A 60,948-nucleotide genomic window follows, 5' to 3' on the forward strand; every position below is an offset into this window, starting at 1 on the left:
TCTAATGAAAAAAAATATATACAACAGCCCAATTGAATATACAAAACTCCTGAGAATGTATATTTACAGACTGGCACACCCTTTAAAAAATCTTCACAACTTTATTGTAGAAATACTGCACAGAATACTCTGCCGTTTTGGTCCTTACTAGGACCTTGGCAATAGTGTTAAAACACAACTTAAATACAAACACAGTAGAAAAGTGCCCAATCAACATCATAAAACAACAATATGATTAGACAATTATAGTGTTAGCAGATGAATTAAAACGCACCAATATCAGTGTTTCCCCACACAGTAATATTTATACTGCACACGTATAAAACACTTTTTGGATTATTTAAAAGTATCAAACATGTTCTAATACATTTTAAAATCCATTCATTATGAGTAGGCCTCATGTAAACAATGGTGAAAACCTGGAAATCCAAGTGGCTTCATCTGTATATGAGATTTTCCAGAGAAGTTGCAGCAATTACAAATAGGTTTGCCACCTCACCCCTTTAATACCGGACACATATTGAATCCTCATCCTGCATGGCTAATTAGCAAATAATTCAGATGCATGCTGCGGACTGAACTGATTTATATACAGCCACGCAGAACACATTTAAACTGATTGCTAACTAGCCATGCTGGATGTGGATTCAATATGTGGCTGGTATTAACCCTTTGGGCGCCAAGCACGTAGCTCCTACGTGCTGCTATAAAAAGGCGTTGAATGCCCAGCACGTAGGAGCTACGTTTTAATTACCTTTCGCTTGTTCTCTGCGCTCGCTGCTTAGTCCGAGCGCAGAGAACAAGCGGAAGGTAAGGAACCCCCTAGACAACGCGCAGAGGGGGGTTACTAGTGGCCCCTGGGGCGCGATCGCCCAGGGGCCCCATAGAAAAAGTCGGGCACGTATATTCTACATGCCCGACTTTTTCTCCTCTCTCCCTTCCTTCCTGCGCGCCCCCCTCCGCCCCCCTGCTTCCTGTTACTCACCATTTCTGCTGCTGTGGCTGCATCTTCTGCCTGCGTCTGATCTTCAGCGATTCCAGCGATCTGCAGCTCCATGGATCCCAGGTATGTGCTACTTACACACACAAACACACATACACACACATATTACACTAATACACACTTATACTCACACTTACACACACACACATACATTTTCACACATTCATAGCACTTATTACACTCAGTTACTTGCACACACACACACACACATGCACACATGCACACAAAACACATTTTGCCATGTGTACACACTCACTTACTCACTCACTCACTTTTGTAATTTTTTTTTTTTTTTTTATCGCATCGTTTTTATTCCTGCCTAAAAAAAATGTTTTATTGCCATTGCGTATAGCGTATTCGCTAACCGCACTGCGCAATACATTTTGTGTATTATTTTGGTGTTTTTTATTACATTTTCTGTGATTTTGGTGCCATTTTATTGCCTTTTTTAGTTATGCATAGTTGTTGTTTGCTTTACTTTGTCTGTAAACCTAATTTGCCCAAGCCAGAATACTCAAACTGTGATTCTATTGCAGATATCACTAGGAAAAAAAAAAAAACATTGATTTTAGTTTTTGGGGGGGGGGATTTTAGCGATTTTACTGCATTTCATATTGTTCTTTGTTACTTGTCTAGCACATGGACATTTTGTCTGCTGTATTTCAATTTGGCTTCCTCTGTGCCCCACATAGTTTAGTAAATCTATGCATATTGGGCATCAAACTGTTCAGTAGACCCCTGGCATTCATATTTAGGGTGTTTTAGGTTGGTACGTTATGAAATGTGGGGTACATAATGGGGCAAAATGCAAGCTTTGTGACGATTTTCAGAAATGTTATAAAAACCGTTCTGTTTAGCATAGCTTTGTAGTTTGGTAGTTTGCAGTAGAAAGATGTATTTACCCATTTTTGTTTTGTCAGAATGTGTACTTTCAGAAAATGTATGGTTTTCTAGGGTTTCTGTACTGTTAGGGGTTCTTATGGCACATAATACACATACCGGGTGCAAAAACTGCACGAGCCGGAGCGTCATTCGTGAAAACTCATATGCACTATTTTCATTTGGGTGCCCCTGTACTCCGCATAGTTTAGTAAATCTATGCATATAGGGCATCAAACTGTTCAGTAGACCCCTGGCATTCATATTTAGAGTGTTTTATGTTTATACGTTACAAATTGTGGGGGTACATAATGAGGTAAAATGCAAGCTTTGTGACGATTTTCAGAAATGTCATAAAAACCGTTCTGTTTAGTGTAGCTTTGTAGTTTGGTAGTTTGCAGTAGAAAGATGTATTTACCCATTTTTGTTTTGTCAGAATGTCTACTTTCAGAAAATGTATGGTTTTCTAGGGTTTCTGTACTGTTAGGGGTTCTTATGGCACATAATACACATACCGGGTGCAAAAACTGCACGAGCCGGAGCGTCATTCGTGAAAACTCATATGCACTATTTTCATTTGGGTGCCCCTGTACTCCGCATAGTTTAGTAAATCTATGCATATAGGGCATCAAACTGTTCAGTAGACCCCTGGCATTCATATTTAGAGTGTTTTATGTTTATACGTTACAAATTGTGGGGGTACATAATGAGGTAAAATGCAAGCTTTGTGACGATTTTCAGAAATGTCATAAAAACCGTTCTGTTTAGCATAGCTTTGTAGTTTGGTAGTTTGCAGTAGAAAGATGTATTTACCCATTTTTGTTTTGTCAGAATGTGTACTTTCAGAAAATGTATGGTTTTCTAGGGTTTCTGTACTGTTAGGGGTTCTTATGGCACATAATACACATACCGGGTGCAAAAACTGCACGAGCCGGAGCGTCATTCGTGAAAACTCATATGCACTATTTTCATTTGGGGGCCCCTGTACTCCGCATAGTTTAGTAAATCTATGCATATAGGGCATCAAACTGTTCAGTAGACCCCTGGCATTCATATTTAGAGTGTTTTATGTTTATACGTTACAAATTGTGGGGGTACATAATGAGGTAAAATGCAAGCTTTGTGACGATTTTCAGAAATGTCATAAAAACCGTTCTGTTTAGCATAGCTTTGTAGTTTGGTGGTTTGCAGTAGAAAGATGTATTTACCCATTTTTGTTTTGTCAGAATGTGTACTTTCAGAAAATGTATGGTTTTCTAGGGTTTCTGTACTGTTAGGGGTTCTTATGGCACATAATACACATACCGGGTGCAAAAACTGCACGAGCCGGAGCGTCATTCGTGAAAATGAATATGCACTATTTTTATTTGGGGGCCCCTGTACTCCGCATAGTTTAGTAAATCTATGCATATAGGGCATCAAACTGTTCAGTAGACCTTAGGTGTTCCTAGTTGGGGTGATTTTCCTTTTGTAGGCAAGAAATTGTGTGAGATAAATGCGGCAAATTGCAACATTTTTAGGCGATTTTCTGAAATGTCATAGAAACCACTAGCTTTAGGAAAGCTTTGCAGATTGATACTTTTGTGTAGAAAGGACTCTTTACCCATGTTGGATTTGTCTGAACGTGTACTTTCCAAAAATATATGGTTTTCAGGGGTTACCCTACATTTCTGCAGTTTCTATCCCACATAAAAACTGCCATGTGTTTATGAATTAGGTAAAGGTAAGCCATGAAATTAGTGTGCACTAGGTATATTTTGGGGTCTCTAAGTGCCATGTGCTTTGATAGACCTATGTACAATGGGCATCAAACTGTTCAGTAGACCTCTGGGGTTCATATTTAGGGTGATTTATCTTGGTACCTGATCACCTATAGAAAATAAGATGCTGCATATTGGAAGTTTTGAGGTGATTTTTGGAAATGTCATAAAATTGGCAAACTTAGGAAACCTTTGCGGCTCTGTACTTTGGAGTAGAAATACATGGGTACCCATTTTAGAGTTCGGGGAATGTGTACTTTCCAAAAATATATGACTTTCTGGGGTGAGCGTACTTTTTTGTAGCATTATCCCACATATAATGATGTAAATGTGTTGATTTTGCAGAAGCTGCAAAATTGCTAACTTTAGAAATGCTTTGCGGCTTGGTACTTTGGAGTAGAAAGACACAGGTACCCATTATAGATTCGGGGGGATGTGTACTTTCCAAAAATATATGGCTTTCTGGGGTGAGCATACTTTTTTGTAGCGTTATCCCACACAAAATGATGTAAATGTGTTGATTTTGCAGAAGCTGAAATGACAGAAATGACGGATCATATGGGGTATGTTCATATTGGGGCCCCTACATGCCACATACTTAGGTAAACCTAAACATATTGGGCATCATACTGTTCAGTGGACCCCTGGCGTTCAAGTTCAGGGTGTTTTACCTTGGTACCTAACACTATGTGGGAGATAAGATGCTGCAAAATGGAAGCTTTGAGAGGATTTTTGGAAATATTATCAAAATTGCCAACTTTAGAAATGCTTTGCGGCTTGGTACTTTGGAGTAGAAAGACACAGGTACCCATTATAGATTCGGGGGGATGTGTACTTTCCAAAAATATATGGCTTTCTGGGGTGAGCGTACTTTTTTGTAGCATTATCCCACACAAAATGATGTAAATGTGTTGATTTTGCACAAGCTGAAATGACAGAAATGATGGATCATATGGGGTATGTTCACATTGGAGCCCCTACATGCCACATACTTAGGTAAACCTATACATATTGGGCATCAAACTGTTCAGTGGACCCCTGGCGTTCAAATTTAGGTTGTTTTACCTTGGTACCTAACACTATGTGGGAGATAAGATGCTGCAAAATGGAAGCTTTGAGGGGATTTTTGGAATTGTCATCAAAATTGCTAACTTTAGAAATGCTTTGCGGCTTGGTACTTTGGAGTAGAAAGACACAGGTACCCATTATAGATTCGGGGGGATGTGTACTTTCCAAAAATATATGGCTTTCTGGGGTGAGCGTACTTTTTTGTAGCGTTATCCCACACAAAATGATGTAAATGTGTTGATTTTGCAGAAGCTGAAATGACAGAAATGACGGATCATATGGGGGTATGTTCATATTGGGGCCTCTACATGCCACATACTTAGGTAAACCTAAACATATTGGGCATCAAACTGTTCAGTGGATCCCTGGCGTTCAAATTTAGGGTGTTTTACCTTGGTACCTAACACTATGTGGGAGATAAGATGCTGCAAAATGGAAGCTTTGAGGGGATTTTTGGAATTGTCATCAAAATTGCTAACTTTAGAAATGCTTTGCGGCTTGGTACTTTGGAGTAGAAAGACACGGGTACCCATTATAGATTCGGGGGGATGTGTACTTTCCAAAAATATATGGCTTTCTGGGGTGAGCATACTTTTTTGTAGCGTTATCCCACACAAAATGATGTAAATGTGTTGATTTTGCAGAAGCTGAAATGACAGAAATGATGGATCATATGGGGTATGTTCATATTGGGGCCCCTACATGCCACATACTTAGGTAAACCTAAACATATTGGGCATCATACTGTTCAGTGGACCCCTGGCGTTCAAGTTCAGGGTGTTTTATCTTGGTACCTAATGATACATGGGAGATTAGATGCTGCAAACTGGAAGCTTTGAGAGGATTTTTGGAAATATTATCAAAATTGCCATTTTTAGGAAAGCTTTGCGACTTGGTACTTTGGAGTAGAAAGACATGGGTACCCATTTTAGATTCGGGGGAATGTGTACTTTCCAAAAATATATGGCTTTCTGGGGTGAGCATACTTTTTTGTAGCATTATCCCACATATAATGATGTAAATGTGTTGATTTTGCAGAAGCTGAAATGACAGAAATGATAGATCATATGGGGGTATGTTCACATTGGGGCCCCTACATGCCACATACTTAAGTAAACCTATACATATTGGGCATCAAACTGTTCAGTGGACCCCTGGCGTTCATATTTAGGGTGTTTTATTTGGTTACTTTATGACCTGTAGGGGATAAGATACTATAGACTGGAAGCTTTGAAGCGATTTTTAAAAAAAATCACAAGTTTTGATAAAAACCAATAACTTTAGGAAAGCATTGCGACTTGATAGTTTGGAGTAGACAGACAGTTGTGCCTATTCTGGATTCCCCAGAATCTGTTCTTTCCAAAAATGTACAATTTTATGGGATAAACCTTCTGTTAGTTGAATTTTTGTCCTTGAAATCCAAAGTATGCAGTTTCTGGAGCAGTGCTTTGGAAATTTGGTAGTGTACTGCTGGGAGTTTTTGACCTACACAAGTGAGAAATCTCCATAAAACTATATATATTTGGTATTGGCACGTTCAGGAGACATGGGACTTTCCAAATCAGGTGTATTTTAGTGCATAAAATAATTTTTGTTTCTGGTGTATGTGTTTATATTATGGAAAATATTTTTTTTACACATTTTTTAGACATTTAGAAGCCTATATCTTGTTACAAAATTGAAATTACACAAAAATTCCACCATATTTTGAAAGCTTAGGATGTCCCGAAAAAAACGATATATAGTGTTCCTGGGTAAACTAAAAGTCCCCCCGAGGAAAAGCCCCTAAAGTCAAACAGTGCAAAATGTTCAAAAACTGTCTGGCAGTAGAAGTTCCACTTTGTTCAAAACGGCTGGCAGTGAAAGGGTTAAAGGAGAACTAAACTATTATAAACTGACTGCACTGGCTTAATGTTTCAGCATCTCTATAGTAGTAATGATATAGGTTGTTACAGTTGTCACAGGAGCTCCCTATCTTGGATACCCCCCCCACCGGAACTGTCTGGGGCAGTGCACATGCTCAGTGGGCTCTGGGCAGCTGTTGAGAAGCTGAGTTTAGGGGTCGTTGCAAATTATCAAGCAGAAAATAAGGGTTGTCTGTCATATAAGCTGAAGCTACAGGGCTGATTATTCAATTCTGATGCAATTGACCTGGTTTTAGATCTGTCATGTGATGTGAATCTGAATGAATTACTAATCAGCTTTTTACTGTTACATTTATATTCTATATATACAGTTTATTGTGTGTCTGCCCCTAAACTCAGTAAGTGATAGCAGCACAGAGCATGTGTAGGCAGCAGAAAAGAAGATGGGGGGCTACTGGGGCATCTTTGGAGGCACAAATCTTCCCTGCTAAAGGGCTGTGGTCACCTTGAGCTGGTACAAGAGCCCAAAACATAATGTACAAAATTTCTTTAGTTAGGCTTTAGTTCTCCTTTAAAGGGTTGTGGTGGCAAGCCCAATTGCAAAGAGGAAAGGTAGGAGATGGCTGTGAAAGTGTCAACATTTATGAGAATTATGCAAGTTATTTTGGCTTATCATGATAAAGATAAAAACAGTGCTTTACATGAAGTCTGTGCTATAAGAGAGTTATAGTAAATCATTTATCAATGCTATCGGTGCAAGTGCTGGAGTACATAAGGTGTGAAAATTGTGTCCTGTGGAGGTGTGTTTGTAACACTGGTTACCTTTCAGGATCAGGCACAAGAGATTGGGCAGGAGATTATTAAGTGTTATTGGAAAGTGTAAAATGAAGGAGAAAGAAGGGTGAGTGGTCGAGAAGGGTCTCATTTGTTACTAGATTTAGTAGACAGTTTTACAAAGTCATTGATATTGTAAGGAGATATTTGCCCGTATTACATGTGGATGATGACTTTTTTAAGATCTTGAGTTGGAGTTTAGGGAAAGATACTATTCCCAGATGGGCATATACCCTTAGGGATTTGGTATCACCAAGTATGCTTACTGAAGTAATAGAAATATAAGTGTTTTGGGTGTCCCTGGTAGTTACTGTATAAATAAGGTAGCCGCCATTGTATCACCTGCCAAAACATAAAGAGCGTCAAGGGAATTTAAATCAACTGTAACAGGTAGATATTTAAGGATAATATTAATTGCAACTCCTCTACAGTTATTAATTTATTCACTTGCCTTAATTGTCAAAAACAATATGTGGGATGTACAAATAGACTGTAGGAAAGACCAATGGAACCAGACACATTGGGGTATATTTATCATGCCGTGTAAAATGTACCGGTGATGTTGCTCATAGCAGCCAATCAGATGCTTTGCTTTGGTTCTCTAACTGTTGAAATCCAATTGCTGATTGGTTGCCCTGGGCAACATCACCGGTAATGCTTCACTCCACTTTTTACACAGCATGATAATATACCTCATTGGTTATTTTAACAAAAGGGATACAAATTGTTTTTCAGTTCAGGGTATGAGAAAGTCAGGCTCTGTTTGAGAGGGGGGTAATCTAATAAGTCTTTTAGCAAGAAGAGAAGTGTTTTGGATCTTCTATATACACACACGTTTGCCATTGGGACTTAACTATGAATTTGTAATCACTTGTTCCTTCTGTCATTTTAACTTGGTCTCCATAGCTTCCTGCTGCTATGGAGACCAAGTTTAAGTATTCTTTTGGGAGGGTGGAGAGAGCTGCGCAGACTCTGGCCCCAGGAATGAAGGTTTTTTGTGGGAGAGGAAGTCTGACACAGAAGAACATGTTTACACAAAGGAAGACAAGGAATCCTGTGTTTCTTTTGATAGAGGACTCAGTGCTAATGGCTATATTTACATAGACCTTTCTCCTTTAAGCTTTGACTAGTGTTAACTAGTGTTTGAGAACACTGATTGTATTACTGCAGTATGGAGCTGGATATGTACACCTTTGGTACAAAGGATGCATAGTGCCTTGCAGCCCCTTCATTTACCATCTTGTACGTCTAAATCATGCACAAGCTAGGGACTGTGCTGAGGGATGCGTAAGCAGAGAGGTGCAACATTTACATAGGTGTGCAAATAGTCATGCATCAGCTTGCTCCTGCTGCAAGGTAATAAATTAGGCTAAATTCTTTCTCACTAAGACTGAAAAAAAGTGTTTAGAAAGGGAATTTAAACAAAAAAAAATGGATAAAAAACTGAGGTTTTTAACTTGTCTATTTTTCTGCATTTTGCACTTTTCCCCATATGTCCTAAATGAGGGTAAGAAACTCTTTTTTACTGGGAAGGATAAGTGTGAAATTAAATGCATCTTTTTACTATATGATACACTTGCTAAATGAATAGACTTGCATTCTCCTCTATTTAAAAAGTCCCTCTGCTACCTCTGTTTGTAGATCATGTATGGCGCTAAAGGCCCTGTATTTAAGGTGGTTGTGGCGCTGCTTCAGTACTTTGAGTGGAAGTGGGTTGGCATTATCACTTATTCAGAAGAAAAATTTCAAAGTCTGAGTAAAAGAACGAATAAGGAGATAATACAAATTGGATATTGTGTTGAGTTCTTTACAGTCCTTATTTATGGAAAGGAAGTGTTTGAAACAGAAAAAATTCAAAAATACCGCGCAAATGTCATAATTATATTTTGCTACCTAGCAGAAGTTACTAAAGTCATATCATCTTTTTTGAAATCAAATGGCAAAGTGTTCATAATCATTACTGAAGAAGAAACATTATCATTCGAATATACTTTACGTTCATATCATCCATTGAATGGTTCTCTTTGGTTTTCTACACACAAGGAGGATATTCCAGGTCTGGAAAGATTCATACAGAGTGCAAGTCCCACAGCACTGCCTGGGAATACGTTTCTGGATGAAATATGGAAAAATAATAATTTCAGTGACAGTTCTGTCCTAACATATTATCAAGAGGAAATTGATATTGATATGAACCTGCTGCACAACATTCACACGGCTGTATATACGGCAGCACATGCTCTGCACAGCCTTTTGCTCAAATCCTATAGGACAGAAAATAGAAATGAACAAACGGTGCAGAACTTTATTCCATGGCAGGTATGAACCCCACTGCCTCTATCCATCCCTTTCCTATAAGCACCCTCCCCTTTCCTTCTTCTCTTACCTCTAGTGTTGGGGAACTATTATACAAATGTTTTGGATTCAGTTGAATGAGTGTAGTTGCATCTGTATCAAGGGACCACAACAATCCTACCCAACTCCTCCACACTAATGCTGAACAACCTGCTTTACAAGTTCATTTTCAATTTCAACATTAATGTATTGTAATTGATTTCCTGTGGGTCAAAAGATTCCATAGACTTTGTTAGTATTTAGTGGAATCATCTTTTCATTGCTTCACATGAATCAAATGTTTGGGTAGCCTTATACCAGCTTCTCACAATATGTTGTTGCAATTTTGCCCATTCCTCCTGACAGAACTGGTGTAAGTCAGTCAGGTTTGTGGGCCTTTGGTCACCCCAGTACTTTCACATTTATGTCTTTGAGCTATTTTTTTTTGGAAGTATGCGTTGGATCAGTGTTGTTGTTTTTGGCTGATTTCTTAAGTTTTTGCTTCAGAATTTCTATGTAACCCACCTTCAATGCTCTCTCTAAGCTGTGCTCACACAGAAAATTTGAGGCCAGCACAACAAGTTGAGGAGCCCACAAAGAATTTAGTGTGAAAGCATAACAATTTGTATTTATTTTAACCTGAGCACACAGTTTTTACCACTGCACAAGTAGGTGAAATTGGAGTTTATTTTATTGTTTATAGTTAAGCTTTATTTGGGCTGTTCACTAGACGGCACCAACCCCAAGGGTTCCCTATAGGAGCCTATATATGGAGGTGTATTAGCAGAGCACATACTCTTTTGGCCTGTTAACATCTACAGAGAGAGCAGATATACCCAGTTAGGCCAAGAGGGCACCAGGTCCTAAACAGAGAGGTAGGAGATTGTGATTAGTTTGCTCTAGGAGTGAGAGTTAGGCAGAACAACAAGCAAGGACAGTCTGAGTCCCAACTAGGAGTGAAAATTTGGGCTACAGGCCCTGGGCAATTGTGCACCTGATGGGAAACTGATAGCATTCAGATAAGGAGAGCCTACAGGAGTTGCAGAGAGGCAACTTGGGTGAATCTTGGAGAGAGGGGGGGGAGTGTTGAGAGTGCTGAAAAGGGAGAGAGAGTATTCTATGTTGAGACAACTGTGTAACAAGATTTTTGTAGCTGTGAAATTGTACTGGTCAGTTGGCTCCAGACCCCTGTACCACCTGTAAGAAGCCTGCAATAAAGTCTGCTATGGTTCAATGCAATAATCACGTCATGACTTTTCATAGTAAAGGGTACCAATGTTACATGCACACAAGTTTAAATTGTGCACACAGAAGAATTTTTTGCACACGTAGCCAAGAAGGAATTAGAGGGAGCATTGCCCTCCTTCCATATGTGCACCAGTCTTTTTTTCAGCAAAGCAGCCGATAGGAGGATCTAAACTTGTGGAGGTCCACAATTTTGTTGCTTGGATATCCTCATGACATCAAGGCAAAGAATCTTTTTAAAGAGACTTGGGGGCACATTTACTAAAATGTATTATTTTCTGGCCTTGAAAGTCGTATGAACTCGATATGGTATAAATTTCATTGCTATATTTATAAAATGTCACAATAATGCTTGAATCATTCGCACAAAAAAAAAAAAAGTTTAAACAGACGTTCATTTCCATGAATCCTCTTTATTTTTTTCCAAACAAGAATTGCTTCAGCAGCCATTTTAAGAGCATTGGAGCTCATTCTTAATAATAATAATAATAATGTGTTTAAGTTTCACTTGAAACTGGGTGAAATAGAAAACAATGATGGGATTACCTTCCAATTTAAATGTGTGACATAGAAAACAATGTGCGGATTAACTTCCCCTTGAAGCTGGGTGAAACTGAAAACAATGAGGGGATTAACTTCTCATTGAAAGTTCAACCACAGGCTGTCACTGACTATTCCTCTACTTTTCTAAGTCTCCATAGGACAGATCAAACCTGTAAAAAATTTTGACAAAAAAAATAACTAAACGTTAATAAATCACGACTTAAGGGAGTAATTTTCAAAAAACTCAAATTTTTCAGGGAACAATAACGAAAAAATCGAGTTCTGGCAAAAACCCATTCATAAATCTTAAGATTATTAAGTAGGAAAAAATCCGACTTTATCTCAAAATTGTCTAGTAAATGTGCCCCTAGGTGTATGTAGACTTTTGGCCTGCATGAAATCAGATATGGTAAATAAAAATTAAAACATATCAGTCTCTAAGCTATTACTCTGAAATGATCTCACATAGAAAGAAAATAGATACAGGTACAGGATCTGTTATCCCAAAAGCTTGGGGCCTGGGGTTTTCTGGATAAGGGAACTTTCTGTAAATTCAGCAAAGTAACATAGTAAGTTGGGTTGAAAAAAGACATACGTCCATCAAGTTCAACCATAATGCCTATATATAACCTGCCTAACTACTAGTTGATCCAGAGGAAGGCAAAAAACCCCATCTGAAGCCTCTCTAATTTGCCGCAGAGGGGAAAAATTTCCTTCCTGACTCCAAGATGGCAATCGGACCAGTCCCTGGATCAACTAGTACTAAGAGCAACTAGTACTAAGACTAAGACTAAGTGAAACAGGACAGATTCTCTCATCACTACTGATAAATCTATGCCTAAATTTGTTATATTCCTTTGCATGGTACTCCCCTCTTTACAGTTGATGGTGCCATTAACCGATTCTTATAAAAAGTCTCGTAGTTCCTTCTGTTACACCGACTTGCTACATCCAACAACTTTGGTGTGACAGTATTTGGGCTTATTTATCAATTGTTGAGTGAACTGGAGAGTTTTTTTTTCTAATTTGAATAAACTCGTATTAAAACAAACACTTTGAATGTTTGTTTATTTATTAATATGGAAAACTCATTTGAATAAAACAATTCAAAAATCTTGAATTGAAAATATGGCTTGACATTGCCTAGGATAATTCCCACTGACTTCTACATAAACTCACAAGCTTTTAGATGCTGAAGTTTTACACTCGGGTTTTTTGGCCATATTTAATATCGGACACTTGAGTTTTTGATCCATAATTCCAATTTTGGGAGTTTTAGCACAATACAACTTGAATTCTGGAAAAAAATTTCAATTCAAGCATTGATCAATCATCCCCTATAAGTGAGCAGTAATCTCTCCCTCTGTTATTGTTTTTCCCTTATAAACTCCAGTTAATCTATCACCTGAAGAAAGTCTCTTTCAAGATCCCAGGAGGCAATACAATATACTTTGATGAGGAAGGAAATGTACCTGGTTATTTTGACATATGGAATGGAGTGATACTCCCTAATGGGACCTTTGTGTATGTTCATGTTGGAACATTTGATTCCTCTGCTCCTCAAGGGAAAAAACTAAAACTTAATGGGAGCAAAATTCAATGGCACCCAGATTTCACCCAGGTAAATCCCTACTACAGGTATCGGATCCGTTATCCAGAATGCTCGGGACCAAGGGTATTCCGGATAAGGGCTCTTTCCATAATTTGGATCTTCATACCTTAATTAAACTCAATAGGATTGTTTTGCATCCAATAAGGATTAATTATATCTTAGTTGGGATCAAGTACAGGTACTGTTTTATTATTACAGAGAAAAGGGAATCATTTAACCATCAAATAAACCCAATAGGGCTGTTCTGTCCCCAATAAGGGGTAATTATATCTTAGTTGGGATCAAGTACAGGTACTGTTTTATTATTACAGAGAAAAAGGGAATCATTTAACCATTAAATAAACCCAATAGTGCTGTTCTGCCCCCAATAAGGGGTAATTATATCTTAGTTGGGATCAAGTACAGGTACTGTTTTATTATTACAGAGAAAAGGGAATCATTTAACCATTAAATAAACCCAATAGGGCTGTTCTGCCCCCAATAAGGGGTAATTATATCTTAGTTGGGATCAAGTACAGGTACTGGTTTATTATTACAGAAAAAAGGGAATCATTTAACCATTAAATAAACCCAATAGGGCTGTTCTGCCCCCAATAAGGGGTAATTATATCTTAGTTGGGATCAATTACAAGGTTCTGTTTTATTTTTACAGAGAAAAAGGAAATCAATTTAAAAAATCTGAATTACTTGATTAAAATGGAGTCTATGAAAGACAGGCTTTCCATAATTCGGAGCCTTCTGGATAATGGGTTTCTGGATAACGGATCCCATACCTGTATTATTTATTTAAAAAGAGCTACTTATGTACACAGCATTGTACAGCAGAACAATAAAATAATAGAACAATCAGGGGTCAATACAATAATTCATACAAATAAATAGTACAGTTACATATAAGATTATGGGGGGGAATGTAATAAAAGTCGGTAACAGGGAAATTATTCGCAATGCAAAAATGTAAGCCTCTGTGCGAACAAATTTGCCTTTACGCGAATTTTATATGGGCTCTGTGAACACGGAAACTGTTTAGCGACCACTTCCGACAGTGGAAGAAAGTTTGCGAATTTTATTGCGCAGTGTATGTAATAAAACGTCTTAATGAAAAAGTTTCAAAACATTACGCCACCTTCAAGCATGCCTTAAAAGTTCCGATGGGCAATTAAAATTCGCAATGCAATAATGGTCTAATGAACAATATTACATTGTGAAAAGCAATTTTTTATTTTATTTGTGCATGGTTTTTTTCCATTTACGACTTTTATTACATTCCCCCATGTTGCTGTTAAAGAGACAAGAGGAAAGAGGTTCCTTCCTCATTGCAGCTTACAGACACAACTACAACTCACAGTATGAAAGAGCAAATAGAAGGTTATTAAGTGATGATTACATTGGCTGTCACTGCATCATAACGGTCAAATGTTTTGCATGTGCCTTAAGAGGTAGTCTAGAGTCAGAGGATAATAGCCTATATCTATTAGTGGTCCTAAAAGCATTACTGCTAGAGGACATCTCTACAGATTTAGGGCTATTTCTATCTCTAATTTCACAAAAATCATCCCGTAGTGAAGTGCAGTCACTTCCTGGTTTTGCTTTGTAAGAGAGAGGCTTGGTGGCTTGCTGCGTCATAACGTTATGATGTCATCAAACACCCGACAACACATGATCATGGCTCACCAATAGGAATATCTATGTGATCTGCAATTACACAGAAGTGGGGTTGAGTTTAGATATTAAGGGCAATGATGCTGAGAAGTTGTGAAACCTCCTGAGGAAGCCTGGCACACCACAAACAGAGAATTTTGGACTTATAAGGATTGGCAATTTCTCTTGGAGAAAATTCATTCTTATGTTCTTAGTAACTTGGCAAAGATTGACTGAAGAAATTCAGCCTGACAAAGAGATGTGAATTTTCAACAAACAAAGAGAATTTTCCCAATGTGGATATAATTTGCCAACATTTTCCAAAATTACTGATGTTGTGACTTATCATTCTTGGCAAAGATTTGCCAAAATTCAAAAGTTGTTGATCAGTAAATATGTCTCTAAACGAGATGCATTCTTCTCCTTGAATTATTTTCTTCTCTCTTGGTTTTAGATCCCAAAATCCTTCTGCAGTGAAAGCTGCTCCCCAGGGTACAGAAGAGCTGTACGTCAGGGGCAAGTTTGTTGCTACGACTGTGTTCTCTGCCCTAAAGGAGAAATCACCAATTTAAGTGGTGAGGATTTTTTTTATGACAAACAATGTAAAAGACAATTTCCAAGAATATCTAGTATAAATAATTCTAAAGCAACTGGACTTGTTAAGTAATCATTGAAGATGTGTCACTACTCATCCGAGCAGCTTCCTCAGTTCAACTGACGGGTATGGGAATGTACTCTTCCACTCATCCAATTGCAATGGCACATTGTAACTCTTCAGAGAGGTGACATCTGAAACCCACAGAGGTGTGAATGCTGTGGGGTTACTGTGATAGATTACCAAAGTATCATGCAACGCAATATAGTCATCCCATATGTAGCAGGAGTGTCGGAGAAACTCAGGAGAATTTTCAACAAGCACCACATCACTGTGTTTATAAAACCTAGCAACACACTGAGACAGAAACTTGTACACCCAAAGGATCCAACACCAAAGGAAAAACAAAGCAATGTTGTATATGCAGTCCAGTGTAGTGAGGAGTGCACAGACCTTTACATTGCTGAGACAAAGCAACTGTTCTCCAAGCGAATGGCTCAGCATAGGAGGGCGAACACTACAGGCCAGGACTCTGCTGTATTTCTACACCTTAAAGACAAGGGACACTCCTTTCAAAATAGCAACGTCCAAATTTTGGACAAAAAAGACCACTGGTTTGAAAGAGGTGTAAAAGAAGCTATTCATGTTAAAGTGGAGAAACCATCCCTAAACAGAGAAAGGGGCCTTCAACACCATCTGTCTTTAACATCTGTACCCCGGCAGTTTCAGAACTCTTCACACATCCATTCATGCAACTCTAACAAGTAACACCTGTTTTGAAGAGTTGCATGATACTTTGGTAATCCTTTCAAAGTAACTCCACAGCATTCACACCTCTGTGCGTTTCAGATGTCACCTTTCTGAAGAGTTACAAAGTGCCATTGTGATTGGATTAGTGGAAGAGTATATATGCTGAGGACTTCCCATACCAGTCAGTTGAAGTGAAGAAGCTGTTCGGATGAGCAGTGAAACATTTTCAATGATTACTTAACAAGTCCAGTTGCTTTCGATTTATTTATACTAGATATACCATGACCTGGATGAATGAAAATCTTCATAGTCATTTCAAAGAATAGTTGTTTAATAGTTGCTATACCAATTGCAGTAACACTACCACATCCATTTTACTGAGTAATTAATATATTTAAAGGGGTTGCTAAACTTTCTTCTTCTTCAACACTACTGATCTACACAATCCATCCTCTGGGAGGCATCGCTGAAAGTTTTTAAGGGGGCTGTTTATCCTGTATGCAGTGCAAGTCCCATGGTAGACTCAGCGTTTCCCTTACTTAATGCTTATTGACAAACCAGAAGAAACCTTCTCATTGGCTATATACATACGGTTTGCATACTTATGATTGTAACTGCACAAGAATGAATAACGGGAATAAGGAGGAAAGTTAGCAGGTCAAAAATACATTGCTGCTCCTGTATGGGAAAAAAAGTGTGTGTAATGTCAGTGATAAAGTTTACTTGTACTTATTAAGGCCAACCATAATAATATGAATAGGTCAACCAATCAGAGGAAACAAGCAAATTAGGCAATAATAAAGCCATCACGCGCAGAAGGTTTTATAGCTCCTACATTGAGGTTCCTGCTCACCTCCTCATAAAAGATCTATTATGCACAAAACCATACCGGCACAAACTTACTGTACTGTGATTTGTAATGTATTCAAGTACCCTATCCCTTATTACCCCTTCCAAAAACTGATGCCAGACTAACAGGCCTATAGTTTTCAGGCTGAGAACGGGATCCCTTTTTAAATAACAGAACCACATTAGCAATTCGCCAGTCTCTCGGCACCATGCCAGACCTCAATGACTATTATGTTTACGTTTCTGTGGTTTTCAAAATAATGCTAGTCTACATTAATTATATATTTATGTCTTTCGAATGTGATGCCCACCTGTCCAGTTCACCACAATTAACCTCAGAATGCATTTAAAATCCTGACATTTGTACAGCCAATATTTTAATATTTACTTTAGAAGTGCTAAACACCTTTTTCAAGTCTTTTGTAATGTGCAAGAAAATAAATCCCATTTATTCCTTAATTCTAGATATGGACAACTGTCTAAAATGCAATGAAGATCAATGGACTGATGAGAGAAGAGACAAATGTATTCAAAGAGAGACAGAATATCTTTCATTCCATGATTATCTTGGAAGTATTTTGATGGGCATTTCTCTATGTTTGTGTGCAACAGCCACATTGATATATTTAATATTTTATAGACATCGGAAAACTTGCATTGTGAGGGCCAATAATTTAGTCCTCAGCTATATCCTCCTCTTCTCATTGACAGTGTCCTTCCTTTCTTCCTTGCTGTTCATTGGACGTCCAAGAAATGTCACCTGTTTGGTTCGTCAAGTCACCTTTGGAGTTATCTTTGCAACAGCACTTTCAACAATTATAGGAAAAACCATCACAGTTATTATTGCTTTCAGTGCCACCAAACCCGGCAGCAAACTTGCAAAGTGGATGAAAACTCAAATTACCTACAGAATTGTGCTGCTTCTTACTAATGGACAAGTTGTAATATGTTTATTTTGGTTGATCTGTTCTCCTCCCTTTCCAGACACTGACACCAAATCTAAGACTGGACAGATTATTCTGCTGTGTAATGAAGGCTCAGTTGTTGCTTTCTATATAATGATTGGATACATTGGCATCTTGGCCATTGTTAGCTTCTTATTGGCATACTATGCTCGCCGGTTACCTGACAGCTTTAATGAGTCTCAGCTCATAACTTTCAGCATGTTGGTGTTCTGCTCTGTCTGGGTCTCCTTCATCCCAGCCTATATAAACACCAAAGGCAGATCTGTGGTGGCTGTGGAAGTATTTGCTATTCTGACTTCCAATGCAGGGCTCCTGGGTTTCATATTTTTCCCCAAGTGTTACATTATTCTTATTAGGCCTCAGCTCAATAACAAAGAAAATTTAATGAGGAAAACAAAAATCTAAACAATTGTAAGTTATGGCCCTTGAGGAATCATGTACTAACTAAGAATATACAGTACACTGTACAATATATAATCAATTTGTATACAGGTATGGGACCTGTTATCCAGAATGCTCGGTTTTCAAGATAAGGGATCTTTCTGTAATTTAGACCTCCATGACTTAAGTCTGCTAAAAATCATTTAAATATTGAATAAACCCAATGGGCTTGTTTTGTCTACAATAAGGATTAATTATATCTTAGTTGGGATCAAGTACAAGTTACTGTTTTATTATTACAGAGAAAAAGGAAATCATTTTTGAAAATTAGAATTATTTGCTTATAATGGAGTCTATGGGAGATGGTCTTTCTGTAATTCGGAACTTTCTGGCTAACAGGTTTTCGGATAAGCGATCCCATACCTGTACTGTAAAAAGACTGGATAAAGCAAACACTTTCCAGACATACATTACTTGTAGATTGTAAGCTCTTTTGGGCAGGGCTCTCTTCACCTCTTGTATCGGTTATTTATTGCTTTATATGTTACTCTGTATGTCCAATGTATGAAACCCACTTATTGTACAGCGCTGCGGAATATGTTGGCGCTTTATAAATAAATGTTAATAATAATAATACATTAGGTTGCTGAAGGAGAAATTAGCGTGCTAACACTGACGGTTCCCTGAATGTTCTTAAGAGTGATGGGTGAGGAGAGGACAGCAGTAAGTGATGTAAATTTGTAACTTGAAATAGGAAAACTAAAAACATTTTGCTGTGTTGAAAAGACACTATCCCATTGTCATAACAAAAATGTATCAAATTAAAGCCAGAAGGGTTCATGTGATGTAAAGTAAGGTAAAACTCTCCAACAACAGTATAGTGTTTGAATGCCAAGGGTTGTGATAGTTTCATATGAAACTAATTATCCATAGCTACCTAGGCAAGGGCATTTTGACTATTGTGTGGTTCACCAGTAAAAAGTGGCTTTAAAACACCTCTCTTACTTTTTGAAAGTGACTACGTTTTTCATGTAAAAATAAAGATTATTAAAAAAAAATAGTTCTGCGTTTATATTGATCATGCTTTTAAAGTTTAGCCCTTCAAGTGCCAGCTGAATTTTGACGTATTTCCACTTCTGGAATAAGATTTAGAGCAGTGGTCCCCAACCAGTGGCTCGTGAGCAACATGTTGCTCTCCAACCCCTTGGATGTTGCTCCCAGTGGTCTTCCAACAGGTGCTTATCTTTTATTTATTGGCTTGGAGGCAAGTTTTGGTTGCAAAAAAAACCAGATGTACTGCCAAACAGAAACTCCTATAAGCTTCCAGTCCATATAGAGGCTACCTAATAGCCAATAAGAGTCCTTATTTGGCACCCCCAGGAACATGTATTATGTTTGTGTTGCTCCCCAAGTCTTTTTACATTTAAATGTGGCTCACAGGTAAAAAAAAGGTTGGGGAACCCTGATTTAGAGAAATACAGTAAAAATATTTCATTTTATGAAAGAAAATCCAACTGATTTAAACCAGAAATCTTCATAGTTTAGATTCCAAAGCCACCAAACAGTTTGATGCCCATTGCGCACATGATCACCAATGTATTTGGCATGTAGCATGTAAAGACCCCAAAGTGCATACCAATTCCTCTGGAGGTCACCAGCCTACTGAAAAATCTACTTGTTTACTGTATTTTTTTGTGGGGTAAGGCCACAAAAACATTTTCACAGAGAATATCATATACGGTATTTTTGTAACATTTGGACAAATCCACAATGGGTAACCATGTCCTTCTATTCCAAACTACAGTGTCACAAAGCTTTTGTAGTAGTTTTGATAAAATATTTTAAAACCACCTCACAGCTTCAACTTTGTAGCTTATCTCCCACAGATCATAAGGTTCCAAGATAAAACATTCTAAATATGAATGCCAGGGGTCCAAACAGTTTCATGGCCATTGTGCATAGGATCACCAATGTATCTGGCATGTAGGGACCCCAAAATTAAATGAGTCTATATAAACTATCCTTGGGGTCATTATAGTTACTGGAAAATCAATACATTTACTGCATTTTTTATGGGTTCAAGCCGAAAAAGAAGATTAACCCAGAAAGACATATTTTTGCACAGGAGAACACATTCTCCTGAATCCAAAATGGGTAAATATGTCTTTCTTCTCCAAACTACCAAGCCTCAAAGCTTTCATGATAACAGTTTTGCTCAAATTACCTTAAAGCTTCCACTTTGTAGCATTTTATCTCCCACGTTAGGTTTTAAAAAAAAAAAAAAAAACTAAATACAGGTATGGGATCCGTTATCCAGAAACCCATTATCCAGAAAGCTTTCAAAAGGCAGAAACCAGCAGAACAAATGCTTAGGAATACCACATCATGCAATAGGTAATGACTTGAATTTTTAATACAAAAATTAGTGTACACTGAACAAAGAGCAACATATGCATTTACAAGGGGTGTTTATTGTCGTGTCTGTGTATGTGTTTCTTGGTCTAAGTGCCATGAGTAATTATACAGTCTGCGTCTGCGTACCTGTGTCTGTTGTACTAGCTTTCTCTGTGATTAGAGGCTGCTGCCTCTGTTATGAACCGAATGCCAGCAAATAAGTGAACTAGTGCTTCTGGAAATCTATGTGTGGGGGTTCAGTTTTGTGTTCTGTACCATACTATATTGTTCATTAGCACATCTGCATTCAAAAGTAAAATTGAAACAGTGAGGAGAACTGATGACAGGCAACATAAAGCTCAGTATAGTAAACATTTCAAGACTATGGAAACTAACCAAAAATGGAGCAGAGCTAATGCCAGCATGGATGATATTGGCTGATGTGCGTACCAAGAAGGAGAGGTTAAATTATTGAAGTGCTAAAGTGGCATTGTAAAAGGATGACAGCAGGAGTCAGTAAATGTGACATGAGGGAAGACTGCAGAGGGACTGGGTGGTAGGGGTGGATTATCCACATGAACCTACCTCTATGCTCAAAAAAGCTTTTGGATGTGCCTGCACTTGGAGCCATTGGCTTAGGTGTGGGTGCAAGTGGAATTCGACATGTAAGTGCTTGAATAAGTTTCGTATAGGATTCCGCTTAGTGTGCCCAGGCCAATGCAATGGATCCGGGTGCAAGCTCCGGCAAAAGTTTTTTTGAGCATAGGGATGGTATCTTAACCTGCATTTATCCACAGCCTGTGAATCAGCACCGTGAGCCATACTTTTGAAAGTGAATAGTGCAGGGCAGAGGAAGGGAAAAATATGCTTGGCAGCAGAGGAAAGAAGGCCCAGGAAGGATAGCACAGGGCAGAAAAAAGGAGGCAGGAAGAAATATGTGACAGACCAGATTGAGCAGGGAATATTCATTTTAATGGGGAGGACAGAGCTATAATGAGGGTAAAACATCCCGACCACTCAATCATCTTATGAATTGCAGATCAAGACCTTAACACAGTAGGGGAAACAGACTTATATTTCTCCTTTATCTGATAGCCATTACTATTTGTAGAGCCCAGTCTCCTGCGCTAACTAAATAGTGCCCCCCTGGCTCCCTTCACTGGCACAACTCTAAAGCCAAATTTCCTTGCCCACAAATGCCTTTCTCCTTATGCCCTGGCTGCTATTCCCACTATTCAAAATACACCCTGGCTTATCAGGTACACAAAGGCCCACAAGCCCAATAAAGCAACCCCATATGCCAGAATACACAGAGTGATAGGCCTGCTTTCTCCACATAGCAAACGTATCTGCCCAATGCTGCTTTTCCCTACAATACCTTGATTCCCCTCTTTGCTTTCTTTCTCATAACTCCAAAACTCCCTGCACACTGCTTTGCTCTTCACATCCACAAATAACTTCCTATTGCTACCTAACTCTGCCAGAAAGCTGCTCCTTGCATTCTAGTATATTTGATTCATGTTGTATGTGCCTGCAGCCAACATGTCAGTTTTTCTAGACTGTATAATATGTGGCATTGAATGTTTTTTTTAGTCAGTTGCACCAAGAAGATCAAATTGCATGTTGATTATAAGTAACTGTTAAAAAATGGTTATATTGTTATGTCTTTATATTTGATATATCTATAACAGGTGGTGTTCTTTTCTGTTGAATACGTTTCTAGCTAAACCTGACTATTTAATATTTTTAACATAAAAAAAGTTCAAATGGTTGTTAAATATAATGAATGTTTATTTAAAGGTAAAAACGAAGTAAGCTTTCTCAGAAAGGTCTATGTAAGTACAGCCATAAGCACTCGCAGAAAAGATGCACTGAGTCCTCTATTAAAAGAAACACAGGGTTTCTCGTCTCCTTTTGTGTAAACATGTTCTTCCATATCAGACTTCCTCTCCACAGAAATTCTTTGTTTCTGGGGCCCGAGTCTGCTATGCTCTCTCCCTTCTCTTGCTCCCCCTCCCATAAGAATTCACAGAATTTTTGCCCTTGGAAAATATCAGGTTGTGTCTTCTGTCACCTACTCCGCCACAGTTTGGAAGACGGTGTTTTACTAGAACTTGTTCTCTTTGAACATTATTATTGTGAGCAAGAATTGCCATTTTTGTTCTTGCAGCAGTAGATGCTCGTAGCCCAGTATTATGTGAAGACAGCGGTTCCTCAGGTTCAGAAGCTTTAATAATGAGCTCAGAGGCTCATAAATCATCAAGTTGGGAGGCACAGGGACCAGTAGTGCATGTGGGCAGCAGTTCTTCAGGCTCAGAGCTGTCAGACATTTCCAAGGGTTGCTATGCTCAAAGCTGTGAGGCTCAAGAAGAAGAGCAGGGAGAATGCTCTTATAGTGTTTCTGGCAGCATCAGAGAAGCACGTAGAACATCTAGGCTAGACCTTGGAACAACTGTAACAGGGCCGTCACAACCTTATTTAGATGTTTAGATGTTTGGAAAACAGAATAGGTCATTTACTTCAGAATATTTTAAGAATTGTACATTCTTGGAGTACAGCAAGCAGTTAGACGCTATTTTTTGTTTCACTTGCCGACAATTTGAAAGTAGCATCAAAGATTCTGCATTCACTGAAAAGGGAGTTAGGGACTGGAAAAATTTAAAAAGCAGAGTGCAGAAACATGCAGAGTCTGGTATCCACAAACAAAGCGCTGAAAGGCGGCTTTTATATAAACCGACACAAGAAAGAGGTTCTATTAGTATTATCAGAGTCACATAAAACAAGCGTAAAGGAAAACAGAGAATATGGTGGTAAGATTATTGTTTTGCTCCTTTATTTGGCTAAGCAAGGAATTGCTTTGAGGAGACATAATGAAAGGGAAGTGTCCACAAACAGAGGACATTTTTTAGAACTCTGCACTATTTTTGCCAGATATGATGAGGCCTTTGCAGCAAAACTGAGGAGTTCATTTAATCTGACAAGCCACTCAGTCCAAAATGAAAAATGACAATGTGAAATGTGCCATTGTAAAAGAGTTCAAGAAAATGGCTTCTTTACTCTACTTGTTGATGCAGCTAGTAACAAGAGGACTTAACAATCTGTGTAAGATACACTGAAAATTTAGAAATAATAGAGAGATTTTTAGGGTTTGTGGACTGTTCTAAACGTGGTAATGCTGAGGGCATCTATCAAGAAATTAAGAATTTCTTACAGTCACCAGGGATTGCATCACTGCCTATTGTTGCACAAAGCTACAATGGAGCTGCTGTCATGGCAGGTTATGTCAATGGAGTACAGGAGAAAATGCTTGATGACCATCCCACAGCAATATATGTGCCCTGTATGGCACATAATTTAAACATGGTCCTTGTGGAGGCCTGCAAAGTAAACAGGACTGCTGCAGGATTCTTTTTTACACTAGAGGATCTATACAAAAAAATTTTTCCCAGCCTGGCACACACCATGTTTATTTAGAGGCTCAATAAAAGCTTGGCATGAAATTAGAATTAACAAGTCTAAGTGACACACGCTGGGCATGCAGATGGAAAAACATTTCTGCAGTAAAAGGTTCTATGAAAGCCCTTCTTGCCACTTTAAATCACTTATCAAGACCACCATACCGAAGATTTATTGAAGCATCAGGCCTTCTGAAGGCTATCCAGAATATGGATTTTTGTGTGTCTGCTTGTTTTTCATGAGATCCTTAGTGTAATTCATATTGCACATAAAGCCCTGCAGTCCCCAGACACAAAAATCGCTCAAGCCTCCAGTGTGATAGAGAAAACGACAAAAATTTTAGAAAGCATGTGGACTAGTGCCAAGTGGAATGAGATGCGGATGCCGATCCAGGAATTCTGTAAGATGCATGATATCCATGCCAGCTCAGGAGAGGAACGTGTTCAAAAGCGACCAGTTAAAAAACCAGCTGCCCTTGCCTGTTCATTGGTCACAAGTACACTTGGGCAACAGGAACACGAGCAAGGCACGCATGAACGCCCCAAAGAAAAATGGCGCAGTCAGCTGTATTTTCATATTGTTTTAGATACAATGCTTGGTGAATGTCATCGTAGGTTCTCTGCACAAACAATGGAAATCACTAAAAGTCTACACTTTTAGTGATTTCCATTGTTTGTGCTGTGCTAAAATGTACACCAGTAGCTTAAATGACTACTGAACAAATATTCTAATGTTCTGAATATCAATCCAAATCTGGCGCTTACAGAGATGGCCTTAATTAAGATTGATATACCAGAAATTACACTTAAAAAACAAAGTTTTATCCGAATTTTACAAAACTCTTTAAGCTGGCCCTAAAATTACCTACTGGAACAGCTACATGTGAAAGATCCTTCTCTGCAATGAAGCACGTAAGAAACTGGATGCAAACAACAATGTGTCAGGAGAGACTCTCTTCTTTGTCTTTACTACACATTGAAAGCGACTTAACCAGGCAACTCAACATTCAGCAGATCATAGACACCTAAGATTCAAAGTCCAAAGGGCAAATTGTACTTCATTAAACTCAAACTTTATTGAAAATCTGGAAATATGGCAAAAAGAAACTCGGTTTAAAAGGGAATTTCACTATACAACAACCTTTACAATAATGTAGACCAGTGGCATTCTAAGACAATTTGCACCTAGTTAGAAGGACAAACAAACTACATTAAGCTGCTTTGAGAATTGTTTTGTTACATGCCGTTGGAGAGAAGTTAGTTTGAAATTACTTTAAGCATTTCCTATTTATTTTTAGTATTTATTTTAGTGTCTTACACCAGATCCTCAGTTATATAAAAGTACTGAAGTAACAATTACTCATCATATGGTGACAGTTTGTTCATTATTATTTTTCAGGTCCTTGTGTGCTTAGTATTACAAACCACACAACACAAGTTTTGAAAAAGCAGCTATACATTGTCTGCTGAAATCTCTGCAACTCTTACAGAGTGTATATCAGTTACAGGCTTCAGGCTAGCATTTTAGACAGGAATGCTGGCTGGTATATTTAGTGTTATATTTCGTGTGCTGTGAGTTTTTTACAACCAGTTGATGGGGTAAGGCCTTGTTGCTCTGAATATGTATTTGTATTACTTGGTGTCTAACCATCCAAAAACCTCCCTCCATCAAGATATCTTTAAAGGAATAGTGTCAATGGAAAACATGTTTTTTTAAAAACCCATCAGTTAATAGAGCTTCTACAGCAGAATCCTGCATTGAAATCCGTTTTTCAAAAACACAGATTTTCTATATTTAATTTTGAAATTTCAAATGGGGCTAGCCATATTCTTCATTTCCCAGGGTGCCACATCCATGTGACCTGTGCTCTGATAAACTTCAGTCACACTTTACTGCTGAGCTGCAAGTTATGATATCCCCCCCACCCCCCTTACCAGCAGCCGATCAGCAGAACAATGGGAAGGGAGCAAGATAGCAGCTCCCAGTAGGTATCAGAAAAGCACTCCAGTTACATGGGAGTAGGAGAAACAATAGGTTAGCTGAAAGCAGTTCTAATGTGTAGCGCTGGCTCCTTCTGAAAGCTCAGACTCAGGCACAATGCACTGAGATGGCGCCTACACACCAATATTACAGCTAAAACAAAAAACATTTGTTGGTTCAAGAATACAATTTTAAATGGTAGAGTGAATTATTTGCTATGTAAAGAGTGTAATTTAGAGATAAGAAGTACCCCATAAAAATCATGACAGTGTCCCTTTAAGGAAAGCAGACATCTGCCTACCCTAAGTTAGCATAGAATCACTAGTTTGGAGACTAAAAGGATATTTATTTCAATTAAGACTTTTTGACTTTTCCTCACAATCACTTTTTGGGGGGATTTTTATGTCTTAAATTTTAAAATACATTCATCATGATCAAGTTTTGTGGTAACAACAAAATGCAATCACAATAGAAAAACAGCGAATTCTGACACACTTTCCATTGACTTTCATGACATCTAGAGTTTTAGGTGGCAAAATTTACATGATTTCATTTTCAGGGATCAGGACTTGATATATCCATATACTCCATTATTTTGTAATGCTTTTTCATAGAGACTTTCCAAGGAAGAGTTTTGACTTTTCTGAATTATACCTAAACCCCAATCTTAAATGTAATGAGCCAAAGTTTAAATTTACATGTGTATATTCAGAGGTTCTGGCTACCTTTCAGGCCTACTTAATTAATCAGAACAATCAACAACAGCTGTATAACAATTTTTTTTTTTATTTCAAATCTACTATCTATCCATATGCTCATCTTGAGTCTTTTAGTTTATACACCAGAATTTCAACCCTACCTATTCTTTAATTATAGATATGAACAACTGTATAAAATGCAATGAAAATGAATGGACTGATGAGAGATGAGACAAATGTATTGAAAGAGAGACAGAATACCTTTCATTCCATAACTATATTGGCAGAACTTTGATGGGCATTTGTCTTCTTTGTCTGTGATAACCACAGCGTTATGCTTAATTTTTTATAGACATCAGACAACTTGCATCATAAGAGCCAATAATTTGTTCCTCAGCTACATCCTCCTCTTTTCACTAACAATGTCTTTTCTTTCTTCCTTGCTGTTCATTGGACAACCAAAAAAAGGTCACCTGTTTGGTCCGACAAGTGACTTTTGGAGTTATCTTTGCAACAGCACTTTCAACAATTATAGGAAAAACTATGACTGTTGTTATTGCTTTCAGTGCCACCAAACAAGGCAGCAAACTTCCGAAATGGATGAAAACTCAGATTATCTACAGCATTGCTTCTTTCTTTTGGGCAAGTTGTAATATGTTCAGTTTGGTTGGTCTTTTCTCCCCCTTATCCCAACACTGACACAAAATCTAAGACTGGAAAGATGATTCTGCTGTGCAATGAAGGCTCAGTTGTTGCTTTCTATATAATGATTGGATACATTGGCATCTTGGCCATTGTTAGCTTCTTATTGGCTTACTATGCTCGCCGGTTACCTGACAGCTTTAATGAGTCTCAGCTCATAACTTTCAGCATGTTGGTGTTCTGCTCTGTCTGGGTCTCCTTCATCCCAGCCTATATTCTATTCTACTGAATGGTAGTGTGTTGGGGGTATCCTTAATGGAGAAGGATCTAGGGGTTTTTGTTGATAACAAGTTGTCTAATGCCAGGCAGTGTCATTATGTGGCTACTAAAGCAAATAAAGTGCTGTCTTGTATAAAAAAGGGCATTGACTCAAGGGATGAGAACATAATTTTGCCCCTTTATAGGTCCCTGGTAAGGCCTCACCTTGAGTATGCAGTGCAGTTTTGGGCTCCATTCCTTAAGAAGGATATTAATGAGCTGGAGAAAGTGCAGAGACGTGCAACTAAACTGGTTAAGGGGATGGAAGATTTAAACTATGAGGTGAGACTGTCGAGGTTGGGGTTGTTTTCTCTGGAAAAGAGGCGCTTGCGAGGGGACATGGTTACTCTGTACAAGTACATTAGAGGGGATTATAGGCAGTTGGGGGATGTTCTTTTTTCCCATAAAAACAATCAGCGCACCAGAGGTCACCCCTTTAGATTAGAGGAAAGGAGCTTCCATTTGAAGCAGCGTAGGTGGTTTTTCACGGTGAGGGCAGTGAGGTTATGGAATGCCCTTCCTAGTGATGTTGTAATGGCAGATTCTGTTAATGCCTTAAGAGGGGCCTGGATGAGTTCTTGATCAATCAGAATATCCAAGGCTATTGTGATACTAATATCTACAGTTAGTACTAGTGGTTGTATATATAGTGTATGTATGTGAGTGTATAGATTGGTAGGTGTGGGTTAAGTGTGCTGGGTTTACTTGGATGGGTTGAACTTGATGGACACTGGTCTTTTTTCAACCCTATGTAACTATGTAACTATATAAACACCAAAGGCAGATCTGTGGTGGCTGTGGAAGTATTTGCTATTCTGACTTCCAATGCAGGGCTCCTGGGTTTCATATTTATCCCCAAGTGCTACATTATTCTTCTTAGGCCTGAGCTTAACAACAAAGAACATTTTTTCATGAAGAAAACATAAATTCTAAAAAGTTCTAACTTATAGCATTTGGTGAATTGTATACTCAGTTAGGAAATATTGTAATTAAATATTTTGTATGTAGAATATAAGAGACAATAATAAAATGCATTTTTTGATGGATGGAAAAAAAAAACACCCCACAGATATATAGGGGTTGATTCACTAAAGTGCGATAAAACGTGCGCTATTTATAGCGTCTAAAATTTCGCGACTTTTCGCACGATTCACTATAAGCATACTTGCGCTATTTTACGCGCGATATTGCATGTGTTATTTAACTCGCGAAGACTATTTTCGTGCGGTATTTGCCGGTACATGCGCTAAATAACGCTCGAGTATAGTCACCGCATATAAATAGTGCATATAAATAGTGCATATAAATAGTAGCATATAAATGGTAGCATATAAATAGTAGATGCTTATAAATAGTAACCGCTAGTGATGAGCAAATGTGTTCAGGTTATCTTTGGTGAAAAATTTGCAAATCTTAGCATTTTACTGCCAATAGATTTGCCACATTAGTGCCACCTAGAACGCTATATTTACTCTGCAGAAACCACTACCATACCTGAGTAAAGAGCCCTAGAATTCCTCCTGCTTCAGATTTAGCCATTGGTAGCTTAGATCACACATTCATAAGGAAGGGAGGAGGGAGTTCTAAGCATTCTTGTGGGAGGGGGGAGTAAGAGAGAGAAGAGAGCTGTGCAAACTCTGCCCCCCCCCCCCCCCCGGGAATGAGAGAGGAAGTCAGATACCCTAAGAACATGTTTACAAAAAAGGAGACAATAAATCTTATGTTTCTTTTGATAGAGTACTGCTTATGGCTGTTTCTGATATAGCTTACTTAGTTTTTACCTTTCCTTCTCCTTAAATTTATTTATCTTCTGGTATTTATTTAGCACCAACACATTTACATGGCACTTTATTACACATTATTCACACCAATCCCAGCCCAGGCTGAGCTTACAATCTACGGAACCTATCACTTTCACAACCATGATTAATTTAATCAGGAGCCATGATATTTAGCCAGGACTTATATTTTCATTCCAATCTGTTCCGGAAAAGCAGATCTGTTAGTCAATGAGTCACTCTCAGAACAGCCAATATTTATTACAGTAAAAGGCTTTCTTAATATTCCTAACACCCCCAAATATGATACTTTTTATTAATTTCTACCAGGAGCAGTGACATAAATGGTCAAGGCAATGGATTACTGCAGTATTGGATACAAAAGAGCTGAATAATGCTATCAATAGTACATGTAGCAGTAGAAAAGATGTCAAGAGAACAGAAGGGTTAATGCCCTGGGTGCAATCCAACATAGGTGGATATGATCGTTCCACTATCATGATATGTATGATAGGAACTCTGGTACCTTACTGAACATCAGTTAAGTTTGTGTGAAGGGTGGAATACCCATTTTCCAATCCTACAGCGAGGGCCCATCGGAGAGAGATTGCTGTGTAACACATGTTCTACTGGAAGGTGTAACTCACAAAGCCTGAGGTAAAGATTGTGTCCTAAGCAGCAAGAACTACCTTATGTTCTTAACCAGCCACACATGTATATAAGAAATTTGCTTATAAAATGACAATCTTTTACTGTGCAAAAAAAAACAAAAATCCTTTTTTCCTTTTTCTATACATATTACTACAGCATTATGAATACAATTTATATGATTTACACAGAAAAAATAAATCACCTGCTGAAATATCCTGAATTAAATCAGGTCCATGCCTCGTACAGTCAGACCACATGTGTTGAAGCTGCCCAAAGGCACTGAGCTCCAAGTAGAACTCACGGTTCATTTTTCAAATTAGGCACGATAATGATGTCCTTCTTCACTTCATGGATCCCTACTGTGTGTATCATTTGGCCATGTAGCATGCCTCTTCATGAGAAATGTCCATCAACTTTAGGTGACACAAAAGAAAATCATGTGGGGGGCGCTTATGTAAATAAATTATGCATCAGAATATTATTTGTCACCAAAGTTTAATTAGGGGCAACTTCTACTGCAAATTTAAAATCAGATTTGGTTAAATTTCCTGTCAACATATTATGTCACAAAAATAATTATATAAGTACAGATCTTATTAGGGATAATCTGAGCATATATAGCCAGCTTTAAAACTCATACAATTGCCGACGCCTGGATTTTAGGGGAATATATACATATATAGGTGCATAAAACTTACAAAGAAACATAGAATACATGCATCTTTTTCCTATTTACAAAATCTGCATTTTGACAATACACCAGAAAATTTGCCATGTCTTTAGTTCACATCATTACATTAGTGCACTAAACGAAGCTAAGTATGAAATTTATATTACGCCAAACAAATCCCACCTTAGATGTGGCAGAGCTTAGGACTTCTACAGCAGATACATTGTATGTATTCCCATAAAGCTAGCATTATGCTATACAGGGTCAGACTGGGCCAGCCGGACACCAAGAAAAAAGCTTGTGGGCTTCGCTGTCCCAGGCCCTCTAATCTAGGACACTGCAGAAACTCCCCTGTCTAAATCCACCACATTGCCTGATTGTAGCCGCATGTTAAGGAGAAAGAAGGCGGTAAGACACACACTTCATGCTGTGGACTGGGGAGGTCCCTTGGGGTCTCAGACTCTCAAATCCGGCGCTGATGCTATACTCCCCAAAACTTGTTTCATTTAAGTAGATGCCAATAGGTGGGACCATGTAAGACAATGTCAGAGCACAGACATCTGCCTGAAGGTCTGTCCTAAGAACTTTTTGTCACACTTATAATGAGGCTCTTTAAAGACTCATTTATGATCACAATGCAGTGTGCAAAATGCAGTTTTGGGACACGATTTGCCATGATTTTTTTTCTCCCTCAAAGTGCAGTGTTTTTCCCACAGAATTTAACGGGCACATTTATCTGTTTTCGAGTTTCTGAGTTTGAGTTTGTTTTTCTAAATCGAATAAACTTGCATATCAAATGGCTCGTTTGAATAAAAAAATGCGAATATCTCAAATTTTTTGAGTTTACAAACTTTAAAAACTTAATTTTTAGATTTTCATTTTTACATTCGAGTTTTTGGGTTTTCTTTTTTTTTTTTCTTAAAAAAAATACCAGACATTCAAGATTTTAAACCATAATTCGAATTCAAGCTTTTTTAGCAAGAAAAAAACTGTAGTAAGTCACACACCCTTAAATGCATTAAATTCTTGTTAATTTCACTGTGCACTGCCAAAAATCAGGTGCAAGTTGCTTCTTTAAAGGAGCAGTTCAGTGTAAAAATGAAACTGGGTAAAATTGATAAACTGCGCAAAATAAGTTGAGGGTGGGAGTAATTCCACAGCCCATAGCATCAGTAGGTGAACTTGTGCACTATTAAATCGGCGCAGACTAGGCGGGTGAAGACCTTATGGATTAGAAAAAGATTATTTCAAGTACTGGTATCAGCACTATTTAATCGGCACAGACTAGGCGGGTGAAGACCTTATGGATTAGAAAAAGATTATTGCAAGTACTGGTATCGGACCCCTTATCAACAAACCTCCGAATAACGCAATGGTTATCTCACATAGACTCCATTGTAATAAAATAATTCACATTTTTAAAAATAATTTCCTTTTTCTCTGTAATTATAATACAGTACCTTGTACTTGATCCCAACTAAGATATAATTACCCCTTATTGGGGGCAGAACAGCCCTATTGGGTTTATTTAATGGTTAAATGATTCCCTTTTCTCTGTAATAATAAAACAGTACCTGTACTTGATCACAACTAAGATATAATTACCCCTTATTGGGGGCAGAACAGCCCTATTGGGTTTATTTCATGGTTAAATGATTCCCTTTTCTCTGTAATAATAAAACAGTACCTGTACTTGATCCCAACTAAGATATAATTACCCCTTATTGGGGGCAGAACAGCCCTATTGGGTTTATTTAATGGTTAAATGATTCCCTTTTCTCTGTAATAATAAAACAGTACCTGTACTTGATCCCAACTAAGATATAATTACCCCTTATTGGGGGCAGAACAGCCCTATTGGGTTTATTTAATGGTTAAATGATTCCCTTTTCTCTGTAATAATAAAACAGTACCTGTACTTGATCCCAACTAAGATATAATTACCCCTTATTGGGGGCAGAACAGCCCTATTGGGTTTATTTAATGGTTAAATCAGTGCTGTCCAACTTCTGTTGTACCGAGGGCCGGAATTTTTCCGACCTATGTGGTGGAGGGCCGATAATGGAAGCCAGTTTTGACCACTCCCCTTTTTGAAACCGCACCCACTTGAAACCACACCCATGTTATCACATGACCATACCCATATTAATGGTTGTAGTACAGCAAAAACCTGCCATACTCTGCCTGCCCTACCCTGCCTGTGTGCCATACTCTGCCTGCCCTACCCTGCCTTTGTGTGTGCCATACTCTGCCTTCCCTACCCTGCCTGTGTGTGCCATACTCTGCCTTCCCTACCCTGCCCGTGTGTGCCATACTCTGCCTTCCCTACCCTGCCTGTGTGTGCCATACTTTCACTGTGTGTGCCATTCTTGGCTGGTTTGTGCCAAACTTGGCCTGTGTGTGCCATACTCTGCCTTCCCTACCCTGCCTGTGTGTGCCATACTCTGCTTGCCCTATGCTGCCTGTGTGTATGGCACACACAGGCAGCCTACAGTGACACAATGCTGGCACTGCTCCTACAGTCTGCACAATAACTATATATTAAAAAACTTTTTAATTGCAGTACCACCTCAGTATATGTTCTTTTTGTAGTATGCAGGGATTATTTGTGGGTTTCTACTGCTCCTGAGGTGTGAACAGGGGAACAATGGGGGTGATTACAGCCTGAGCCTGAGGTGTGAACACTGCAGGGGGTGAACAATGCAGAGATTAAAAGGTGTGAACAACACAGGGGATTACATGTTTAAACAATACAGCCTGATTACAGCCTGAATCTGAGGTGAGAACCATGCAGGGGGGGCAGTTAATCACAGTACTGATACCATTTAAAGCTTACACAAGAGTAAGCCATCAAAGCAGCCAGACAGGTGGGGGGCCACACAGAGGGGGGTCGCGGGCCGCCAGTTGGACAGCACTGGTTAAATGATTCCCTTTTCTCTGTAATAATTAAACAGTACCTGTACTTGATCCCAACTAAGATATAAATAATCCTTATTGGAGCAAAATCAATCCTATTGGGTTTAATTACTGTTTAAACAATTTTTAGTAGGCTTAAGGTAGGAGATCCGAATTGGAAAGACCCCTTATCCGGAACCCCCAGGTCCCGAGCTTTCTGGATAACGGGTCCCATACCTGTATTAGTAATCTGCCCTAAAGGTTACAGTGTAAATAACCATTGCCAGCACAGTTTACATTTGTTATGACTTAACATAACTGATTTACAGATAATTAATAAGCACCACGCCTAGGGCTGAGGGAATAAAGATTAGGAAAAGGTGCCATAAAACAGAAGAGGCAACTTGTCTATCACCCTTAAAAATGGGTGTATTTTTGTTAAATGGACGTGGTAATTAGGAACATAAGCAAATGTCAGGCTCAAATGTTGTAGATTTGCCTTGTAACCCATTTTGTTTGTTTCTTCCCTTTCCTCGGTTTCACCACATCTGTCCTATTTGCCCCAGTCCAATTATCTCTACCCAACCATTCTCCGTTCGGCTTCCGTACTGTATAGTCCCTAAAAGAACCTTCTTGCCCCCCTTACTGTATCGCCCCCCTTACTGTATCGCCCCCTACAAGCGCCTTCCTGCCCCCCTTGCGGCCGCGGTATATTTGGCGCCAAACTCATACACCCGCTTCTCATTCAGTTTCAGCAAATCGCAAACCCCTTTATAACTGAGCAAAATGAGCTGAACCCTGGGAGAAGATTGTTCCCACTGAACAATCACTGAAATCATAGTCTACTGCAACACTAATAAAGCTTAGTTTGGGAAAACCAAATAAAAAAGAATCAGCGCTGCGAAGGGCACTTGGGAGATGTAGTCGCAGGGCCAACTTCTACAAGCGTCAGCATACCTTTCGTTCACAATAGAGGAACTACAACCCCCAGGAGGCCTCGGGAAAAGAACGGTCTCTGACAACTGTCCAATCAGAGCGGCGAACAGCAGGCAGCTCTTTGTCGTGCTTGAGAGAAGAGCGCAGGCGCAGAAAAGGCATGAAGCAGGTAGGAAGTGGGATAGGTGCGCTCAAGGCGTCAATTTATTGAGGAGGCAGAGGGCTGGCCATTGTTTCTGACGGGTTTTTTTTTATTTTTAAACGTACAGGTTTATTGTTATAAGCTTATTGTTGAGAGTATTTAGTGAAACAGTTATACCTGTGGCTTTAATGGGTGAAACCTACTCAAATGAGTGCAAGTGAATGCTTCAGGGCAATGTAGCATTATAAGTGATGCCATCTTTTCATATTGGCCACTTATGGTAGATATAAATCCATTGCTAAATGGCTGATTATTATAAGACTTGGGTGCTGCAATAATCTCTAAGCAAAGACTTGCTGGATAGTGTAATATTAGTGCTGTGTTAAAGGGGTGGCTGACTTTGAAGTATGTTATATAGTGGCCTATTATTGGCAACATTAAAACTGGTCTTCCTTTCATATTACTGTTTCTGATGTACCTTCCTTCTCTTCTTCATTCCAGATTTCATATAGGGTTCACCGACCCCGGCAGCCAAAAAAACTGTTGCTCTGTGAGGCTACAATTTTGCTGTTATTGTTACCTTCTGTTACTTATCTTTCTATTCAGGCCTCATCTATTCATCTTACACTCTCTCATTCTAACCCCTTTGTGGTTGCTAGGGTACATTGCATCCTAGCAACCAGATACTGTAGCTGCTGATATTCCAAAACTAGAGAGCTGCTGAACAAAAATTGTAATAAATCCAAAATAAATTTAAAAAAAGAATATCGTTGCCTACATCATATGATAAGCTTATTTGAAGAGGAACTGTCCCTAGTATGGCCTTTGGTCCAGTTAATTGCTGTGGTTCTGTATCTGTGGTAACAGAAGCAAGCCCTAAATACAGATGCAACTTTATTAGCTTAGGACCTATTCTGTAGTCAGCAATGTGGTTCTGTGGCTGCAGGGGCCTCCATCTTTTTAAGAGTCAGGAAAATCCAGCCTCCACATATCTGATATAGCCAGATACAATACATACCAACCACTCATCATAAGACTTTTATAAGATAGTACATATGTACACATGCATTACCCTTGTACTTTACTAGTATGTCAAGAACCACCCTCAGCAGTCAAAAAACCTATATAGTGGTTAAAAGTACAGCAGATAAAGTATTTGTAGAGATCACATATCCCACCCGAATTTGCCCAGTGGGACTATCAGTCAGAGCAGCTTCCCCTCAAAACCCCAGATATGCAAATGACATGAGGGGGAGCGGAAGATTATTATATATCATTTTATACCTATTGTCCATGGTGGTAAAATGTTTATACTAAATGTATATACGCCATGTACTGTATGTAGCTTTGTGCCGCACCTTCATATGCTGGGGATTTATGGTTGGGGCAGAAGGCATATGGAAAGGTATGTAATTCATGATCTCAAAGTGTGTTTGGTTTTTTTTGGCACAGGTAAATGTAACCTGACATGAAGAAAAAAAGTAGAACATGGATTCTGAAGTCTCCCCCAAAACAGAGAATGGAGAGGAGCCGTCTTCAAACAGTTTGCAGGATACCCATGAGGAAGAAAGTCCTGATTCAGACTTAGGTACATTTAGTTACATAGTTAAAGGGCAAAGAAAATACCCCTCTTTTTAACATGGGTTCATTCAGGACATACCTAATTCAACACATTGAATGGAGACATAATAAACAGGTTAACAAGATAAACTATTTCCCAACATCCCTAAAGGTGGCCACACGTGGCGATCTGACGATGTTTCTGGTCGCACGAAACATCGTCAGATCCGCCACACACCGTCAGGGCTGAAACAGCAGATAAGGAGGTAGAAACAATAGGATTTCTACCTCCTTCTGCCGATTCAGTCCTGACGGCAGATTTTTGTCAGGCGCCTTCTATGGCGCCCGATCAAAATCTTTTAACCGGTCCGACATGCCATACACGCACCGAATATCGTACGAAACAAGGTTTCCCCCACGCACCTTGCTCCATAGTGAAATTCTTGCACCTGAAGTTTCTTTGCTTTCCAAATAATTTGTGAACCACCTACTTTCTGTTCTTCTGGGCACAACCAACACAGTTCAGCAGGCCGATAAGAAGTCTCTTATACAATAAGCTGCTTTTTATCTCATAGCTGCACACTGGGCTGGAAATAGGGGTTGGCCAGCAGGGGAAGGGGCTTCACAGGCTGCAACTGAAAATGAAAGAAATTGTATCTTTTTTATTATGGCAATGTCCCACTCATAACTGTAATAGTTTTTGATAATAAGAAACTTTTGCATCTATAAATATCTTACACTATTATATATATAGATATTGTCAATGTAAGTTCTCCTTGTAATTAACTTTGTTTTATTGGACAGGTATTGACTACCCAAGTGGCCGAGACTTCATTTTAACAGAAGAAAACAACGCCCCACGATATTCCCTTCGCAGGCTCAAATGCTGTAAATCAGGCAAACCGAGGCAGTCCACCGGGAAGTCTACAAAGGTATCTGCTCAAACTTCCCGACCTGATCATGCAGATGAAGAAGTGTATAATCCAAAAGAACGTATAAGGGACCAACAAAGGGATGGCCACAACCAGAAGACAAATACTGCACTGAAACAGAAAGGCCAGAAACGTAATAAAGACGCTGCTGAAATCTCAAAGCTCGCAATTCAATATACTCCTTACAAAGTACAAAAAACCTACATCTGTACTGAATGTGGGAGAAGCTGCATTTCTAGTTCTCATTTGATAATACACCAGAGATCCCATACTGGAGAGAGACCATTTTCATGCACGGATTGTGGGAAAAGTTTTGCTCGAAAATCCTCCCTTGTAATACACGAGAGAATACATTCTGGAGAGAGGCCATACACTTGTACTCATTGTGGAAAAAGCTTTACTAGCAGTGCCACACTCTCTACTCATATTAGAATCCATACAGGAGAGAGGCCATACGTCTGTTGGGAGTGTGGTAAAAGCTTTACTAGTAACTCTTCTCTGTTTATACATAATCGAACCCACACAGGAGAAAAACCATATATATGCATCGAGTGTGGCAAAACATTTTCTTGCACTTCCGCTCTCGTCATACACAAACGATCACACACAGGAGAGAAACCATTCACTTGCGATCATTGTGGCAAGAGTTTTGCAGACAACTCTAGGCTGGTTAAGCATAAGACGGTTCACACGGGGGACTGGGCATTTGTGTGCACTGTATGCGGAAAGGGTTTTACTTGTTACTCAAATCTTAATGTGCACCAGAGGTCCCACACCGGAGAGAAACCGTACGCCTGCAGTAAATGCGACAAAAGGTTCGCACTTAACAGAGATCTTGTAAGACACCAAACCACTCACACCGGTGAGCGGCCCTTTTCCTGTTCTGAATGTGGCAAGAGTTTTACTCGTAAGGCCCATCTAACCACACACCTGAAAATTCACTCAAGGGTAAAGACAAAAATGAGCACAGAATGAAGAACGTGACAGAAGGAGGGATGTGCAAGATGTTGCAAAGTCACATCAACCCCTGATTTACTATGCTAGTCCCTTAATAATAAAATATAGCTGAAAACACAAAAAAAACCAATTTTTAACACTTCCTGTTTGTGGAGAGAGTATCTGGAATAACGGCAGTATTTATTGCATGGGGTTTTTCGAACATTTGAGAGGAAAAGTATACAAACCCATCCCATATTGTAGCACAAACTGAAAACTTAAATATTTCAGTAGAGATGTAGCGAACCTCACAAAAAAAGTTCGCGAACCCGTTCGCGAACTTCTGCCAAAAAGTGCGAACTTTTGCGAACTTTGCGAACCCCATAGACTTCAATGAGAAGGCGAACTTTAAAACCTAGAAAAGCCATTTCTGGCCAGAAAACTGATTTTAAAGTTGTTTAAAGGGTGCCACGACCTGGACAGTGGCATGCAGGAGGGGGATCAAGGGCAAAAATTTCTCTGAAAAATACTTTGTTGGCACAGCGTTGCGTTTTGTGCTGTAAAGGGCAGAAATCACACTACATTTCTAAACTTGTGTAATAAACTGCTTTTACAAGGACTATTGGGTTACAGCAGATGAGATCAGCAGGACAGCTGCCCACAGCAGCTACATACAGAGCAGTAGAAAGTAGATTACTAGTCAGCAAAGCTACCTAAACTGTCCCTCAAACCCCTGCAGAGCTCTCTCCCTATGCTAACTCAACAAGCACACACAGGCAGAATGTAAAATGGCTGCTGGGCTTCGGTTTATATATGGAGGGAGTGGTCTGGGGGTGGTCCAGGAGGGAGAGCTGCCTGATTGGCTGCCATGTATCTGCTGGCTCTGGGGTGAGAGGTCAAAATTTGGCTCCAGCTAAGGCGAACCCAAAATTGCGAACATTGCTAAAAGTTCGCGAACTTGCGAACACCCGATTTTTGTGCGAATTAGTTCGCTGGCGAACAGTTCGCTACATCTCTATATTTCAGTTAAAAAAACAAACAATCAAATCTTTGGCACTTAATCATAACTTAAACTTCTGAAGTTTTGCAAAGTAATAAGGACTGAATAGACAAGTTCATTTCTGGAAGATTGTATTGTAACGTTTACAGAACTTTAAATATTGTGAATATTGTCAACGTTTTTATGGAGCCTACAAGTGCATGTGCAATAGGTTTGCACAGATTGGTGAAAAAATGTGCAATATATGAAAAATTACTCATTCGCATTTCTGTTTTTGTGTGTTTTCTATGCCTCATTGTAGTTCTTCTAATCTATATTCAGGTCTTTGCCATGGTGTCATACTCAGCTGCTTTTTCCAATATCTTAAATAGGATATCCACCTTTTGGAAATAAGTAATTGGAAAGTCCCAAAATTAGTATTTTGCCATTATGGACTTGTTTGCTAAATGGTGTAATGAAATCAGCATTACCCCAAACTGGGGTCTTGCACTTTCTCAGTGGAATTGGGGGGTCACCGACTCCTGCCTCTAGTAGAGATCAGCAGCATGTAGAAGGAAGAGGCCTGAGTAGCGTCAATGCTGTGCATCCTCTTTTCCTTTCCTTACTCATTAGCTCAACATGGATCCCAGTGCCAGCCAATACTATTCATGCTATGCTAATGAGTAAGGAGGAGGAGAGGCTCACCCTGCACGGAGCTTCTGGAAGAGAAGCCACCACTGAACTTCCAGGTAAAGGCTGATTTCATTACAGGATTTAAAATAAACTTAAGTCCTTATTGTCAAAATTCTTATTTTGGCAATAGGGACTTCCTGAAGACATCTTAACAGTAAACTGGACATCCTTTTAGAAGCTCAGTAAATATACTTTTTGTTGCTCCATTTCCATGTTTACATTGGTATCTATAATTGTCCACATTAGCCAAGCAGAGCATATGGAGAAACAGATCAGAACAGTAGCAAATAGTGACTGTTTTTATCAGCGATTACAGACTTGGACGGTTTCATTGGTATGTACACTAGGTTAAGGCCTAGGGCACACTAGGGGGCACATTCATCAAAGTACGACTGGTCCGAATACAAAAAATTTGTATTTTTTTTAAAGGTTACAACTTTTGCATATTTTCTGCGACTTTTTCATATATTTGCCCAATTTTTCGTACTTTGCGACAAAAACCGCTACAAAAGTTTCGGATTCATTCACGCTTCGGTATCGTGACTTTCCTTTGGCCAGGTTGGAGTGCCATTGAGTCCTATGGGAGGCTTCCAAAATCACGCACAGAAGGATCAGTCAGCAAGGTTTTCTTGCATTTTAAGATTGTTCAGATACGAAAAAATTGGACTTTTCGGCCATTATACAATCAGATTCGATTTTTTCGGATTTTCAAATCCGAATTTATCGTACGTTTAAAAAGCACGATACAAAAAAATCGTATTTGATATGATTTTTTTGTATCGTACTTTTTAAACGTGGGAAAATCGTACTTTGATAAATCTGCCCCTAAATTTTTAACTAGCCACAGTCTTCTCAGGGAGAGCCACAGCGGTTTAAATGCACCTCCCCACATGTAGCCTCTTTCTATATGAAACATGCTGGTGCAATCAACCAGGGATCAATCAGGAACACTAACTTTGAAATCCTTGAAAGCCCAGCATCATTCTAGTTTATTATTTGCTAGGTGTATCGCATTTAGAGCCCCAACAGGAAATTCTAGTTATTAAGTTTTTGGCCACAACTCTATTTTTTATATAGTGAAATGGATTAAAGGACAATGAAAGGTTAATATAAATTAAAAGTAAGTCTAAAGTACTTTTCTTTTTAAGTACTTACTGCATATCTAAATTCCCAGATCCCTGCTTGCTTCTCTGAGATATGGTGCTGGCAGCCTACAGCAGTGTGAAGCCTACAGTGACATCACTGAAATCTCTCTCCCCTTCCTGTAGGTGCCAGCGGCAGCCTTCCTACTCTCTGAGCATGTGTGTAACTTGATCATGTCTCCTGTTCTGAGCTACACATGCCCACCAGCCAATCAGAAGCGGATCTGGCAGAGGGGAGGGGGGGAGGGAATGAAACACATGTGCAGTATGAAGCAAGGAGGGAAAGGAAGGGAGAATACCTTTTTAAAGATGGCTGCCTGTTCTAGAAAATGTGAAGTAAGTGTGACTGAGTAAATATTTGATTAGGTGAGCCAAAAGTGTGGCGTTTTTACTAAACAATAGGAGGACTATTGGGCAGTATGCTTTTTACATTTTGACTTGAATCCACTTTTTAAAAAGGTGAGATTGTTCTGTGATTGAAGACCAGTGGGACACCCAAAGAATACCTTACTGTGATTGGCTGTTACAATTAATAGCCCAGTAAACCGTTTTTTTTATAGGTTATTTGGAAGATGCTGAATATGTTCCGTATAAAATAATAGCAGTTTATAACAGTATAGGCTATAACTTATTCCTGATCACTCCTGAATACAAAATATTATATAAGAACTATAAAAATACTTAAACATCAAATTCATTTGATCCTTGAAACTTAAAAGGGGTTTCAAATGAATCTCCCTCCATTGTTTCTACATGAATTATATGTCGGACAAACATTTTAATTGTAAGCTGTACTCGACTGGAACTCGCTGTCCCTGAAAAATTCAATGTAGCCAACAAATTGGCTGCCCCCCCAGTTTATATGACGTTTCTTGTACTTTCAGCTTATTCTGTTTGGGAAAGAAGGAATTTAACAACTGGCAGTGAAGAGAATTATTAGCCTGGTTAGGATGTGTTGCAAGTAAAATATATATATATTGTTTACTAATTAGCTTTACTTGCTGCTAAAAAAAATCCTGTTTTCAGGTTTCTGTTTGGAAATACTCCGAGCCCCTTACTGCCGAAACTTCTTTGTCACTTGTTCTTTTCCTCTTTACAAACGCACATTTTTCTTACGTCACATTTGTCCCTGTCCCATAGTGTTTGCATTATAAAGTATAGTGTCAGAATATAATGGGATTAAGTGACTTGCGTAAAACCACAAGTGTTTCACATAAAAGCTAGAATTAACTACTGAACCACTGCTTCTTAAGCATCTGGCTTGCTACAGGGTCTGATACTGTTAATCAGGCATTTATGTTTCATTTTTTATTAAGTTGGCAGTCACCAGTCTTTACCAAGAAATGTACCAAATTCAGATGAATGGTGTTTGTCTTTATAGTAGACTGTTGGCAACGGCTCTTGTGCAGTTTAGCCCTAATATTGTTAGTGCAGGGCATTGGGGACATGACCAGCCAAATGGAGCCATAAATGTCCCTCTCCGTTACAGACAAGACTTTTTAAGTGTTTTCATAACTGGTATGGAGACATACCATTACCATAAATTGTTCCAGTTTAGGTGTTCTTATTAGTAAGCACAGTTCTGCCTTTGCACCAATGTCTAGTACATAAAATTCAAAAAGATTCTACAAAGCTAGGCGATAGAAGTCTAAGCAGAACACGTTTTTCTTTACCTAAGGTTCAGCTCTTCTTATGTGCTATGTTTAAAGTTACAATTGTATAAAACAAAAGCCCTGTCAAGGCCTGACGGCCCTTACCGGGTTAAAGGTTGGACCAGGAAACTTTTATACAGAAAGCCTAATTTAGGGTGCCCCAAAGGTTAAGAAGGCTCTTAGTAATATTCAGGCAAAAAGTTGAGGCAGACTGCAAAGTTGTAGTCAGAATCAAAGCAGAAAGTCAAGAACCAGGAGAACAAGTCAAAATAGCAATTTAAGCTGGCCGTACACGCACCGATGATATTGTACAAAACCTCAGCCCTGAACACCAGTTTATGCCATGTGTGTCGCCAGCTTTAGACACAACCAGGAACTCACAGAGTAAGACCTATATTTAGGCATTGAACTGCACTGGGGGGCAATGCGATGATGTCACATGCCATTGCAGCCATGGGTGCCGCCCTCTTGATGACGTAGATTGCTCCTGACAAGTCCTGCATCTCTGAAGTCATTAACATATCAGACCAAATAAATAGCAATATACTGTATGTACCTTACTTTGTATCACAAAAGGTCTTGAATATCATGTGTCTGAACCATAAAACAGAATGTAAATGTTATAGCTAGTTAAACATAGCGCATAAAAAGAAGAAAAAAAAAAAAACGAGCCTTAGTAAATGCCCCTTTACTGTACAGTGATCCAAATTATAGAAAGATCCATTATCTAGTAAACCACAGGTACAAAACATTCTGAATAATAAATCTTATACCTGTACTGCTTAGACTTCCTATCACACAAATACTTTAAAGAATCTCTTTGAAAGGCTGATATCTAACAGCAGAAGAGAAGATAATGCAAAAAAACCAGCAATGAAATCTACACAATAAACATCATCAACCAAAGTCCTGCATGCGTTCTAGATATGGATGCAGAGGTAACTCTATAATCATAGTACAGTTTACATTCCATCTGTGGGTCTTGTACCTGCACATTCTAAGCAAAACAGCTATTCTGTCCAATTAATAGTATCAAAGTGGCCGTACACTTCCAGATCCACTCATTTGGTATGGTCCAAAATTCGAAAGAGGCCTGTTGTACAAGGACTGCATCAACTCACCAATTTAAATTTCATCCAACCGGATTTTCAAACCTGCCTCCCTTTAGAATTTACTAGTCACATGCCTCAAAATATATACTAGTACTCAAAAGATATGACTAGTCAAACCCAGAGGTCCTGACCATGACTACTGATTTTCAGCTTCTTGTAATTAGATTTTCAAAATAGCCTACTCTATTTGTTATCAGGCTTCTTTTTTTCATTATTCTTTATATTATGTGGCAGAAGTATATATCCCATACAAATTTGCTTATTCATTGTTCATTATGTCATACTTGGCAAATTTAGGGTCAATTTTGTAATTTGGTAGGTTTGAAGTGACGACGAAATGAATGCAGCCCTTTCAGGAACTTAAATAATGTTCAATTTGTTGTGATAAAGTGTGAAGAGTTTTCTTATTTGCAAATAAAATGAAAATGTCAAGCTTCTGTCTTCATCACTATTTACTGTAGAATCTTAAGACTGTCTTGTCTTACCCTTGACATTTCAAGCTGTAATTACGGACAAACTCTTTGACAAATAAAAAGAGAAAAAATGATCATAACATTTTGCACCCTTTATATAGGCACAGATGGCAAAAGTGGGCCAGTGAAGTTGGGGGATTAGCTGAGAGGTTGAACCTAACAGATGGTTCTTATTCAATTCGAATTCAAAATGTTAATGGAGGTATCAGAGTTGTGATTTGCTCCATAGCGTGTTAGGGATGGTCTCTGTTGCCTGTTTGATGACCTTTGAAGCATGCTCAGAGCTGAACTGTAATATTTAGTCAAAAGATTAAGATGACGAACAAGGTTCTTTTAGAGCAGGGATCCCCAACCTTTCTTACTCATGAGCCACAGTCCATAAAAGTTCATGGAGGAGCCAAATAAGGGCTAAGATTGGCTATTAGGCAGCCTCTATGCACCCTATCAGCTTACAGGGGGCTTTATTTGGTAGTAAATCTTGTTTTTATTCAACCAAAACTTTCCACCAAGTCAGGAATTCAAAAATAACTACCCCAAAGTCCTTTCTTTTCATGCTCACATGCACTACTATCACATATTGACATGACATAAAACAGGTGCCCACTCAAATTGTTCGTTTAGGAACCATACCTCAACCATACCTGGTACCTTGTGCCTGGAAAATCAAACATATTTACTTCTAATGTGCCTAGTACTGCAGACATTTGCATAACACCATACAAAAACCCATTGACTTGCACATATGTTTCTTGCTCTTATCACCAACGCACCAAGTGCAGCATTTTGCCTGTAGTGTGCCATGTTGTTTCACAACTAGAGTCTAATGGCACACAAGCAATTACCCCCAGACTGTGTGGAAAACAATCTGAATTGCTCTTGCTTCTCTTTCTAACAATTAGCCCCTATTAGTAGAATAAGCATTGCTACAATATGAAAATCTGCATATTTTTGATTTTTTTTGCATCATCATACATCATACTCTCATTTTTATAGGGATACTATCATAATTTTTATGGGGTACTATTTGTTTCTAAATTACACTATTTATATAGCAAATAATTTACTCTACCATTTAGTATTTTATTCTTGAGCCAACAAATGTATTTTTAGCTGTAATATTGGTGTGTAGGCGCCATCTCAGTGCATTGTGCCTGAGTCTGAGCTTTCAGAAGGAGCCAGCGCTACACATTAGAACTGCTTTCAGCTAACCTATTGTTTCTCCTACTCCCATGTAACTGGAGGAGTCCCAAGCCGGACTTGGATTTCTTACTATTGAGTGCTATTCTGATATCTACAGGGAGCTGCTATCTTGCTGCCTTCTCATTGTTCTGTTGATTGGCTGCTGGGAGGGGGGGATATCACTTCAACTTGCAGGTCAGCAGTAAAGTGTGACTGAAGTTTATCAGAGCACAGGTCACATAACTGTGGCTCCCTGGGAAATGAAGAACATGGCTAGCCCCATGTGAAAATTAAATGTAAAGAAAATCTATTTGTGTTTTTGAAAAACAGATTACAATGCAGGATTTTACTGGAGAAGCTCTATTAACTGATGGGTTTTTGAAAAATACATATTTTCCCATGACAGTATTCTTTTAAAGTATATGAAATTGGCTGTAAATGTGTAGCAACTTCATATCCATACTTTCAAGAATATAAGAAAAAAAGTATTTGTTGATAGCATGAATATGTTTTTTAGATATTTTCTGCTAACAAAACACACTTTATCTTTTCATATTTGCGCTCTTGACACTATGATGTCATAGTGTCAAGAGCGCAAATATGAAAAGATAAAGTGAGCTATAAATGGATTAAGCAGGCATTTAATTTCTTTGTTTGTAAAGGCAACATGCCACTCGCTTCCTCCTCTTTTCAAACATGACAAGAGAGGTATAAAACAAGGTATTGCAGTGACTCTCGCTACAACCTGCTGAAGACTTCAGGAACAGTAAGGGAGATTTTGTTTTACCTTATAAATATGTCACTAAGACAGTCTCAATCTATTTTACATAGTTAAAGGGGTAGTGTACATTCAGATCATCTTTTAGTGTGTTATAAAATGGCATATTACTGTTTTTCAAATGCTCTTCATATATTTTTATAGTTATTTAATCATTGCCTTATTTTTCTGGCTCTTTCCAGGTTTCAAATGGGGGTCACTGACCCCGGCAGCCAAAACGCTAATGTTATGTGAGGCTACAATTGTACTGTCATTGTTACTTTTTATTACTTATTTTTCTTTTCATGCCCCCTTCTACTCATATTCCTGTCTCTCTTTCAAACCACTGCCTGGTTGCTAGGTTAAATTGGGCCCTAGCTACCACATAGTTGTTGAAATTCCAAACTGGAGAGCTGCTGAACAAAAGGCAAAATATCTCATTAAAAAATGAAGACCAATTGCAAATTATCTAAGAATAGCACCCTCTAGATTATACTAAAATTTCATTTGAAGGTGGACTACCTCTTTAAATACCTTATCATATATATATATATATTTTTTTTTTTTTACTGTATATACTCGAGTATAAGCCTAGTTTTTCAGCACCCAAAATGTGCTGAAAAAGTCACCCTCGGCTTATACTCGAGTCGGGTGCGATGGGTCCCTCTAGACTAGCACCCTCTGTCCTTTGTGTGCAAATTAGGCCACCCGCAACTAGACCCTCCAGTGCCCTGGCCTAGGCTCCCACTAGCAATACTTATTTCCCCTTACATCTCCTCTGGGACCAGGTCTGCTGCCAGTTTGCCAATGAGCGTGGGGTGGTACTCATATTGTTTTTGTTAACCCTCTTCTCCACTTACAGAGCTAGTTTACTGTTTTTCTTGAAATAAATATTGAAACCCCACTGATGCCTCAATTAATGTCATTTTATTGGTATTTATTTTGATTATTAAAACTTAGCAGTAGCGGCTGCATTTCCCACCCTAGGCTTATACTCAAGTCAATACGTTTTTCCAGTTTTCTTAGGTAAAATAAGGTACCTCAGCTTATATTCGGATCGGCTTATACTCGAGTATATATATATATATAGCCTTTCCTTACATGTTCTTATGTGTTGCCTATATCTCAAATAATCTGAATATCCAATAATGCTATTATATAACCTTCAGGAACTCTGCCAGTGCCGCACATTTGAATGCGTCTATACATATTTTTAGTGATGAGTGAATCTGTCCCGTTTTGCTTCTCCGAATAATTCACAAAACTGCTACAAAATTTGCAAAACTACTAAAAAAACCTGCAATATTTATGCAAGACATTTTTTACGTGCAACTTTCTTGTCTTACTCCGAATACATTAAAGTCAATGGGCGTTTTTTGTGGTGACTTTTTTGTCTCAGTGACATTTTGATCTTGGCAACTTTTTTGTCTCAGAATTTTGCTGCAAATCCACTCTATATTTTGTATAATTGTATGTTTGTATATTATGCACTTCTATCTAAAATTCTATTTACTAAACTGTGATTTACTTTTCAAAGATTGAATTGAATTTTATATTCTGTTGTGTATATCACAGGACACTGTAGCTGCAACTTCCAGTTCTACAACATGAAGCTGATCCTGGGTCTGCTTGTCCTTTTCCCTTGGACATTACGGGCACAGGATAACCAAATGGTTACAAGCAACGACAGTGACATAACAACTGGTGTAAATAGTGAACAACAGACTGATGCCAGTAACTCTACTTCAGATCAGGGAAGCTACAATAACACTTACAACACACTAACTACTGGATCAGACAGCTACACAACAGAAACGGCAGCAGCTGATGCGCCTACAGACAGTAGTGATCCCCTCCCAACTAACTCAAGTAGCTATAACACTGATGGAAATATGTTGGAAAATAAAGATGCTCTACTAGTTACTTCAGTCAACAACAATGTATTAGAAAGTACTGTAATGAGTAGCAGTCCAACCTCAACAGATTCAGGTACATATAGTACAGCAGAGTCGACAGTCTACAGTCTAAGTAAGTCTGAAGGTGATTCAGCCAGTGAGGATCAGTCTAATGAAAATTCAAACAGTATGGAATCAGAACAAGGAGATACATCTTGTGCTGTCTATGAAATACTCAGAGAGGCTGGAATGGTTGGATATCGAGGACTCAGTGCTGCTGATTGTAAGTAAATTTCCATGTTGATTTGAACAAAACAAAAATCACTTTGTGGTGATAAATAACCAGTGTTATAAGTGAATTCTCTCATTGTTTACCCTCCTCCCACAGCAGCAGAACTAATCACTAATTATAACTATAGTTGTATATATAGGGCAAGGGAAAAATGCTACTAACAGTAAGTTTACTCCAGAAAACCATACAGTATGGGACCTGTTATCTAGAATGCTTGGGACGTGGGGTTTTCTGGATAAGGGGATCATTCCGTAATTTGGATCACCATACCTTGTCTACTAAAAAATAATTTAAACATTAAAGGGGACCTGTCACCCTAAGACATAACTCCAAACTATTTTCTATATTGTTAGTTGAGTAAAAAAAACTTTACTTACTCTATATAAACAATATAAATTTTGTTTCCTTCCGTCTTGGAATTACTCAATCAAAGCAAGCAGGCAGGCACCATTTTGTGGACACTGTTATTAAGGCAAGCTGTGTATCATGCCAAAATCTTGTGTATGTGCCAGAATGGGGGACCTGATGCCCAGGCCCATGCACTGGCTACACAATTAGGAGGAGGGAGGGGAAAAGTGAGATGTGCAGTGACATCTAGGTAGTGCTGAACGGAAAGCTAAAGTTACTGTCTGCCCCACCTCTATGCCTAAGGCATAGAGGCGGGGCAAGCAATATATGATTGACAGCTGGGATTTTTAATTGCCTTTATAATGGGTTTGGATGTGTTAATATTAAAATGAATTTGGGTTTCATGTTTAATTTGAAAATGACTTTTACTATACAGCTTTTTATGTCTGGGTGACAGGTCCACTTTTATTATCCGGGAGGAAGCCCTCGATGCATTTAAAACTCTTGTTTCCCCCTATCTTGAGTGCGGGCTTTATTAGGCCGCACCTCTGGCGGGGGAAACAATATAGGGGTGATAGGTGCCCTTTAAAGTAAGCCCAGCCTGCCAGAGTAGTTATGGAAGGGGAGAAGCTATACCAGGCTGCACCCTTACATATTTTTACTGGAAATAACTCATAAATATAATATATAATATTTTTACCCACAATTTTGCACAGAATACCAACAGAGGATGCAGCCAATTATGTAGAAAAGGTACAGGTATGAGATCTCTTATCTGGAAACCCGTTATCTAGAAAGTTCCGAATAATGGAAAGGCCATCTCCCATAGACTCCATTATAAGCAAATAATTCAAATTTTTTCATTTTTCTCTATAATAATAAAACAGTACCTGTACTTGATCCCAACTAAGATATAATTACCCCTTATTGGGGGCAGAACAGCCCTATTGGGTTTATTTAATGGTTAAATGATTCCCTTTTCTCTGTAATAATAAAACAGTACCTGTACTTGATCCCAACTAAGATATAATTACTCCTTATTGGGGGCAGAACAGCCCTATTGGGTTTATTTAATGGTAAAATGATTCCCTTTTCTCTGTAATAATAAAACAGTACCTGTACTTGATCCCAACTAAGATATAATTACCCCTTATTGGGGGCAGAACAGTCCTATTGGGTTTATTTAATGGTAAAATGATTCCCTTTTCTCTGTAATAATAAAACAGTACCTTGTACCTGATCCCAACTAAGATATAATTACCCCTTATTGGGGCAGAACAGCCCTATTGGGTTTATTTAATGGTTAAATGATTCCCTTTTCTCTGTAATAATAAAACAGTACCTGTACTTGATCCCAACTAAGATATAATTACCCCTTATTGGGGGCAGAACAGCCCTATTGGGTTTATTTAATGGTAAAATGATTCCCTTTTCTCTGTAATAATAAAACAGTACCTGTACTTGATCCCAACTAAGATATAATTACTCCTTATTGGGGGCAGAACAGCCCTATTGGGTTTATTTAATGGTAAAATGATTCCCTTTTCTCTGTAATAATAAAACAGTACCTGTACTTGATCCCAACTAAGATATAATTACCCCTTATTGGGGGCAAAACAGTCCTATTGGGTTTATTCAATATTTGAATGATTTTAAGTAGACTTATATTGTGGAGATCCATATTACAGAAAGATCCCTTATCCAGAAAACCCCAGGCCCTTAACATTCTGGATAACAGGTCCCATACCTGTATAGTCACTAGTACCCTTGTGAATCATGGTTAAGCGTTTACATTTTGCATTCAGTTTAGCATTCTGCATGATATTTCTCATTTTCTCTTGCAAATCAGCCTTTTCCTCTTTTAATAGGGATCTGCGTTCTAAAAATGACAAACCTATTCCATCCCAGTGAGAAGAACGCAGTGCGGTGCCGTAACTTAAAGTCTCATAAAGCCAAATATTCATGTGAATGTTTTGGTAAGCCTTTATTATATTAAATGAATCATAAAATCATAATTGTGCTTTTTAGCGTTCCAACCTAGAATAAATAGATATAATTTAAAGGAGAAGGAAAGTCATTTTGGCATTTTACTGCCAATAGATTTGCCACATTAGTGCCACCTAGAACACTATATTTATTCTGCAGAAACCATTAACATACCTGAGTAAACAACTTTAAAAGCTTTATCTGTTTGCTTAAGATAGCAGCTGCCATTTTAAGTAGCGGCCTGCCTGCAGTCTCTAGCCATTATAGCTCAGATCACACATTCCTAAGGGAGGGGGGACAGAATTCTTAGAATTCTGGTGGCAGGGGGAGCTGGAGAGAGGAGAGAACTGTGCAGACTCTGGCCATGGGAATTAAGGATGTTTTTGAGAGAGGAAGTCTCAACATCATGTTTACAAAAAAAGAGACAAGAAATCCTGTGTTTCTTTTGATAGAGGAGTGCAGTATTACTGTAAGTGCTTATGGCTGTATTTACATAGACCTTTCTGATAAAGGTTTAGTTTTTACCTTTCCTCCTCCTTTAATATTCATTAGTAAACATAATTTACCTGGACACAAGGCTCTGTAAAGGAGGTTAGAAAATGTATGGTAACAGTAGTATTACTGTTGGTATATGAGTGATTTCTATTATGTATGTTTTTAAGCCTTTTTCTTTGTCAACCATTCAGGTGATAATGTCCATAAATACATTCAGTGTCAAATGAAAACAATGAGAGATCCTACAGACTTGTGGTAAGATATGTCTAAAAAAATAGTCCCTGTGTTCATCAAGAAGGGGAATTAGGAAATGTCTCAGTCTTAATATTGTTCTATATTCCCAGTTATGTTACTGATGATAAACGTTATTGGGGATTTAACACACATGACATATAGGGGCTGATTTACTAAGACACGATTTCGAATCCGAATTGGAAAAATTCCGATTGGAAACGAACATTTTGCGACTTTTTAGTATTTTTTGCGATTTTTTCGGCGTCTTTACGATTTTTGCGTAAAAACGCGAGTTTTTCGGCGTCTTTACGATTTTTGCGTAAAAACGCGAGTTTTTCGGCGTCTTTCCGAAAGTTGCGCAAAGTCGCGATTTTTTCGTAGCGTTAACACTTGCGCGCAAAGTCGCGCCTTTTTCGTAGCGTTAAAACTTGAAAGGCGCAACATTTCGCGCAAGTTTTAACGCTACGAAAAAATCGCGACTTTGCACAACTTTCGGAATGACGCCGAAAAACTCGCGTTTTTACGCAAAAATCGTAAAGACGCCGAAAAACTCGCGTTTTTACGCAAAAATCGTAAAGACGCCGAAAAAATCGCTAAATTACCGATCATTACGAAAAAAATGCAATCGGACACATTCGGCCCATTCGTGGGTTAGTAAATGTGCCACATAGTGTAATGGTGTATGGGGTATCATTGTCCATTCAAGACACCTGGCAGCTGCCAGCAGCCTCTTCCAATCTGATGAATGAATGACTTGCTCCCTGTAGAAAATGTAGTGCCATAAAGCAAATAATGGATGGGAAGGAGGAATTTAGGGTTCCCTAGCAATTCTCACTTAAGGGTTCTATGCTGTGCCATAGGCAAATGTTCTGTCCACTGGGAATTAGTTCCAGAGGAGGGCAATATAATGATTGCTATTCTCCATAAGTAGGTTGTTGTGATCCAAAAGGCCCATGGCATTGACTTTTCAGACATACAGCAAAACATTCCTAAAAAAGCGAAGATCACAGGATATTTTGTACCCGTGGACGAAACCTAATTGACATGAAGGCTTCTATTTTTAACCTGTTTCATGCATGGTCCCTCTAGTTTATGTACTATATGCAAAGCCAAGTTAGTAACCCATAGCAGCCAATTAGCAGCTAGTATATAATGGTCCAGTGTCGGACTGGCCCACCAGGATACCAGGAAAACTCCCGGGGGGCCCAAGTGTTAGTGGACCTTCCTGCTACTTATCATTTGGCCTACTTTATGGTCATTCCCTATTTTTGAATGGGAATAAAGAGGAGAAATAGATGGAAAGATAGATGCTAGCATGTAAATAAAAGAGACTAGGAAAATAAAGAGGTTGGGTGAGGAAAGTTTGGATAGTGGGCCAATGGTCTAAGGTTTTCTGGTGGGCCCCTGAAGTCCCAGTCCAACACTGTAATGGTCACCTGTTTGAAAACTATCATCTGATTGGTTGCTATGTGTTACTAGACAAATGCTGTGCACCATAAAAATGCCTTGCGTGCATAAAAAGTCATGTATATTTAGGTTTTATGCACATTTACATGAATTTGAGAGCAATACCAATATTGGGAAAAAACCCTCACATTTTTCAAGAGTTTATCCATTTAGTATACAGGTATAGAACCCGTTATCCAGAATGCTCGGGACCAAGGGTATTCCAGATAAGGGGTCTTTCCGTAATTTGGATCTCCATAGCTTAAGTCTGCTAAAAAATCAATAAAACATTAATTAACCTCAATAGGATTGTTTTGCATCCAATAAGGACTAATTATATCTTAGTTGGGATCAAGTACAAGTACTGTTTTATTATTACAGAGAAAAGGGAATCATTTAATCATGAAATAAACCCAATAGGGCTGTTCTGCCCCCAATAAGGGGTAATTATACCTTAGTTGGGATCAAGTACAGGTACTGTTTTATTATTACAGAGAAAAGGGAATCATTTAACCATTAAATAAACCCAATAGGGCTGTTCTGCCCCCAATAAGGGGTAATTATATCTTAGTTGGGATCAAGTACAGGTACTGTTTCATTATTACAGAGAAAAGGGAATCATTTAACCATTAAATAAACCCAATAGGGCTGTTCTGTCCCCAATAAGGGGTATTTATATCTTAGTCGGGATCAAGTACAGGTACTGTTTTATTATTACAGAGAAAAGGGAATCATTTAACCATTAAATAAACCCAATAGGGCTGTTCTGCCCCCAATAAGGATTAATTATATCTTAGTTGGGATCAAGTACAGGTACTGTTTTATTATTACAGAGAAAAGGGAATCATTTAACCATTAAATAAACCCAATAGGGCTGTTCTGCCCCCAATAAGGGGTAATTATATCTTAGTTGGGATCAAGTACAGGTACTGTTTTATTATTACAGAGAAAGGGGAATCATTTAACCATTAAATAAACCCAATAGGGCTGTTCTGCCCCCAATAAGGGGTAATTATATCTTAGTTGGGATCAAGTACAGGTACTGTTTTATTATTACAGAGAATAGGGAATCATTTAACCATTAAATAAACCCAATAGGGCTGTTCTGCCCCCAATAAGGGGTAATTATATCTTAGTTGGGATCAAGTACAAAGTACTGTTTTATTATTACAGAGAAAAAGGAAATCAGTTTTAAAATTCTGAATTTTTTGATTAAAATGGAGTCTATGGGAGACGGGCTTTCCGTAATTCGGAGCTTTCTGTATAAAGGGTTTCCGGATAAGGGGTCCGATACCTGTACTGTGTTACTATCAGATTTGTAATATTTGCAGTTGATATGGAAAGAACTCAGATGTACCTACAGATTATCTTTTCTCTTTCTAGGAATCAATTCTGCAACGGAAAGGATCTCAGTCAGTACACTCGCGCCTGTGAAAGTCAACTGCCACAAGAACCTAGAAAATATTAACTGGACTCTGATGCAAGAAAGTATATATTAACATTGGAGACAAATTGGTCTGATTGGTTGCTATGGACAACATCACTGCTGATGTTTGTCTCCAGTGTTAATAAATACACCCCTAGGAGTGCAACTCACCACGATCCTAGCAATACTTTAAAGGGAAAGATACACAATAACGCAAAATCCTGCTTGTTAAATCAAATAAACCTTCATGTGATTTGCTATACTAATTCAGCTGCACAAAGGGTCAATGATTATAATGATTTGATATTAAAATTGAAACTACTGATAAACATCGCTACTTGGTCTTAGTTCTACCCAGAGATAACATAAACTGAATTTAAAGCTAAACTTGCAGAGATGAAGGACAAAAAAAGCTTCTTAGTCAAATGTTATTTAAAAAAAATCATTATAAAATAATAATCTAATACATATTTAGCTCTAAACGCAGAACTAAGAATTTGGGTTTTTTTCCCCTTGGCCATACCAACTGCCATACTAAATGCTACAGTGGCACAGAACAAATGATATCTGTATGGCATTTTTACCAAAGCTCCTGCCATTGAGCACTGTTGATAATTCCCTCTTCTACTGGTGTCATATTTTGTGTTGGCTGCAATGATGTTAGAATTCTGGAGGAAAACGCTGCTTTGTAGGTCTATAAACTGTAAAGGGCACAAACATTTGCACATAGTGCTTAACTTCAAATATTTCCACCCCCCAGGAAGGTACACCCACCCCATGCACAAAGATAACATAAAGGAATTCTAGCAGAAACCTGAGAACAGACATTCATGCCAGAGACTGGACCAGCCACATTCCTATTTAATCTTTAATTGAGGGATGATAGGATCACATCATAATGTAAAGATGCAGGGAGGGCAAGCTGCTCATACCCTTCCACTCTCTCTTGTAGTCCGGTACTCCTCAGCTATACCACTCCCCTCCCTGTATAGGTGTTGCCTCTAATGAATTCTGGCCATAAGGCTCTTGTACTTTCTCACTAGCCGTCCCTATACTGATGCTGGATTCCTTGTCTAATAGGGTGGCTGTTGGAACCTGGTTTCTCCCTGTTGGGGCAGAAGCTTCCTGTTCTATCTAACCTGGCTGCCCCTTGCACCTAGTGTTCACTGTTTTATCCCACTTTTCCTACACGTGGCCCAGGCTCACCTCCGGCCAGTAGATTGTGACTCGGCCATTCCCTTCCTTCAAAGACCCTGAACCTGGGTGTGGCTGCTCCTTTTATACCTTCCTGCCTGCACTGCCCCTGGTGTCTGGTGATTGAAATTACCCTTAAATTATTTCACCTATATTAAAATGATTCTACTGCTATCTACAGGTAGTGGTCAAATAACACCTTTTGTATTAACATTTGTCGCTCAACATTTTCTTATTATCAGACTTATTAAACAATCGCCATAGACATTTCACATTCTCCACTATCATTTTCCATCCTCTTTACAAAGATGCAGAATCCAAGCATTCAACCTTACAAATGTGTATATAATTTAGCAAAACACCCCCATGTGGAAATGAAAACTATCAATATTCCAAGACTACATGGTTCATGCTTATGATAATCTTTACAGGAGGTCTATGGTAAGCGCTACGCACACTAGTTTGCAGGGCTCTTCTTATGTATCTGGCAAAGGCAGGAGTATCTAGATTGGAGGATGGATGTGGGATGTCTCTGGAAGAGTTAAGGTTCCTCCCATTGGGGTTCCTCCCATTGGCTCATTTAGTTGAAGTTGTTCATTCAGATACCGAACTCCGTCGTGCTCAAATGTTCCTTGCATATCCAGTCTAATATTCTCAGAAGATGCAACAATATGGGCATTATGGGAAAACAAAATTCACTATCTACTCTGTAAATGAGATGGGAGGCTTCTGTAAATTGTGCTTGTGTTGGTTGGTGGAAATCAGTATCAGGCACAGTGACAGTTGTGAGTACCAACTCACGTCTATTTCCCACATCTCTTACTCGTTTATACCATTTTGGATCACAGTCGGTAATAACTTTGCCACAGTAATCTCAATTATTACTGGTATCTGTGTAGCACCAGTCATATTTGTAATTGTGTGAACCACATGGGTGATATATTCATCATGGTGAGGTATAGTAACGCTCAAACTCTTCAACTACACGTCCACATCTACTTCCAACCATTATGTGTAAACCACTGCTCATAGTTGGAACCCATGACCTTCTGACAAGCTGATAAACACTGACTATAGTAGGAATCATAACCCTCCCCAGGGGCGCAGTGATCCCACCATCCAGTGTTGCCATCTTTTTGTTTGCACCAATAGTATTCTGTGCATTCACGTTGACAAGAACCCATGCAAGTCCCACCATAGCTTGAAGTATAAACATCTCTTGATAATTTACAAGGACCAGGAGCAGAAGTGCAAGAATGCAGGCCCTGGGGCAATTCAAGACCAGAGAAAGGCAATAAAGTGGTGAATTGGATTGCAGACATTTTATGCACTTTCCAGCCTGCCTTCACATAATTAAATGACCCTTGTAGGTTTCTCTGATGAACGTTACCATTTATAAAATACAGTAAGGGGCATATTTATTATGCTGTGTAAAAAATGGCGAGAAAATTCGCCACACATCACCTGGCTTCGCCATGTAAAAATGGCGTAAAAACGGCGTAAAATCGGCGTAATTGTTTTACGTGTTTTATCTTCCACCGGAACTTATGGAAAATAATGGCGTAATATCTGGCGTAATATCCGGCGTTCAGATGGCGATCTTTTCCCTTTATTTTACACAGCTTTTTACTCCGTTTTTTCGGCGAATTAGTTTTACACAGCATAATAAATGCGCCCCTAAATGTGTTGATTTTAGCCATGATAGTTCCAATAGGCTATTTTTATGGCGGTAGCTCAGCTTGGAGTATTTGTAGTATTTTTAAAGGTATCTGTATCCGTAGGGGCATATCGGTTTTGGAGCACAGAGACTTGCAGCAATTCCTAAAAGAGAATTACGTAAAGGGCCCCTATAGGGCGAACTTATGTTTGTGGCTTTACCACATATAAAATGCAGTAACTGCGCTGCATCATATCGGAGCACATTTCCATAACATACAAGGTCGTCTGACGTGTTCCATGCATGTACATCTATATGCATGTTCCATTAAATGTAGGGTTTTGTGGCTCTCTGTTTTGATATTTTATATGTAGAGGTAACTTGCATAGAGAACCATGACATATCTGCTAGAATACATAGTAATGAAGTGTTAATATGGGGCTATATAAGGTAAAGGGTTGTGTGTCACTCCACTTCTGATAAAGTGTTAAAGAGAGGCATGAAATGCATCAGGTGACCTTGTATGTCATGAAAATGTGTTCCTGTATGATGTCTGATTTGTCTCTATGGTCTGGAAGAACACTATGTATCTATGCCTTAATTATGCACTAAATGCTACAGTGGCATGGGACATATGATGTCTGTAGGGCATTTTTACCAAAGCTTCTGCCATTGAACTCCATTCAGGATTCCAACTTCTACTGGAGTTATATCTTGTGTAATCTGCAATGATGAAATTCTTGGGAAAACTTTATAGGTCTATAGGTCTAAAAGTGTGCAAATGTTTGCATGTAGCACTTAACTTAACAAATATTTCCTCCCCCCCCCCATGTACAAAGATAACATAAAGGACCAACTGAAACATATTATTATGTTATTATGTATTATCATGTTATTGGATATTGTTGGTTTAATTTACTGGAGGGATGATAGGACCACACCATTATATAAAGATACAGAATCCAAGCATTCTACCTTACAAATGTGTATATACTTTAGCAAAAGATCACATATATCCACGCTCAACACGGTTCATGGTTATCTTAATCTTTGCAGGAGGTCTATGGTAAGCGCTACGCATGCTTGTAATCAGGGCTCTTCTTATGTATCTGGAAAAGACAGTAGTGTCTAGATCCTGTGGGAAAAGGATTTGTGCAATAGTTGTAGAATGGTCCTGGGAATTTGGGGTTCCTCGCCTTGGCTGATTTAGTTGAAGTTGTACATTCAGATACCTAACTCCATCATGCTCATGTGTTCCTTGCATATCCAATCTAATGTTCGCAGAAGAGGTAACAGTACGGGCATTATTGGGAAAACAAAAGCCAGTGGTGACTGTGGCAATGAGATTGGAGGCTTCTGAAAATTGTGCTATTGACGGTCGGCGGAAATTATTTTCAGGCACGGTGACGGCTGTTAGTACCAACTCACGTCTGTTTCCCAAATCTCTTACTGTACAGACCTCTTCATCATCTTCAATAGCACGTTTGATTCGTTTTGGATGACAGTCTGCAATAACTTTCCCACAGTATTCCCAATTATTACTGGTATCTGTGTAGCACCAGGTGTAACCATAACCATATGAACCACATTCGTGATCTATTCGGCACGGCACTCCTTTTGCAGTTACATTATTTAATGGTGAACATTTCCCTACAATTCCATCTGTGTCTGTGCATGTAAAGTAAGATCCATAGCGTTTACACTCACTTGCACAAAGTGCATTATCTGAGGTATAGTAACTCTCAAACTCTTCAACTACACGTCCACATTTACTCCAACCTTTATCTGTAAAACACTGCTCATAGTTGGAACCCATAACCTTCTGACAAGGTGATAAACACTGCCTATAGTAGGAATCATAACCCTCCTCAGGGGAGCAGTAATCCCACCATCCAGTGTTGCCATCTATTTGCTTGCACCAATAGTATTCTGTGTTTTCTCGTGCACAGGGGCCTATGCAAGTCCCACCATAGCTTGTTGTATGAACTTGTTTGGATAAAGCCAAAGGCAGGTTCAGCAGAACAGCAGCCAGCAGCAAGTCAGCAATAGATCTGAGGAACATCTGTTAAAGAAAAAAGACATTTCCTAATACAGACAAGGCCATTTTTTATTAATATTTAATCTAACACTGATACATATAAAAAACAGAGCCAAATCTTTGCCTGCATATTGATAGCAACATGCTGTTTAAATCATGGGCCAATATCCTACCTTTGCTGCCAGTCACAGAACTGGCTACCCAGGAGTAGGGCCTACTCTGCCCTAACCTCGTTTTATGGCACATTAACTGGATGATATATTTTAAACATATTGCTAGCATAATGTACTAGGTCTGCAATTTGCCTATATGATATGTGTTATGTTGATTTTTTCCTTACAAGGGGTCATTAATAACTCTGTGGGGGTGGGGACTCTATACTGTGCTCCTACCTTGTGCATCAGAATATGCAAGGTAGGGGCAATAGGGGAATATACCTACATGCCTCACTCTGCCCGCCCATATAGAATTGAGCAGGGCCTAACACAGGCCACGCTCGATTCTAAGCATAGACCGTGGGTCTTTGCATTCAGAAACAAAGCCCTGTGAATAATTGCAAACACTTAAACACAGTGTGCAAAGTACTGTCCCCTGTATTGGTAAAAAATGTTGTGCTTGTTTCCCAAAGACTACTATAGTTTACATATACAAGCTGCTGTGTAGCAATGGGGGTGGAGCCATTTAAAGCTGAAAAAGGAGAAAAGACAGGTTTACCTTGTAGATAACAGATAAACACTGTAGAATGGGATTCGACTGAACTATTTCTGTTATCTACTATGTAACCTGAGCCTTTTCTCCTTATTTCTGACTGATTATCTGTCCCCGTGGCTACACAGCAGCTTATTTATATAGACTATATAGACACTATTTTCTTGGGGTATTCACGATATACCCCATTGCACTGATTTATACACCTTTTCTTATCTTTGTGTATTATTTGACCCTATGTGATGGTTATATTTTGGGGGTATTCTACTTATGAGGCAATAGTTTTGACACCTGGGTGTTATGGTAGGGTGGTCACCTTTCCCTGCTGCTAACTCCGGGAATGGGGTGGGTGTTAACATCACAGGGGTGGGGCAGTGAGGTTGCAGGGCAGTGATGTCACAGGGGTGGGGCAGTGAGGTTGCAGGGCAGTGATGTCACAGGGGTGGGGCAGTGAGGTTGCAGGGCAGTGATGTCACAGGGGTGGGACAGTGAGGTTGCAGGGCAGTGATGTCACAGGGGTGGGGCAGTGATGTCACAGGGAGGGGCAATATCATGGACAGGTGGCAACCCTATGTCATGGTCTAAATGCAGACTGACACTCAGTACTGTATTATTATTGTGTTCCCAATACTGTACATCATTTTTTGGGGGTGTAGGGGTGGAAGGAGACTGATTTCCTTGTTTTAATTTTATTACCATGAATAATAGCAGGCTATTTATTAAAATAAAGATTGCCTTCCTTTTAGATGCTGGTGCAGTGATATGGAGTCTTTTTTCTACTGTTATTTATAGTTGACCTGTACCACCGGTTCTGTGGTTGGTTTTATTGGATACACATGTAAGGAAGGATAATGGATGGGGCAATCATACTGAATCAATGTCTAGCCATTAAATACAAGGGGGGCTTTATACTGAGGATGCTGTACTATA

The 60,948-nt window shown here is 38.8% G+C and overlaps 4 protein-coding genes and 1 pseudogene across 5 annotated transcripts; 3 read left to right on the forward strand and 2 right to left on the reverse strand.

The window, feature by feature from the left end:
- Positions 1 to 15,136: 15,136 nt before the first annotated feature.
- Positions 15,137 to 18,492, forward strand: LOC100489421 (vomeronasal type-2 receptor 26). Its single transcript, XM_031890938.1, has 2 exons — positions 15,137 to 15,359; positions 17,444 to 18,492. Exon 2 carries the CDS (start codon positions 17,446 to 17,448, stop codon positions 18,346 to 18,348), a length of 903 nt encoding a protein of 300 aa, XP_031746798.1. The 5' UTR covers positions 15,137 to 15,359; positions 17,444 to 17,445; the 3' UTR covers positions 18,349 to 18,492.
- Positions 18,493 to 34,832: 16,340 nt separating this feature from the next.
- Positions 34,833 to 38,604, forward strand: LOC100489584 (oocyte zinc finger protein XlCOF6.1-like). Of its 2 annotated transcripts, none has more exons than XM_002937416.5 (3): positions 34,833 to 34,911; positions 36,337 to 36,472; positions 37,249 to 38,604. In XM_002937416.5, the coding sequence occupies exons 2-3, from the start codon at positions 36,373 to 36,375 to the stop codon at positions 38,349 to 38,351; spliced, it is 1,203 nt and encodes a 400-aa protein (XP_002937462.1). In that variant the 5' UTR covers positions 34,833 to 34,911; positions 36,337 to 36,372; the 3' UTR covers positions 38,352 to 38,604. The 2 variants fall into 2 exon arrangements, with proteins under 2 accessions (XP_002937462.1, XP_012824658.1); XM_012969204.3 differs by lacking the exon at positions 34,833 to 34,911 and adding an exon at positions 34,935 to 35,434.
- A 9,272-nt stretch (positions 38,605 to 47,876) lies between these two features.
- LOC101734778 (Xenopus laevis cell surface glycoprotein 1-like) lies at positions 47,877 to 54,687 on the forward strand. Its single transcript, XM_031890939.1, has 4 exons — positions 47,877 to 48,477; positions 50,703 to 50,810; positions 51,507 to 51,570; positions 54,379 to 54,687. Exons 1-4 carry the CDS (start codon positions 47,907 to 47,909, stop codon positions 54,461 to 54,463), a joined length of 828 nt encoding a protein of 275 aa, XP_031746799.1. The 5' UTR covers positions 47,877 to 47,906; the 3' UTR covers positions 54,464 to 54,687.
- A 616-nt stretch (positions 54,688 to 55,303) lies between these two features.
- On the reverse strand, positions 55,304 to 56,937 carry LOC116406802 (annotated as a pseudogene).
- A 1,201-nt stretch (positions 56,938 to 58,138) lies between these two features.
- LOC100144983 (uncharacterized loc100144983) lies at positions 58,139 to 59,336 on the reverse strand (the record flags this gene model as incomplete). The annotated part of the gene is given in 1 exon segment (NM_001126549.1): positions 58,139 to 59,336. A coding segment is annotated over 1 exon segment (810 nt). The 3' UTR covers positions 58,139 to 58,278.
- Positions 59,337 to 60,948: the final 1,612 nt, after the last annotated feature.

The sequence above is a fragment of the Xenopus tropicalis genome, chromosome 8 (assembly GCF_000004195.4).
Source record: "Xenopus tropicalis strain Nigerian chromosome 8, UCB_Xtro_10.0, whole genome shotgun sequence".
NCBI classification, from domain to species: Eukaryota; Metazoa; Chordata; class Amphibia; order Anura; family Pipidae; genus Xenopus; species Xenopus tropicalis.

Bases quoted from the DNA above. Each gene is read 5' to 3' on its own strand.
- LOC100489421 (XM_031890938.1), top strand. From the start codon at position 17,446: ATGGACAACTGTCTAAAATGCAATGAAGATCAATGGACTGATGAGAGA.
- LOC100489584 (XM_002937416.5), top strand. From the start codon at position 36,373: ATGGATTCTGAAGTCTCCCCCAAAACAGAGAATGGAGAGGAGCCGTCT. The intron at 36,473-37,248 runs GTACATTTAGTT...TTTATTGGACAG, and splicing joins AAGTCCTGATTCAGACTTAG to GTATTGACTACCCAAGTGGC.
- LOC101734778 (XM_031890939.1), top strand. From the start codon at position 47,907: ATGAAGCTGATCCTGGGTCTGCTTGTCCTTTTCCCTTGGACATTACGG. The intron at 48,478-50,702 runs GTAAGTAAATTT...CTCTTTTAATAG, and splicing joins AGGACTCAGTGCTGCTGATT to GGATCTGCGTTCTAAAAATG. The intron at 50,811-51,506 runs GTAAGCCTTTAT...TCAACCATTCAG, and splicing joins ATATTCATGTGAATGTTTTG to GTGATAATGTCCATAAATAC.